This window comes from Tinamus guttatus, unplaced genomic scaffold (assembly GCF_059628265.1).
Source record: "Tinamus guttatus ecotype Peru unplaced genomic scaffold, ASM5962826v1 Tinamus_guttatus_pri_ptg000032l, whole genome shotgun sequence".
NCBI lineage: Eukaryota > Metazoa > Chordata > Aves > Tinamiformes > Tinamidae > Tinamus > Tinamus guttatus.
Window position 1 is genome coordinate 1,576,306 of NW_028288566.1, and position 65,426 is coordinate 1,641,731.

The window sequence follows — 65,426 nt, forward strand, 5'->3', positions numbered from 1 at the left end:
GAGCTCCTATCATAGTCTCATGATTTTAACAAGTCCAGCCTCACTTAATAACAAGACTTCTGGGTGATCCACAACTCTCACAATTTGGGACCTGCTGTTTTTACGTTCACTTTGTAGTAGTCTTTATACTGCCTATGGAAATTCTACAGGTATTTCCAGCTCTTAATTATCTAAGGAAAGAAATTTTGGTGTTCTCTTTGCTTGACCTTCTGCAGGCTCAGTGGGGATTTCTATTATCGTATTAAGAAAGGGCAGATATGCTGATTGTGCTTGTTTTGTTGTTACGAAAAGCATAACACTGAAAGGGTGTGGTTTCTGGTTTTCTGGTATTAAGTGGCCTTGAACAATGTGTGCCAGATGATTGGTTTCACATGCACTTCTGAAGTGTAATCTTCATTACCTTGCAGGATTCTGGATGGAAGGATCTTTATAATGCTGACCCCCTGCTGAACTTTGTCAGGTTGGAGGGTTGTTTGGGGGGAATGATTAACATATTTCCCTTGTTCGTCGTTGCAGTTGATCTAATGCAGGTGGATAAGCATCACCTGAAATGTTTCCTCTTTTATGCATACCTTTTGCAATTGCTTTGCAGTGTTGGCAAGCCACCAAAGAAATAACATGAACTAATAGGAACATCCTAACAGCTTTTCATTAAACTGCTTTTCTTCTTTTGTGGGTAATTACAGCCTATTGTGTTGAGAGATTTCCACTAACTTAAAAAAAAAAAAAAAGGCTGCAAAACATATAGGTCTTCCTCATCAATCCACAAGATATATGTTTTAAAAAGAGATATTTTCTAGTTTGTGTGCTCACGTGCAAACTCACACAACATTTTTCTGCACTTTAAGAAGTTTGTTGTTATTAATAACAGAAACAAACAAAAAGATTAGCCATTTTTAAAGTTTTTTGCTCCTGGGCTAAGAAACCTGGGCCAAGCCCCTTAACTGTCCTGCCTCACCCACTGAGACCTTCTCCTGGCAGAGGCATTTCCATGTGATGTGATCAATCCTGCAAAAGTTACATCTTCCTGGAAAAATCCTGTAATCTCTCCAAATGTTTCTCACACTCCCTGATCACCAGACTGAGTAGGTCCTGCTGAAAAGTCTCAAAATGTGCTCAGTGCTTTGGTTCACAAGGTATTTTGTTGTCTGGCTCCAGGGCAGAGTTTAAGGATTGCAATCTGTGAGCATGCATTTAGGGAAATGCATGCACTGCTTTTGATTCAGAGCCTATTTGACTTGATAATTTTGAACTCTCCTTTTCTCTTGACCTTAAGCAATTCTTTAAATGTCTGCAGGAATCCCTTAAATTGCCAGAGCAGGTATACTTACAGACAGAAGCTCTAACTTATTTCAAAAGTAGATTTGGAGGTGAGCTGATAAGACTTTTGTTGCATGCCTATGAATAGCTTAAACCTGACAACATATCTGTGAGATGGGTAAACATTATTGTTATTTGAGTTAAGACATAAGGAAGCTGAGATGCAGAGGGGTTAGTTACCCCTCTTATGTACTCAGGGAATAAATTAGTAGCAACACCAGAAACAGAAGCCAGACTTGTATTCCATATGGTTTAACTGTTAGCTAATGTTCCTTCTATATCAGTGCTCTTCTGCTACTTTTGTGCAACCCTAGGAGGACATGCATGAATTGCTAAAAGCAATGTGGGCGAGCACAGGCCTTGGAGACAGGTACTTAGAGGTTTATTCTTAACCTTATCACTGATTTACTAGCTGACCTTGGATAATAATCCTCATTTCCCTCGTGTTTGATACTGGCAGGGCCTGTTGTAAGGTCAATCATAATAATTATTTAAGTTATCCATTAAAAAGGGTTAAAAAGGAGATTTGTTTAAGGAGTTCATAGCTTTCTCCTGGTAACTTTTAAATAATGTGCTTAATGAAAGTCACTTAAGGAAGCCAGCAGCATGGATTGGTTAGTCTAATCTGCTGGTGTGAAGAGTGCCAGAGATTAAATTAGCATTAATTTCACCTGTGATGCATAATCTCCCCTATCTACCTCTCACGGAAACCAGGATTCTGTAGCAGTGAAGCTTCCTCATGCCAAGAAAAAAAGAAATTTAAAAGCCACCTTTGTTTTCCTCTATCTCTTCCTGTGATAGCAATCAGCTCTAAAAGTTAAAGGGAAGTCTGGAGAAATAAAGAAAGATAAATAGAAAGATAAATAGATAGATAGATAGATAGATAGATAAATAAATAAATAACACAAAGCCTGAATCTTCCCTTTTCTTATGAATAATCCACCAATACTCCAACCCTGCAGCTCTCTTGGAGCCATTTCCACTCAGGCGTTGCTCATTAGCTCATTAGTCACAGCAGCCTTATTCCTACTAATTGCCCTTACAATTCCCTACAATGTATGGCCGAGATCCAATGTGTCTAAGGCTGGCTCTAAAACAATTACACTGGCAAAGCTTATAAGGTGCTTCACCCTGCCTCATGCTGATTAAGCACATAGAGGACGAGTGATTCCTGGAACTGCGTTAGTGGCACATGACCGCAGGGGAATGTGTCCCCTCAACCTGATGTGTCACAAGCCCAGACCATCATGCTGATCAGGTAGCTGTGGCTTTCACACCCAGTGGTTGGTGAGTCTACTATAGCCGGGAGATGCAGATGGGAAAATAAAGCTCAGTAGAACTCTCCACACTGGTTCCCACCTTGACACTGGTCAGGGCACAGGGGAGGCTGGTAGTATGATGGGGCCCATGGTGGACTTGCCCAAGCAGCACCCCTCATCCCACTCATTTCCATTCATCCCATTTGTAAACTACAGGGAAATACCATGGATCTTAAGTTATAGCTCATACTCTTCACCCCAGGCTTGCGTCTTGCACTGTACCTGTGCATGAGTGATGCTTTGGATCCTCACCAGGATATGAAAATAGGGGAACCAACTGATTTATATTTACAAGAAGTCCTATTTCTTATATGTAATGATTCACCTTTTTGTTTTCTGCAACTTGCTTTTTCTTGCTTTGAACTTCATGCAAGTACCTCTTACTGCTAGATTATTATTCAGACTAATAACTATTTAGCATTTAACTTCTTCTGGGTGGAGATCTTCATATCTATCATTTGTCTGGCCAGTCTCCAATACATGGAGATGGTATTGCTACAAGGATTTTTGAGGAGCTAAGAAGGTACATTCTCCCTCTCTGTTTATAATGTGCATGGGAAGCCTCTCATATATTTATGGCTGGTGGGAATTTGTTTTCCTTCTCTATTATTTTTTTTGTAATTTCCCTTTTTTTTTCTTTTTGTTTTTAAGCTAATAACTTATCCCTTCCCATCAGCCCAGACTGACTCAGGAAGGAATCACTCATTTCAAGACCATTTACTACAACCAGCTTTCCAAGGCATTGTTAATGATGCAGGAACATAAATCACTTGCCCAGCTTTGCTGTCATCTGGTTTAATTATTCACTATGTTCACTCAAGTCTTAATCCAACCAACAAGAGATACTTTCCTATCTGAGTCACTTCTCACTGACCCAGAAGAGAAGAACAACACTTGTAAGCTAGTAAATGCTCTGACTGGAAGTAAGCAATTTTGCCTCCAGGTCCCTTTCATCTCCATAAAGCTGCAAACATCTGCATGCCTCTGGCAGGAGTGTGCCTCAAGACTATGTCTGCTGGATCAATAGCAAGAGTGAGTTATACCTCCATGGCCCAGTTGAGAGGTTAAGCCCATCTCCCACCAGCTGAAAAAAAATGTCCCAGGTTTGGCCCTGGAGCCTCCTGAAGATTTTCATGACCTAAACGCTTGTGGCTCCTGGAGCTTTCCTCCCTAGTTATGTTGAGGAATGAAGTCAATTGCTGGGGCAGGTAGATGTTTCCCAGACAAATGAGCAGCCTGTCTGATGACCAGGGCCAGCAAGTGAAAAAAAAACATCCATGTGGGAGGACGTGTATGCTCCAGATGTGAGCAAACCCTAGCTGAGTGGAGAGGAGGGATCATCTCCCATGACCTGCTGGCAACACTTCCCAGTCCAGTCCAGGATACTGTTGGCCATGTTTGTCATGAATGCTCACTACTGGATCATGTTCAGCCTCTTGCCCACCAGGATCCATTCAGTCCTTCTCTGCAGACCTGTTTTCCAGCTAGTTGGTCCCCAGTCCATCCTGATGCCTTGGTTTATTGCTCCGCCTGCACAATACTTTGCACTTCCCTTGTTTGCAGAAGCCTTCATCTATTTCTTTCTAAACAGGTGGTCTGTAGCAGACACAAGCCACAGTGTTTCCCAGGTGGATCTGCCCTCTACTCCTGACCCCTAAGCTCTCAACTGGACCCTCACCTGTCTGCAGGTAGACCTCCATGCACTCCTAATGCTCTTCGACACGAAGGGCAACTCTTCTTTGCCTTGCCATCCTGTCATGTGAACCATCCCACTATGTCTCCATGATCCTAAGTTTACCAGTTTTTTGTTCAGGACCTGGACCACAGGACATAAAAGTAGATATAAGAGAGCTGGAGGGTTTTGTTTGTTTGTATGTTGTTTGTTTGTTTGTTTTAGCCTTGAGAAGAGAAGGGGATCTAATGACAAGGTAATCAAAGAGAAGGCTCAGCCAAGTTCTTGCTGATGCACAGGGAAAAGACAAGCAGCATTGAGCACAAGTTGCAAGGAGGGAAATTCCAATCCAACATAAGGAAAAATATTTCCCTGCATGGATGTTCAAAAATTAGAATGAGGCACAGGGAAACTAATATTCAAAACTCAACTGGACAAGGCTCTGAGGAGCTTGATCTAGCATCATAGACCTCTGAGCAGGGTTTTGATAAGAGACTCCAGAGTGCTCTAACTCTAACTCATGCTATTTGTTGGCTCCCATGAAACGACATGGAAGGAACTTAGTAAGGATCTGTCAGCTGGTCAAAACAGCTAGAGGTGGTTTCTATGGATCAAGTCAAGGTAGGTGAGTTGTAGCCTTCATGCGTAGTTTAGACTTGCACAGAACCGCAGCACTCGGAGCTTTGCAGTGAAGACTGCCCTGAGCTAATGCTGTTCTTCTGGCCTCCCCAGGCTCCAGATGAACTTCTTGCTGCATCATGACCCTTAGTAGAAGGGGCTTGTTGCCCTGACCCATCAAAACACCCATCCAGCGCATCCATCTCAGATGTGATTTTTGTGGCAGATCTGGGACATGATGCTGCCACCTTCTGTCAAGAGAAGAAAATGCAAATTCCTGGTCCCAACCCATCTGCCCAGGAGAGAAGGAAAGGAAAAAACAAGGGAGAAAAGAAGGTAGGGAGAGAGGGCAGGAGTGATGGATGGATTCCTAGGAAAAAAAAATCCAGCCTGTCTAGGCTACCGTGAAGAAAGCAGGACTTGAACTCCAAAAGACAACTGATAAGTTTTTTTTTGTTCGTGGGTTTTTTTTTTTTTTTTTGCCACTCTTTCTCTAATACTTTGGACCTGATCACAGCTGTGATTCTAAGTGGGTGACTGCTGAAATCAGCAGGTTTAGCTGCTCCAGGCTCAGGATAGGATCTCCTGTGAAGCTCAGACTCTCCTATGAACAGACGATTTCATCCCTGACATTTTTGCAAAAGGAAAAAAAAAATAGAAGCAGAGGCTCAGCTTTCAAGGACAACACAAGACCCCCTGCGAAATACAACCCACCCAGTGGTTGTTGGTGCTACTTGGCAAGGAGAAGGAAAGGATGGTACACTGCTCACATCTCTTTTCCCATGTGCTTTGTAATGAATTTTAGATGTGTTTAACTCTTGCTATAGCAAGGACTAGGTTTATTAACTTAGCTGGAGTTGTAAATTAAAAGCAGAGGTCTCAGTCACAAACACTAAGAGCAGGACAGGAGCCTTGGCAGCAGAGTGTCCCAGTGTCACTTTGAGAGGCCAGGCTGCCAAGCCTAGGGAGACCAGAGCAGGCTCTGCATGCCTTTTAATCTTCTTTTTTTTCTCCAAATAAAGCAGAAGGACTGGAGCAAGTTTCCCACAGCCTTGCAAAGTGCTTCCCCTCTTCCCAGCTTCTTCCCACCATTAGCACTGTCAGGAATCATAGAATCACAGAATGGTTAAGGCCGGAAGGCACCTCTAGAGATCATCTAGTCCAAATGAGGATCTTGATCGAGTAAGATCTTGACTCAGAGCTTGCAAAGAAATATGTTTTCTGTAGACTTCCAACAGCCAAAGAGGTACTTTTTCTTCCCCAAAAGTGGATTTTCCATGAATTGAATGGAGGCTGGAGGTGCTCAAAAAAGGGCAGGGATGGAGAGGCAGAAATTTTCCAGCTTTGGACCAGTTCTCAAGTACACGGTGTCTAGTTTCCTAAGATGATAAACACGTTCTTGGGATACCAGTGAGAAACACCTGCAAGAGCCAACTGAAACCAAAACACTGGGAGCAAGCGGTGTGGTTTTGTTTCAATAATTACTTTCAGATGTTGGTATCACTGAACCAGGTTCACCTGAAAATATAGACCGCAGTGAAGGAAACAGATACATCTGAGATAAAACATTAATCATTAGGTCGAGGCTGGAAGGGGTGCTCCCTCTTGGACTGGAGAATCAGCAGCCTCTACCTGAAATGCTTGAACCTCTGAAAAGTGGGAGAAGCCATGTAGCTTATTCAACAGCAGGTTTCTCCTTTCCCATAGTGGTGTCCAGCTAATACAATGCCTTCCCATCCTGAAAACACTCCATGTCACTGCAGGCTACTCCAGTTCTGCCCAAAAGCCAGAGGAAGACATAGGCAAAGCTGCAAAATACTGAGTGCAAGGAGGGAGTGTAAAGAGGGAGGAGCGCTTTTTTCACAAAAGAGATAGTTCAGGCCGAAGCTGTCATGTAACTTTTTTTAAAAAAAAAAAAAAAAAAAAAGGATACTTTTATTTGTTTCAAACCACCTGTGGTCATTCATGAGAAACTTTCCAAAGCCCATGGCTACTATTCTTCTTTTGCCTTATATTCCCCTGAGATCATAGTCCCCCATGGATTTGAGCCTATTGGGCCCATGAAAACAGTAAAGATTTCAGCAAAAATAGATAAATATATAACTGCATATCTCTGCAAATCAGCAGTAACCCTCCCACATTCTGGAGAGCCAGGCGTCTACTTGATCACTTGGGGCGGGCAGGAGGCTGAGCAGTGCAAAAGAGCAGCAGCTGCCCACAAAGAGCCACACAGGGGCCATTATGTGCCCAAAATAGTTGTTTCCTCCAACAAGAGCCACTGCAGACACACACACACACACACACACACAGATAAGTCTATCCATTCCCAGCGAGGTCATGGGCAAGTGAAAGATGTTTATGAGTATGGGTGTTGAAAGGAAAGACAATCCCTGTTCTTCATCCATCAATGGGAGGAGACTCCATTGGCCTTGAGAGTACAAGAGTGGGTACAGCCCTCTTTCTTTGTCTCCACATTCAGTTGTGCATCCGTCCCCTTCTGTCCTCACCCTGGGGGTGGGACTCCTCAGATCTCAGGTCTTTCTTTTGCATGAATTGAGAGGCAATATTGGTAAAACAGAAGCACTCCCCCCAAAATTCTTCCAAATGCATCTTTTTTATTAATTCCATATATTTTTATTAAAGTAAAATATCAAACAGCAAGTATTATATGCTGTACTTTTATACTACACATATTGACATATTTCAAGAATTCAGTGTTTCTTTATTCTGCTTATTCTGCTACTATAATGGTAATGCACAGTTACAGACCTCACATATATCTAATAGTAATATGAATATTTCAGTGTTACAGCCTAAATGAAATGAGATCATTCAACAATGCTGAAAAAAAAATGGCTCAATCTTTTTTTCTCTCTTTCTTTTTCTGAAACATTTTATTGTGCTTATTATATTTTCATGAAATGTTCTGGGTTTTGATTGAAACCATGGCATATTGGCTGGGGAAAAAAAAAAAAAAAAGTTTTCCCAGAGAATAGGTTGGAGCTGGGCAGCTTTTAATGCCTTTGATTTCTCTATTTCTCTAATGGCACAGAGTTGGACAAATTAATACATTCAATTTGTCACTAATGCCTTTGATTGTATGCTTTGCATGCAATTCTCTGGTTAAAGGCCTGCCCTCTGTATCCCACCTTTGGCTCCATGCTTGCAGTTACATCTGCCTTAAGTATTTTGCCTTGACCGGTGAGGTCTAGTCTCTAAAAATCTCACTTCCATGTCTGTCAAAAGCCAGTAGATGGCAGGACCTACCTTTTCACCACCAAGGCTCTTGGCACCCTGCAAGACTGGCTGCTGCTATCCCCCTTCCCTGGAGCATCCAACGGCAGCTTCCCAGGAATAACTCCAGGAGCAAAGGGGGATGCAGGGCACCCCAGTATCTCCTTCAAAACAAGATGAAACCTCAACGCTGAGGATAATGGTAAAATATAAACCAGGTGAAGAAGAGGTAGTGAAGCAGCATAGCAGAAGCACTTGAGGGTATGAAGCATTGGGAATACCTGAGACTGGCATGGGAGAGGTGTGGAGAGGACTACATGCCTTGCTCCATCACAAAGACATATCTACCCACATGGAGCTACCAGGCTTCCTATGGGGGCTTCTCCATTGCAAAATGGGGCTCGGGGAGCGAACCATTCCTGACAACTCTAGTTACTACAACTCTAGTACTCCAGCAAGGGCATTTTTGAAGGAACAGTGCCGAGTCCCACTTAAGTAAACAGTTTTACCCATTCTGACAGTATGTGTAGAGAAGCCACATAACAGCCGTGTTTTTATAAAAGAGAAATACTGCCTTTTTGCGAAAAGAAAAGAAAAGAAAAGAAAAGAAAAGAAAAGAAAAGAAAAGAAAAGAAAAGAAAAGAAAAGAAAAGAAAAGAAAAGAAAAGAAAAGAAAAGGAAAAAAAAAAGTATCTCAAAGGCCATTGGGCAGACTTCGCTATACATCCTAAAGTGTTTTTTTTTTTGTTTTGTTTTGTTTTTTTTTGACCTAAACTGTTGGTTTCCTAGTGAAAACCATACCAGAATATTTTATGCTTGTACAGAGCAAAGCTGCTTCCCCTCTTAACCTCTTGTCAGGGAACTCAAATATAGAAGATTTCTGCTGAGATTCAGCTCTTTAATTTCACAGTCTAAGTAAACATAGGCAAAGCATGTAAGGATTGTCCCACACTGCAGCTCTCCAGTTCAAACGCTCTGGTTTAACAGGCCACCAGTTTTAATGCTCTGCAAATGCCATTTATTTTCTACTGTTTTTTTTTTCTTTTAATTACTATAGTTGCACATTTTCTGGTCTTTCTCTCTTGCTCTTTATGACAGCTGAAATTCTGCCATAATTTCAGGTATTGGGGATTTGCAGGGAGATCATATACAGCAGGACTAGAAATGGTGAGAGGTGACAGGATGGACCACATGATACCCAGGATTAAACAGTTGAATTTCACCTCTGGCATTTGACAGGCTGTCATATCCTGACTGCTTCTCAAATACACACATATCTAACAAGAAGGTCTTTGCCAGACATGGAAGAAGGAAAATTGCAAATATCTCTCATGCAGACAGTGTGCAAGAAAAAGTACATGACGGGGGAAAGACAAAAAGATAGTGGAGAATGCAAGATTTCCATATGCAATCTCTTCATCCTGCCTATAAAGTCCAGGATGTGTCTGAACTGACCTTCAGATTTTGTCCCTTGGCAGTGCCTTTAATATCACTTGCTATCTGTACAGGGTAAATAGCCTGTTGAACACTCATCCTGCCAGCCTTTGCTCCCATGCACAATCAAGTCCCTGGCACGAGTAAGCTCCAAAATTCAGGACCAAACTCCAGACATAGAAAGGAAAGGGCTATTGCAGCCAGGTTTTATGCACTTCTGTCTTCAGCTCAGGGGGTTCTGCAGTGCGGCATTCCCAGGGCCATCTTGCAAAGGCTTGGACAGGCTTTAGGATGCAACTATGCTGCTGGCTCCTAAATCCAGGGTGCATTGTGAGGGTAAATGAGTGCAGGACCAAGAGACATTACTTCCATGGGGACTTAAGAGCAATCTGATCCGCAGCAAACCCGTAATGATTAGTGCATCCATCCACAGTCACTGGTCGGCAGCGGATTCCCCCTGGGAAGGAGGTTGCTAACCATCAAAAACTCAGGCAGAACCTCTCAAAAGCAAAGTTAGGGAAGACAAACTTATCTGCATCCAATAACTTTTCCCTGCAGTTGCCCAGATGCCAGGTCAAGGCGTTCCCAGAGGAACGAAGCCCAGCCCAGGGAGATACTGAAGTGCCGCAAGTTCCTACCAAGCCCATCATCTAATTGCAGGCCATGTCACGATGACCCGTGACTCCTGACATAACAGCCATCATTAACATCTGCGTAATTCTAATTAGAAGTTAGAGAGGAGGAAGAGGGGAAAAGGATATATAAAAAACATGTAGAAGTTTTTTTTTTTTTTTTGCAAATACTCCTCATTTCTCTACAGCTGCACAGATCTTTCACAGTGAAGGAGTTCCTTATCATTCATTTAAGAGGGGATAAAAGTGTAATTAAATGGTTGGGGGAGCTGGCTGGAGGTGACAGCCCAGGGCGGGAGGTAATTTCATCCCTGAACGTGCTGCACAAGACCTGGGAAATTGCGGGATCTGGGGGGACAGTAGGAGCAGCAGGTTCAGGGATGAAGTCACCTCCTACAGCCTGGGCGCATCCTCAGCCCATCCGCTGGTTGCAGCTCCATTCACCTGCAACTTCACTATATTTAGCATATGGACCTGTTGCCCTGCATCGTATAGCTATTGGAGCTGTTGTCCATTGTTACTCCAGTTGAGGCACCAAGTTATTACAACATGCAGGCTAGTGTTCACAGGTCCTGCTCCCTGGGTTCTTGCTCACTAGGAATTGAGCTGATTTTTGCCCAACAGAGCAGAACTGGACTCAAACCCTTACGATTTTTCACTGAAATGCATCTGGAAAAGGCTTTCTGGAGAGAAATGAAGCAAGCTGGCAAAGGGATGCTTATCTGGTCCCATGGAGAGGTTAACCTAGGAAAGGAACGGGGAGGAGTTGGAATTATTGCCATGAAAGGACTGCCAAGGAAGAACACTCAAAAGCATCTTGAGAACCTAAAAGGTCCTTGTGATGGGTCTGCAATTCAGGTTTTCCATACCAGCATTCCTAATCTCCCCAGCTTCAGCAAGGAAACATACAGCACAACACACATCCCAGCTCAGGTAACAATAGGAGTATGTTTATTCAGGTCTGGCACTTACAGAGCTCAGAGGGACAAGGTACATACACTTCATTTGTTTGTTTGTTTTTTTCAGAAAAGTCAGGACAGCATTGGAAGAAATGCCATTATTTAAAAAAAGAGACTCCAGCTGCAGAAGCCAGGAATGCGTCCCCGCCTTGGGTCATGCATTCCCAGTGGCCGGGCCACCCTCGTGCTGGAACACGCCAGCACCAGCAACCTCTGCAGAGGCAAGAGGCAGGAACATCTAAATACTGGATTTAGTGATGCTTGTGGATAACTCTTTCTTGTTGAGTCCCAATCTTGTTTTAATCAAACTTAAAAATCAGGGGTAACAGGTATAAAAGCAGAAACCCTTCCAAAACAATCCACCTTTTGCCAGGAGGTGTAAGAGTGCAGTGGGGTATGTCCACAGGAGGAAGAGAACTGTCCAGTTCAAACCTCCCAGGTCTCTGATGCTGAAAGAGCATAAAGTCTGGGAAACGATCATCTTTGAGGCCTGCTGAGAAGTGCAGGGTCTCCTTGTGGACAGCGACAGAGAAGATATTGGCTAATGAGATCTGAGATGGGCACTGGAAGACAGGGCACCACCGGCCACCGAAGCGCCGCTCCGTGGAGGATGAGCCCAAGGTGACAGGTCTTCCTTGCCCAGCCCCATCACTCTCGAGCCCTGAGGACGTAGGCGAAGCTGACCAGGATGCCCAAGGCCAGGATCGTGTAGCTGGCTTTCACACTGCTGGAACCACTGATGTTGCACAGGGACGAGTCACAGCAGTAGACGGAGGCTGCCGCTATGCCGAGGTTAATCCCGGCACTGGGACAAATTGGAGAGCATCCTTTGGAGATGGACTGACCAGATTTGCTGCCTGAACAGGAGGCAAAGAGAGGAGAGAGAAAAAGCAGAGAGTATCGTTTTAAAGCATTTCTTGGCATTCTGATCAGCTGCTCTGCAAAGATAATAACAGGGCTGAGATAATCAAGCCACCATGACCTGCAGAGGGGAGCACCAAGAGGGTAGAATGGTTCTCTGCATTAGACTCCAACACAAACCTCGGCCAGCCCACACATCTCAAAGAATGAGAAGCAATTTTCACGCAGCTTCTGGAGGCTGCGTAGCATCCTGGAAACATCCCTTCCAGGCAACTGGCCCAAATTTGACAGCTATGGTCCAAGAAGAGAACCTGCAACACCGCATCTAAGTTTGATTTTGGAGCTTTTCAAGCAAGACGAGGGAGCATGGGAGCAGCGGCAAGAGGCTCATGAGTGTATTAGCCTCAACTGTGTGGCTTGGCACATATTTAGCAGCAAGCACATGAAATAGGAAACCATTAGCTCTGTGCTAAGACGACAAAGCTTATATAACCTGCCGGTCTCCATTTGTGCATGCACCAGCCCGCCCACGTTGCAGAGTGTGCAATTCGGGAATGAAACAGGGAGGGTTTCTCCAGCACCAGGGCTGGGGGAAGAGTAACGCAGGCCAGGCTGGGTCTTTGCATCAAGGGGAACTGGTGGAGGGTACACTTCCCTGGGAAGCACTGCAGATGAGCAAAGTCCCTCCCCCAGATCTTTCTGGGAGCTTCTCCCCTCTTTCAGAGAAAAAAAGGCACTTACAGAGGGAATACAGAAATCTCCCTTCTTGGCATCCCCATTGTATGGTAGGGGGAAGCAGCAAAGGCAGGAGTCAGGGACAAAAGACCCAAACATCAGCCAACACGGAGGAAAAGCAGGAAGGCTCACCCTGAAGCTTTCCTATCAAGGAAGCCTGCAGCAACTGTCACCTTTTCACTGATTCATCAACAACTTGCCCTCCACCCTGAATTTCCCCTCGGACTCCTGGCTCTGGTGCAGGCACATGAGCTTTAACGTGACTCTATTTGGCAGCACTTGTAAAATGTGCTAGGATGGTCTGACACTCAGCTGCTGAGCTGAAATTTCTCCTTCCAGCCATGGGAAGGAAAACCTTGCACCTCTTCTGGTCACTGGGGAAAGCAGCTAGGATGGGCAAAAGAAGGTCCTGTCAACACTCACCGATTCCCACTCCGACATACGTTGTCACGCAGTGGTTTTCATTCTCCCCGCACTTGACAGGCTTCAGACAGGCCCAGTTGGATGATGCATCCGAGCACGAAAAGCAGATCAGCGCGTGGGCTGCAAGGGAAAGGCATAGCTCCGTTAGAGACTGGCAAGCAGAGGTCCCCGCTCAGCAGTCCCACTTCCGACATGTTGCATGTACCGCACCATGGTGCTTGATATTTAGGCTCTGTCAATCTGCAATAAGACTTTTGCCCCCAGGCTTGGCCAAGTAGAGGGTTCAAATCTATGGATTACATTCTGAACATCTTCCACAGAGCTCTGGGTAGGCCCAAGTGCTGACAAAAGCCTCCACGCCATCACAGCTCAGCCTGAGGTTTGTCACCACTACCCTTTTCGCACCAAGGGCAGAGTCAAGCAACAACTGCTGACCTGAAAGTGTCATAGATACTGATGAGAAACATTGCAGGAAAGAATACAGGTTTGAACATTCTGTGACCTGCCTTTGATGGCAAGGCACAAAGCTCTGACTATGCTTGAACTAACAGACACGGTGGAAAAGACAATTTCTCAGCTAGAGTAAGGCCAGCCTTATAGCAAGACCTGCAAGGAGAGGACAAGGCCAATGGAGAGAGGGAGGTGCAGACAGAAGTCCAGATGAGCTACTATGAGCAACCCCATGGGCTATTTACAGGTGGTTTGCTCTCGTTTTCCAAGCAGCCTTGGTAGTAATTTTTTGAGTCAATGGCAAAGGAAAGAAAAGAGATGCGGTGACAGAGGACTCATTTCTCAGCAATGGATCTGGCAACCTGCAGCCTCACATGCTACTACACACACTAACAGCCCTTTCCTGCCTCACAGTCTTCAGTGGCATTTGAACTCAGGTCCTTCAGCAACACAACAAAGACTTCTCCCTGTCCAGCTACAGGAGCACATCTGTCTTATAGCCCCTGCCATCACAGGGGATGAGCCCCCTGTAGTGCTACAGAGGATTGCAGGAGTTCCTGGACTCAGGTCTCATTTATAACCACTTTTTTTTTTTTTCTTTTTTTTTTTAAGTCAAAATTGTTATCCTGAATTGCAGGGGATGTCAGCAAACTGCCTTCGTCTTTCTCCCAATTCACCTCTGCCACAAGACATGCTCATAGGAAGCAATATTACACACAAGTCCTGCAACACATACCTCCAATCTTTCTTATCTGGAGCAGGAGGGAGCTGGCACTAACGAAAAAGCATGCTTTCCTTCTCAGTGGGTCTCTTAAAATGGCCTACACTGCACCAACATAATGGATTGCACAATCTGGCTTGCATTGCACTTCTTCTAGCTCTGGCCAAGGAGAGGTAAAGCCTGGGAAACTGTATTCACCCCGGGGAAATGGTCACAGAAACAGCCTGTACCAGTGACTCAGCAAGGACGCGTGCACTTAACAGTAGATGGATGGTGTTTTCTGTATTTTACATGCAAGTACACCATACCCACGCTGCAACTGTTGACCTACATACTCAGGCAGCTCAGGTCTGTTCCTGCTGCTTCACAGACTCATATTTTGAGCATTCAAACTGCAAGTCCTTCCACCAGGCAGGATATCTACATGATGCAAAACAGAGAGGGATCCAAGTCACCATGGAAGATGCTAGGGACTCAGCAGTATTAGTACTGCTCCTGCCCCCTTGACTCCATCACAGTTTTCCAAAACTCTTGAGGGTCTTCTCCATTTTGTCTCACTTAGAGAAAGCATGTTACAGGACATCTGGGGAAAAAAAATGCAATTGCGCTCTAAGGAATGACTTCCATGTTGTTACAGACAAGGCAGAGAATGAAAACAAAAGCACGGCTGCATTTTTTAAGAAAAGGGAATAAAGCAGGTTAGTGGGAGGCCCAGAACGTCACACCAGGACACCCAGACGACTCTGGTTTAGAAACAATGACAATACCACAACAAGAATTGTGGTAGCAATTCTAACTAGCAAGAATTTCCTGGACTGGGCTCATACCACTTCAAAGTATCATCAATTTCCCAACAACGTTTGCAACAGAAGAGCTGCACGACTAAGCTAACACAGCAGCTACTACCTACACACAGCACCCAGGACTACAGGGCCACCAGCTGAGTCAAAGGCTTCAGGAAATATCAGCAGACATGGCCTCTGGATCTAGCAGAGGAAGAGGAGAACTGAGCTACAATTGAGTCAAAGACTGCTAATGCGCTTCGCTGAACTCATAGTCTCCATATGGCATTTTCAACCTTGCTGGTAATGCTGCAAACTCAATACTTAGACCCCAGAGTAAAGCCTGGCTCTCTCCTCGTCCCCATGTGTTTCTTCCCTCAAGTCCCGATGACCTGTTCCGCGCACCTCTCCTCACAACCACCCTGAGGGCAAACTGTAGCCAAGCACAGAAGAAGCACAGAAGAAGTGATTCATTCACCCCATCTCACTCAAACTGTCTACAACCGGGAATGGATTACAGGCTTCTTGGGGGCATTATGGTAGCATGTATGATCCTACATGTATTAGGTCTCTAAGCCGAACATACAAGCTGAGTGGCGCAGTGCTATTCATTGAACCCTGGAAATTACTGATATAAAGACACCAGAAATATTTGTATGTGCACATAAAAATGTTGTTAGTCATTAAATTCTCTGTGACATGTTCCTACCACAATGTCTCCAAACTGCCCCCATCTTTTTCTTTGTCACACCTATAACCTGTAGCACCTGTAGTAGTTACTAGAATCTGAATCTCTGAAGGAAAGGTCTTTTAAAATAGTTTAAGAGAGGAATTATTCAATTCCCATTTCAGCAAACTAGATAATGGAATGATCCAATCCACACATCACTCTAGAGTAAAGAAAGCAAACAGGCTGAATTAGATGCAAGACAGAAAAGGGGGGCAGAATTATTTTCTGCAGTTGGAGACAAAGCAAAGAGTTGGAGTTCAGAGCTACAAAAGAAAAGAAGGAAAAAAAAAAAAGAACCAAGAGTCAACAATATAAAAGGGAAGCCTCCTTTTCACCAACTAGAAAATCCAACTAGAAAAATACAGCATTCTTCTGCAGGAAGTATTTATGTGTTTGTTTGTTTGCTGCTCAGCTCCTTGAAGGAACAAAGAGCTCATGAAAGGGAGCAGATCCTTTAGGGGAATTGCTTACAAAACACTTGTTGGGTCCCTTCTTGCAAGGAGCAAGCACAAAGAAAAAAAAAGCCTTTAAATGCCTGCTCTGAAGTACTGATGAAAAATGCTGTTGCTTCAGCGGCTCTTCCGTTCAGTCCCTCTGCCAGACACTCTTTTCCTTGCCATTGCTCTCAGACAAGAGCCTTATACTCTCTGTGCAAGATCTTTGAACAGCAGGTAAAGCTTTTCCTAGGAAAGAGTCTGGGAACATGATGGGAGTGTTTAGAGACAAAGGTTAGGTTTAAAAAAAAAAAAAAACTGCAACAAACCTTTTTTTACAGCTAAGGAGAACTTGTTCTAATGTTGAAAGGCTTTTTGGCAGGGGGAAGGTTAAACCTCCTCCTGCCTGGGCCTGGACAGCCCATCTTCCAGGCTGGAATTCAGCACTTGCCAGTTGGGCTCTAACCCAATACTTTAGTCGCCAATTGCTTCCTTGAACCCCACAGAGAGAAAGAGCATGGAAAGGGCCGTAAAAAAAAGTTTCTTTTCTCTGATGTTCTCAGGAGACACTGAGGGTCTGTGTTTTCTGAGCAGATGGCCAGGAACTCTCCAGTTTGCTCTTTCTTTGGCTTTTCTTAGTATTAACATATGGAAACAATATGGGGTTTTGTACGGTCCCATGGAGTTTTGATAAGTAGAAATGGAGTCACCAGTAAGGCAAGACAAAAGACCTGTGACTTGGTCAACTTGCAGTTTAACATACAGGGAACGTGTTCTCAGGTTTAGTGGCAAGACCAGGACATGCTTCACAGGGCCCTGTTTCTTTGAAGGGGATCACCTCCCCATGTGTTGGCAACCCCCAGCCTGCCTTTAAATGTTGCTGAGGGATGGCAGGAGTCAGGACCACTGCCCAGAACTGGCTCTATCAGCCATGGCCAGGACTGGGCTCCATTCTCCTTTCCCTCTGCTGCATCTCAGCCCATTTCAGCGCCGTTATCCCGTCTAGCTGTGCTGGAAGGGAGGAGGGGAACCAGCCCTTCTCTTTGTTCGAGCTGCAACTGGGAACAGCTCCAAAATCCGTACATCTGGAGATATGCACCTCAACACACTGGCCCAGCAGCCCCGAAGTTCCTGCTGTAAGAGGGGACCCTGTGGAGGGGCAGCTCTTGGGAAGAACCCCCAGTAGCCCCCGAACAGGGCTCAACCCAGTCTCCCTTTTGCAACACCACCCCCCCCACCCCGCCCCTGCAACTTCCAGCGCTCACGCTGCAAAGACGCATCTCCCTCCCCCCACACACCCTCAATCTGCTTCCAAACGGGGGACCGTGAAGGGACCTCGGAGTGATGGCGGTGGCCTTGGCGAAAGTGTCGTGTGTGTGTGCCCCATCTCTTACCTCTCTCCACGCACAGCACCGCAGCCAGCGCGACGAGCAGCAGAGCCTTCATGGTGCGGCTGTGGGGGCCGGCGAGCTGCGCAGCGGAGGCTGGCGGCGCGCAGGGCTGGCGGCAGGGCCGGGCGCCAGGGGCGGGGAAAGGGCGGCGGCGCCGCCCCGCGGGCCGGGCTGCGCCGCGTGCCGCCTCCCGCGGTCCCTTGCCCCGCTGCGCGGGGTTTCGTTTCTTCGCTCCAGGGAAGTGGCGCGACCCCCGGAGGGCTGCGCCGCGCCCGCTGTAGGGCTGGGCGGTCCCCTTGGAGCAGGCCCAGCTCTCCCTTGGTCTTGCACGTCCCTGCCAGCCCAGCGGCTCTTCCCCCCCCTCCCCCCGCCAGGGCCCCACATTGGGGCTTTTCCATCTCCCTGTCGGAAGAGCTAGGAGCAAGAGGATCCATGGAATGCAGGACCCTTCTGAAGCATGATCCCCCTGCCTGTGTGATTCCTTCCATGTGCAAACCTCAGCCCCGCTGCATGCGTGGTCCCCTTCATGCCCTGATCCCCTGCAAGTGCAACCCAGCTAAACAAGCAACACCTCCCCCTCACTGCATACACACACTGCATGCACAGTTCTGCATCTGCAACCCCCTGCATGCATGGCTCTCCCACTTCCCCTAACACACACAGATCCTCTTCATGGACATACACCTCTGCATTCACAATCCCCCTTTTACATGCATCCCCCCTGTGTGTGCAACACTCCAGCATGTATACCCCCCCTGTGTGTACAAACCTCCTGGAATGCATAACACTCCCATACCCAAACCAACCTTAAACAACCCCATTGTATGCACAGACCCCTGCATGCCAGTCCCAGGGAGGTAGCTTTCAGCCCCCTGAGCCATTGCAAAGAGTATCAATGGAGTTAGACAGGAAAAAACCTTGAAGGCACAAGGGCTCAGCATCCGCTGAGACATGTGTCAGCCTCACCTGCTTGGCAGGATGGGGCTTCATTGCATGGAGCAGACTACTAGCAAGGTTTGCAGGAGCAACACAGGTTCAGTAAGTCCTAGAGTAATAGCAAAGGCCTCCCACAAATTAGCTGCACTGAGGGCACTGGTGGGGGAAGGGGAGTGGGGGAGTTTGAGAAGCTGTGTGTTGAGGATGTCTGGGAATGGAGGAGATGGCTGGTGAGCCAGCAAGAAACAGTCAGGTTTGACAAACTCTTTATGCCACAGATGGGCATAATTTTGCTGAATCAGCATTTTCTGGCAAATAGGTCTGTCAAGAAATGCTGGCTCTTGTCTTGCTGGAGTGCATTCAGAGTCCTCTAGTCAGAAAACAATTCTATGCTTTCAACCCCTCCACCTCCCTGGTCTCTCCTGCGGCTCATTTTATTTGTCATTGCCAGTTATTCTAGTAGGAACTGGCTGTGTTTCTGTGGTCTAACGTCTCCATGAATGTGCTGCTGGGGCTGTTTGTTTTTTTCTGGTCTGTAAATCAGATACTCAAAATTTGGGAAGTTTCAGCTCTGCAGCAGCCTGAGTAACCGTAACTCAGACTCTCAGTGCACCGTCATCCTGATGCACTCACAAGACCCCTGCGTCATCCAGAGTCCAAAGACCAAATTCAGGTTGTGGCTGTAACAGTCAGTATAGCATTTTCTAAACGATAAGTGACCAGCCTTGCAGCATATCTTTTAGTTTTGCTGTTAAAGTTTGTTTTAGTTTTGTTTTTGTTAAATCTGAGATGTAATTTCCAGGAATTGGCACATTCTATCAGCTCTTCTGTTATGTCAGGGCCTTGTACCCTTTCCCTGTCCCCAAGAAAAGTGTAGATAGGCTTTCTGATTTTCTCTCTCACAAACTTAGCAATAGCGGTTGCTAAATCATGTCCAAGATGTTCCTGACTGTGTCCAGGAAAGAAGAAAATGTACCTAAGAGTGACAAGACACAACCCACCAGTTCATCTGGAGAACTGCTGGCTCAGCAGGGGCAGCTTAACTATGGGGTGATACAAACAGAGTAAGTGGACAGATAAGCCAGGGACCACTTCTCTACAGGGGAATATGTGCTGGATTAGGAAGCCCTTCAGAAATGTTCACCAGGCAAGACTCACATCTCTTGCCTCCTTACCCAGGCTACGCTGTTGTAGAGCAGATTGCAAAATTCGGCGCAGTAACATACAGCAAAATGCTGTACTGCATGATTCAGCCTTTGCTTGCAGGTCTGAGCACCTGCACCTGTTGGAGTGGGCTTCCTTGCTGTCTACAGTGCCAAACAACTCACTGTCCTCCATCTCCTCGATGGGCTGATCTCTGCTGCAACCCAAGAGGACACACCTGAGCTACTTCACAATTAGCTACTTAGGTTCCTGAAAATGTGGGTGCATAATAGGCATATCCTTGGGCTGCAGTATCTCCTGAAAAAGGATCTTCATTTGCTTATGTAAAGCACAGCCTGCAGTCACAGTCAAATTTATGAACTTTTTTTTTTCTGGTTAGTGTCAATTTTGCACGTTTATTTTTATTTTTCCCATAGCCATTAATGTGAAGGTCGTTTGCTGGCCAGTGCATGCTCAGTCTGCACTGGTTAAGCCAATACTTTCACACCTCCTCTCTTCCAAAGTCTGCATGACTCATCTTCTATCTATCTTGTTTATTCTAGTCTTTTGACAGAATTGTGAAACTTAAAAGTTAAACTCTGATTAACCTGATCTCTCCAGGTTGCTCTAGGATGATGTCTTATGGCATTGTAAACTCCCCTATAAGGGCTCATGGTGTCAGTTCTGAGTGCACCCATAGGCCTTAATTGCCTTGACCAGCCTCACTTGAAGTGATCCACCTCCAGACCCTCTGCACACTAACTCTGGAGTCTTAAGCCTCTCATTTACCTTTAAAAAGCCTTTAGTCCTTTCCTGGGCTATGCTACTATGCTCTAGGTGTGACTACCTCCAACAGACCCCTGGATGGACCTTGAACCCACATTGTAGTTAGTTTCTTTACATTTCTGTTTCTGATCTTTCTGTTTCTGCTCCCGAATGGTCGCTGGACTCATGTAGTGGTCCTGTCTACTGGATGGCCCTTGGACATATGCTGTGGGTGTGCCTATCTCCTGAGTGAACTTTAGACCTACATTGTAGCCTTTTTTCCAGTCTTACGTCTGACCTTTTCTTTAGCGGGTATGTTCTGAATCTTTCTGGGAAGGATCTTGTGCCAGGGTTGTCTCTTCTCACCTGCAACAGGGACCTCATCACCAGGTTGTTTGAAGTGGGGAAGAGGGATCCAGTCTCTTCCCACTCCTTCCACCAAAAATAGTTTCTTACAAACAAGAAATTCAGCAGACCCCAGAAAAAGAAGCATGCTGAAGCTGTTAGACAAGGTGCTGGGCTTGTGGATGTTCATAATGGAAACACTGCGTGGTATGATTGAAATGAGAATGGAGATGTGCGTGTGTGTGAAAGCACCTGGAAGGAATAGCAGCAGAAGAGTTAAAAGGAAAGGCAAGTGTTAATTGCTCTAGAACACCTATTTGTAATTGCATTCAAGTCAAAAGGAAGAACAAACTGACCTAAGATAAGGATTCAAGAAGATAAGAACAGGTAAGGAAAAAAAAAAGGAACTATAAAATGCAGGGAATTTGTTTAAGAGGGGCAAAATAAGGGGGGGAAGAGCATAACAGCATTCCTCTCTGTAAAAGGCCAGACTGAAATCAGTTTGTTATTCTTTATTGTGAATAACTCCAGATGGATGATGAGGACTGCATAGCAGGAGTCCCTTGTCCATGTCTCATACACAAGTGACACTGGCCAGATCACCTGGGCACACACATCTTGGTGCATGTGAGACACTGATTAACTCTGCAAGAACAGGTATGAGAGGACAAAATCAGCTAGCCAGGAGATTCGGAATAATAAAATCATTTTTGTCCTCCAGAAGATCTTGCATTAGGTTTTACTCATTTAGGTTGCACTCATTTTTTCCAGACTAGAGAAGCAATTTTCTTGTTCTCAGGGGTAGCGTACGCATGTATCTAATTGCAGATTAACATCTAACGCTCCAGCAGGCCTTGGAGCCAGGGGCTGGTCCCAGATGAGCTATTGTGAGCACTGGCCACAAAGTCAGCATCTGCTTCCTGGACCAGGTAAATAAAATTGAAAACTTTTTCACCTCCCTGTGTGACAGGGGACATTGCTTGATGGTAAGAGATTTTCCTAGCTGAAAAGTCAGCTGAAGAGGGTAATAAGATATGACATAGGTATCATGCAGAGCTGACTCACCTGCTCAGCCTATCTATTGCTTATGCTTGTTGCCTGAGATCCTGGGAACCCAAGATTCATTTTAGGGGATGAATATCCTTTGGAGTGAGACCCCTACAAAATTCCAATGGAGGACCATCTTTAGTTCATGTCTGATGATAAGCATCTTTGCATAAAGATTTGCTTTACACAGCTCAGCTGCAGCACAGCTCGGCACAGTTACGTTGTAATGAATGGAATCAGCAGCCACAACAGGTACATGGGAATGATAGAAGGGAGAACTAGAGGGGACCAAGGGCAGCAGCGGAGTTCATTCTACATCGCTCAAGAAGAAGCCAGTCAGATGTTGAGGAATATCTTTTTCTGTCATACTTTAATGAATCTTGATGTTGATCTTGAACCTTGAGGTTGAAGTATATATGCTGCTGCTGGATGCAGCTTGTTAACTCCAGCTCTTCACCATCCTTTAGATGTTAGGAAACCTTTCTGACCCTACCTAAAAGCCTCCTTACTGCTATGTGAACTGAACAACAAAAAGGAAGGAGAATGCATCAGCCCAGACTTCCCCACTGGAGAAGAGACTGGAAGGATCACATCTCATCACATGCCAGTTTGCACTTCCTGGTGTGATGTATGCAATTTTTCAATGGACTGAAAAGTTCAAATAAAGCTTTTATTTCCTCCCACCCAAGTTTGACATATCTTATGATGTGGTGTGACACCCTCTGCAATTTCTTTTTCAGCCAAATTGCTGCAGATAGGGATTCTTTAGCCTATACTTGTGCTGCTGATTGGCCCACATTGACTATAGAGCCTTGTGTTTATCCTCACCAAAGTGCATCCTCACCTTAGGAACTTAGTTTTATTCATCACTCAGAATCCTCATCTTGTTCTCCCATCCAGTTGGAGATTCTCCCTGCTTGTTGCCTGAAAGCTCAGTGAGCTTGTTCACTAATCCATTGTTCAAACCATTAATTAAATAATCACATCATACTAGGATCATGGCAAGCCACAAAGGACCCCATTTAATAGATTCTTCTAGCTTGACAGCAAACCATTGTCAGTTATTTGTTAGAAAACACAATCCAGCCAGTTTATGTCTGCTTTATGGTGTTTTTTTTCCAGACTGTTTTCTTAGTTTGCATGTGATATGGTGCCAACAGCTTTATTAGCACTGAGAAATGTGACAGGTACTGCTTATACCCTTACTACAGATTTTGCCACCTTGTCACAGGTGGGATTGACACATGCAGCACAAAGCTCTTACTGTTCATTCTCCTCTTGTTTAATGATTTATTCTGGATTTTTTTTCCAACCTGAGTCTTGCACTGACTGCTCTGTATTTCACCCTTCTTTTTATAAGTGTGGGTTCTGTGTCTGGTGGTGTGCAGTCTTCTGAAACCCTCAATGTTTCCCATTGTGAAGAAACCAGGAGCAGGTACGACAGGCTGTGTTTAGTAGTATGATGCCAACTATTTCTTTTCCCAGTGCCCCTGTGCCTGGACACTACTTAGTTTTTCTTCTATCCCTTCCTTATGTGCATATTTATGTGGAAGACATCACCTTGTCTTTGCTTAGGCCTGTGCCCTGCTTTACTTTAATGCTCTTGCTTTTGATGTTTTAGTTGGCTAATACAGGTTAATCTTATTAACATCTGCAGCAGTCAAATGGCTCTGTTATTCACGTGTTAGATGTGGTTAGTGCCTCCAAACCTGTATTTCTTTTTATTCTGCACGTACCTGTGAACTGGAAGGAAAACGCGTCTCCTGTGCCTGGATGTGCGACTCAACATTGTTGTGATATTGTGCAATCAAGTCAACAGTGAAGTGGCACCTGCAGGCATCACCTGCTCTCAAGCAAGCCCAGCTCAGCCTGGACAGCACCGTCAACTGCACCTTGCATTGCAAATTCGTTTGGAAAGGCAAATGTGACCAGTTCTTCTCTTTGAAGAGGAGGCAACTCTGTGTTCAAACTCCTGGGCCACAGGAACCTTGATCTTCTACCAGCACCTTCCTGCAGTCCAGGAAAGGCAAAATGTGGAGAAGGACCTGTGTCCTTTTCAGCAACTTGGCCAGCACATGCCCTGTTGCTTGCCCCCATCCGAAATGGAAAGTATTTCAGTTTTCCTGTTCCTTCTTTATTTCTTATGAAAGAGATTCACTGACTTCCCTCTCAGAGCATCATCTCTGACCAATTCATAATCCCTATGCGTACACTATTCAGAGACCTCATTTCATGGCTGTGGGGTTGCACTCCTGGAGCCAGGCAGTGTTAGTATGACAAGCAATGAAACCAATAAATTCTTTTTAAATACAGTGAAAACCATAAGGTGCTTCCTCTCCAGAACAAGCAGTCAGGGTAACCTGGTACAGTCTGGCAGGTGCTTTGGTGTTCAGAAATGTCAGGGGAGAAAAGGAGGAGCGAGGAGGGAAACTCTTCCCATGAGCAGAACAAGCCTGCTTCCTTCAAGAGCATCTAGTTCCTGTTGTTCTTCCTCTTCCCAGGCATCCTGGTGCAGAAGTAGGAGGCAGTGAACAATGGTCCCCAGCCACAGCTGCCAGGCTCTGAGCTGAGCAGCTCTCCCTCTGGACCATGCATCAAGGCCCACTTTGTTTTAGCAAACATCTATCTGCAGTTTCCTCTCCTTCCTTTGCTCTGGAGAGTCTGGTCTCCTGCATGCCATCAACCTTGGTGGACGTGTCTCCATCCTCAACACCTTCCCTCCCGCTAGCTAGCCTCACCCACAGGCTCCCTACCCTCTTACTCAATATTTCACAGTAACTGAAATATTGAGATATAAATCGCAGCTTCTGCTTCCCTTTTCCTGTGCCAGCTTGCCTGGTGGTAAAAACAGTAACGACTTTGGCCTGTAGCCCATCTTCCCTGGAGGTTTTTTTGAAAGTATCCGCTATATTGCAAGGCCTGCTAGAAGAAGCAGTTTCCCCTTGTGTCAGGTATGTATAAAATATTTATTGGTGACACGGGATGCGGCATGACCACCACAACACACATCAATGCTGCCAACCCCTTCCACCAGGCATCTTCTCCTTCCTTTCTGCTTAAACAGTCTTTCCCTCCCTCTTCTCCAGCACAGCCTCCCTTCCTTTTTTGTGGGAAAGTGTAAAAAATTAACTGTAAATTCTGCTGGCAGAAAGCAAATTGACTTCTGGCTCTCTTGACATGTATCTTTCATCCTCAGGCTGAGCTCACCAGAATATCAATGGGTGTCAGTGACTTCTTGTCCCTGCCCATCACCTTGGTGTCACCCAGTTCATTTGCTTTGTTCCTCTCCTGCTCTTTAAACAAAATGGCTGAAGCTTGGGCCAAGCATCATATGCCATGGATCACAGTACAAAAGGCTGGGTTGATGGGGCAGCTTTGCTCATCATCCTGTTGGGAAACCAGGAGCTTTTTAATCCAGGCAGTGTGATGCATCTCAAATGTGCATCCTTCCATGAATGCAATCAAAAAAAGGCAGATTTCCAAAGCAAATTTCCAAAGATGCTTTGAATTATTATAGAAAAGGTTTTGAATTATTTGGACAAGTTCTGGTTTCCTCCCAGAACACAACTGGGCCAATGCTACCAACCCTTCTTCTGAACAGTTCTGGCAGAGAGAGGAGGGAGCAGAGAGCCTGAAGCTCGTAACAAAGCAGAGTCCAGCAGACTGGATCATTGTTGCACCAGCATCACAACCCATGAACACCTGAAGGTGTCAAGAGCTGTCACATGAGTTTGGCCCTGCAGCAAAACGAGGGGATAGATATGGGAATGTTGACTTTTCCAGCCTGAAAGAGGCATGTGAGGCAGCATGGATCCAATTTCCAGCAGAGTATCCAGCACGCTGCCTCCTCTCTCTTTCTGTCTCTCCTCTGGTACCTGTGGTTGCTTTTCCTCTCTCAGATGCATTTGGTTCTCTGGCATGTTGGAGTCGGGCAATGAAGGATGCTCGTTTCACAATGCAGTGGCCAAGAGAACCAGAAATTGAGGCTGGAGAAGTGTCCAAAATACTGCTGGGAGTGAGCCTTGCTCTGCATGTTGGCTTATGGATTGCTTCACTGATGTGTGATAATGGATCTGTAAAAATGGAGGAGGATACCAAACTCTGTGCTGGAATAGCTATTGAGCTATTAACTGCCTTTCTGTGAAGGTGGATTGTGCTTCCTTGCAGTGTTCTGAAACTCAGGGAGCCAAAAACATGTTCACTAGGATTTCTTGAGAGCCATGGTAATTTGAAGCCTCAACATGCCAAAAGAGCTGTCTTTTATGTATTTTCTGAGGTGACTTGGATGCCTGAGGATAATTAGGATTCAAGTAGGCTTAGGAAATCAATGGGAGTTCAGCACCTAAGTTATTTAAACTCTCTTGAAAACCCCAGTGGGAGCTCTTCTGCAAGGCATGGCTCTTTAAGGGTAGGAATTATTCCAGAGCAATTCACTTTTATTCCAACAAAGCCATCACACAGAGCTTTTCCTAAACCATCACAGTCCAGATGTAAAGATATAAGCGACACTAGTTAGGATGCCCAGGCACATCACTGCATAGCTGTTCTGCTTGCTGCTGGCTCCATTCACATTGCATAATGGCTTCTCACAGCAAGAAACCTTCTGATAGGTTTGGTTTTGTTGCTGACTTGTTGCTGGACATGTTGGAGAACACATCTTGGAGTAGACATACTTAGGCTCATTGGGCTCTAGTGTAGAAGAAATAGAAAAAGAGAGCAAAAAGGAAGAATCGTTGTTAAAATATTCCCCTTACTAAATCTGCATTGCTGAATGAAAGGACAGGGACCAGTCCCCAGGGAAAGGAGGGAGCTCTGGAGCTGCCCCATATAAAGCAGTCTGGTCATGTCCACACTGCTAGAACATGATGCTGGGCTCTGTTATGTCTATACCTAAAGCAGAATTAGCATCTGGCTGTGGGTTTTGGTTCAAACCCTCTGAGGCAATACTCAGTCTAGGTTGCTGCCCACCAGAAGGGTTTTCCTGCAGCATAAAACCAGAGGGAAGTATTGCACAACCCAGGACTCAGTGTCAGCACATATGGAGGTGCTGGAGGGTGCAGAGCCCCAGTGCACAGAGCTGAAGGACTATGGGGGGGTAAAGGGCATCAGCTGTGGTGCAGTTTTGTCCATATTTCTTCAAAAACAACCCAGGAGAGAGCTGCTGAACTCTGCTCAAGTACACTCATGGAGAGAGTTAGCTGGAGTGGCCAGGGCAAAGCTGGGAGGAAGCCAACCATGAAGCAGCACATACAGGCCCAGGCTTCAGGTCACTCTCTGATGCTGCTGCACATTGTACAGGCATTGCCCCAGGCTCTCCAGGCCCGTTACTGGGACTTCTGTCCTACAAAAAAAAGTGTTCTCTGCAACGTACTTGTTCCAATGTCATTCCGGACGGTCACACAATATTTGTCTTCCTTTGAGCACATGGAAATGGTCAAACAGTTCTTGTTGGACTCCTGCTCCTGGCACACGTAGCACATAAATGCATAGGCTAGGGGGAAGGGAACAAAAGGAACACATTTCACAGATTAGAAACTGTGGTGCTTACGTTCCTCATAGCTACATTTTCCTAGCTATAGCCTGGTGAATGCCCATGTGAATGACCAGTGACTTTCTTCACCCCTTGACCCACAGTAGCAATGTTAAATTCCCTCCCTGTCTCCTGCGCTTCAGACTATGAAGTGCTATCAATTTGTCTGCAATCTCTGACAGCAGAAGATATGAGCAGAATTCAAGGATTTGGGGTCTTTTAAGAGGGAGATTATTGCTTCGCAGTAGCCCCTCTAGCATCGAGAGCTGTGTCACGTGAATTACCAGTTACTTGTCTTACGCAAGCAGTAATCAGGGAGGACTTGAAGGTTCCTGGAGCATTTCAAGGAAGTTGGTAATTCCCAGGTCCTACCTGTCTTTCATCTGTCCCGGAGAGTGCCGTCACATGTATTTTCTTGTGGTTGAACACCACTAACTGAACTGGCCCAACCTCAGTGCTAGGAAGTCTGAGGAGACTAGTCAGATGCTCTGTTGAAATTCATGTTACCGTGTATGACGGAGAATAAACTGGAAGTCTTAACCAAAATTATGGTTTAGCTGGTAAACACAGATTGGATGGGATAATTCATATGTCTGCAGTACAATGAAAAAGCGGACAGGCAGCAAAGATGGTGAGAAATGAGTTGTCTTGTCTATCAAAGATGCACATGCTTGCCCTGAAATCCAGAAGATGGTAGGATGGACCTCTGGAAAGTAATGATGAAAAGGCACAAGAGCAAGAACACAGCCTTGATGAAAAACAAACAAATTAAAAATAAACACCAAAGTGTGTGCAGATTAAATAAATTACGATTTTGGAGATGGTGATTGGGTTCCAACCTAGCAAAATCGTCCTGAGCGAAAGATGCATGTCTGTATAAGAAGAAGATGAGTTACTTTAAAAACAGAAGTATCTCTACAAAGGGAATCTGGCACAACACAGAAGGCATGCTATGCTCCTAGTGAGTCTGGGGACAATCTGTAAGCATAGAAAGTGCAGAAAGCAACTGGCAGGCTTGTTCTGGTGAGTTCAGTTCTGCCCGATAAGAGGCTGGAAACAAGAAAGTGGAAGGGCAGCGCTGGTCGGGGAGATCATGAAATGAGAAGTTCTTGGTGCTGGGGAAGAGGAAGGGAAAAGTGAAGGGAAGAGGAGGAGGAAGGAAAGGGGAAGGGGAAGGAGAGGAAACGGAAGAGAAGGGAAACTACTGACTGTTGACACTGAGGACGCTACAATGTGACTTTTTTTTGCCTTGTTCATATAAACCTAAATGCATGGGATGGAACACCCTAGAATAGCATGTGTTTTGGATAGAGGAGATGTAATAAGGCTTTACCAAAGTGTTTGGTAGTATTTCATGGAATCCTTACGAGCAAGCTCAGGAAACGGCGTCATGTGAAAATGAAACAGAATAGGGTCAACACAAGACATGGGAACACAGTAACAGGATAGTTATTGGTCAAACTGGAACATTGCACCTCATAAGGTTCTCCAGAGTTCTGCTGTGGGTTCTGTACTGTTCATTATTTTTGCTAGTGACACTGGGGATAGATTAGAGGACTCCCGTCACATTTTCAGATGATGTCAAGGGGAAAGGAGCTGGAAATTTTGTAAGTAGAGTTCTAAGTGATTTTGACAGAAGTAATAGGAGAATGAGGGAAAAAATGAATAGATACTGTTCAATAAACTGTAGTGTGTTACGCTAAGATAAATATAAGTTACATAAATACAGGATGAGAAGCAACTGGTTAGGTTACTATTAAGGACTGGGGTTTATGTTGGAGTGTAAACAGCAGGAACGACTGTGTCACACTACAGCAATGAAAACAAGCATTACCCTAGGGAATGCAAGCAGCAATGTCATGTGCAAGATACGCAAAATGTCCTTTACACATTGGCAAAGCCTCAGCTGGAACACCAATATCCAAATCTGTATGCGACACTTCAAAAAATATGCGAAGCATTTGGAGAGAGCCTAGAGGAGAAGTTGTTGGAGATCTTGAAAATACAACAACCTCTTAGAAAAGGCTGGAAGCATTCAATTTGTTTAGTCAAAAATGCAAAAGGACTGAGGAAAGACCCAGTAGTCTTCTTCAAGCAAGCAGCAAGTAGCAGCAAATAAGAAAGTAATAAACTTTGTCATGTTCTAGGGTGATAACACACTCCCACACAGGTTTACAGAAAAAGATAAGAGTTAGACGTTAAGACTAGGTCCTCCCTCCTTTTTCTCCCCCCTTTTTTTTTTTCCTTCCCTGAAGGGAAAAGCAATTACAGGCTATGGAATCTCCTTCACTGGAACCTTTCAGGAATACCTTAGACAAACATCTGGCTGATTTGTTACAGCACTGGAGCAAGGATTAGGACCATGACCTTTTAAGATTTATTATGGCCATAATATTTCTGTAATAGAGAGTTCATGGGAAGGAAGTGACAACAAACCCTCCAAAGCGAGCTGTATAATCAGCAGTTTTGATCAAAAGGTTGCGTATTGGAGTTTTGGATGGAATCCCAGATACATGAGAAGAATCAAATAGCAGTTGATTTCAAGATTACTTTTTTTCATGTGTTAGGCCAGAAGGCCACACTCTTTTACATTTAAATGTGGAAGTCTTCTTATCACAATTTCTAACTTTATCTGATCTATACAAGACTTCGGAAAGATGCTATATAAAAGATTGTCCTTATGTTCATTGGAAAGCTGAAGCTAATATAAAAAGAAGTCATCAGTCTACTAGAGGGATAAAATATCCCACCATAAATGTCTACTACATAGTCTTGGATCTCCATTAGCCGTTCCTTTCACTCTTGGGAACACTGAGGATTTTGCCTTTTATAATTACTCTCCAATGGCCATGCGGTATTGCTACATTCAAGAATTACAGGCACCAAGTCCCTTTTCTTTAGTAAAGTCGTATATCCCTTTCCTGCACCTCAAAAAGTCACTGAGCTCTTGATCTTCCAGGCAGGCTGCAAAACCATATGCACAAAAAATGTAGGAGGGTGGGTTTGATACATCAGAGAGCACAAATTAATTACTTGTCTCTTTCTCAATCTCTACTAGATATGTATCATGGTTTCTGGGAAACTATCAGACATATGGGAAAGACTGGTAACCTGGTCCTTATCCCTACATGCAGGTAGCGATATAGCAATGCCAATGTGTCAGTCCCAGAAGGAAAACACTCATTCAAAGTACCTCAGACTTCCCTTTGGGAGGAAGGATGACTTTAACACATGCTTGCAAAAACCCTTTCACCTCTATCTCCAATTTCACCTATAAAACTTCTCACTAGTTGCAATTCCTAAGGAGTAAGACAAGTGGTAAACCACATGGCTCACTCCAGTGCAGGAAGCAGCAGTACAGAAAAATCTGTAAAGTAACCTAAAATAGAATGGATGAAATATATATATTTATATAATTTATTTATATATATATATATGTATAACATAATTTATTTTCTGGTCCCTCTTCCTTGCATAATTTGGAAAGGCATCATAGATCAATGTATATAGCCCATCACCCAGCGAAGTACAATTAGAGTTAAATCACTTGACCCTGCCTGCTAGAAAGACCACCTACTTTATCACGCATGCTCTGCAATCTGATCTGATTTCTACAACAAACAGGAAACTCAAGATCAAGTAAGATATGAGAAACTAATAGCAGCCTGACTGCAGCATTATAATACTGGTGATAACCCTTTAAATTCTTGCAGCACAAAGCTTTCTCCATCTTCTCTATAAAGCTCATTCTAACTAATAGCAATAGAGGCTTACCTTGCTCCACACATAGGACAACAGTCAGCAAGGTGGCAAGAGTAGTCCTCATCTCCACCAGATCCTCTCAGCTGGACCGGGAAGGTGTTTGGAGGCAGGTTATATACCTTTTGAACTGCAGCAGTTATACAGGTTCCAGGTGGCTCACAGGCGGACATGAAATCAACCCAAGGGTGTGTAAGGTACATGTGGGAGTTTTGCATGTTGGAGCCCATTGAAATTGCAGTCACCTCTGTGAAAAGTCCTTGTAACACATCCTTGATCCCCTGGTCTCATGAATAATGAGGAATGAGAGTCTGCTCTTCTCTGAGATTTTTCCTCTACATCCTTCCGTCTTCCTGGCAGCAGCAGTTGCATGATGAAATAGCAGAGCCTGGAGGCATGGAGAGTTAGTCCTAGCAATGCATTTTTCTAGCCCTTTTAGGTAATGATAGAGGTACCAGGGCTCATGATGTACCGTTCTTTTGGTTTAATTATTCTGCAGAATCAGAAGGCCAGGTTTTCAGCAGACCTAAATTGGTTTACCTCTAAAGAAGTCAGTGCATTTTATAGTGTATGAAATTAGCTGATAGCTGGTTAAACAGTTCCCTCCAATTTTCATGACAGTCTTCATTTCTTTTTCACTTTTCTATGACCTATATATAATCTCTGTGCTCCCTTCTCTCTTGATTGTACTTTTACAAATGTTTTTCAAATACTAAACACATTTTCTTTAATGAAGTTTTGCTCCTATTCCAGGGAACCATGAGAGGGTCTGCTTTTCTCCAAGTCCAGCAGCTTCTGGAAATCAGACTCCCCTCCCTTTAAGATATCGTAAGCTGGCATCCTGGAATTACTAGTCTACTTTGAAAAAGCCATCTCTCAAAATATCTCTCCTCTTAATCCCCTTCCCCGCTTCCCCTGGGTTGCACTCCTCTAAAACCCGAACTTGAGAGCATGACTGTAGTTCTGATGTTCTGGGGAATAGACCAAATATGAGATACAACTTGTAAGAATTTGCATTGCCATGTCAGAATGACAGTTTCTTCAAACTGAGATAAATCCTGGACATCAGGTAGCAGAACATACAAAAGAGAAAGCTGCCAAAAATCCCTTTTGCTGGCAACTATGGAATACCATAACAGGTGGATTCCCCAGTAGTTGCCACAAGTAGTTTGTTTGTTCATTCCTTGTAGCACAAGGGGTTGTTTTCCTGTTTGTGTCTAATATTAATCATCACAGCACTGGATGATTTCATTATCCATGTGAGTTGCTAATATTTTTCAGGTCCTCCTAAAACTCTTCCTGGAATAGTATCATTTGGTGGTGAATTCCCTAGTTATGCAAGCCTGATATGTAAAAGGATGTCCTTGCTCCTGTGTCTGGAGATGTGTGAGGTCAGCAGGGGACATAGCAATCATTAGATCTGTCCTTCTGCTTTCAGAGACCATCGGGTGTACAACCCAAATAAGTTACAAACAGGTTACCTTTCATAATTAGTAGGTGTCTCCTCTTGTTGGCGTTTTGCAATTAAAGGAAGCATCATTTTTTTCTCCTTTTTGTTCCATTTTGTTATTCCAATAACTTCTGCTATGAAACAGGCCTCAAATTTCCTAACTCCCATCACGTTTGGTGACCTTTCCAGCATCCACTGTTTCTTCATGGGCTTTGGTGCAATGGTGCATTGGTTTGGTCTTTTCATCAGGTCTCCAACTTACAAGTCTGCTCTGAGACACCAGTGAGGCTGAAATAGCCCCAGCACTGCCAACAAATATGTACTGAGTGTAAGGAGAGAAATTTGGGTAGGAGATCAACTTCGCCATGTCAAAGAGTTATCTAGGAGTTGTCTCCAGGACATGAAAGTATTTGAGAGTACCTAGACATAGTGTATTGCTGGAGCATGCCCTGTTCCCAGCATCTAAAGAGCACTAATTCTGCAGCACAGTGGCAAGGTCACAGTGATTCATTCTTTCTCAATAGGATGGATTACAAAAGACAGAAGCAAGAATTAAGCAGCCAGAGTCAAGAGGACGTATTCTGCTCATTTGCATCCTGGATGTAGGCTTGGAGGAGGGCCTGGTGCAAGAGGCAAGGCAGAGACACCATGGAGGAAGGAAGACTGGGAGCTGAGGCACTTTTGTAGAGTGATCCCATCACCACCAATCTGAGGAAATAAAAATGTTCTAACCATTCAGGAAAACTAAAATGGGCCTCAGAATGGAGCTATGAGTTAGTGATGATAGAGTAGCATTTATTTCTGAAAAAAAAAAAAAGTTACTTTTGCCATTTTTATGGCTTCCAGAAGCTTTTTGCACTGGGCAAATTCTTTTGATCTTAGGCATCCATATTATCTCTTGCTGTCACTGATTCACTGGGTGCTGATCACAGGGAAGAAATTTAAGATTGGTGGGAAACACTTCCAAACTATTGAAGGAGAGCAGAAGGTAGTGCACGTCCTTCTATATCACTGGTAGAAAAATCCTGAGTGAGGGAAAACAAGGGTCAAATTAAAACCACCTAACTGAGGCAGATCGAGGCTTCCTTGGCTGATTCAAGTCCTGACATGGTGACTCAGAGCACCTGAGCACTTCTACAGTCCTTGCAGAGATGCGTCCCAGCAGCAATCTCAGGTATCTGACACCCACCTCCTTCCCAAGGTGCCTCCATGGCATCCCAGATGTTTTTCCTTCTCAGATTGCCACTCTCATGCAGCCACAAGAGCCAACAAATAAGAAACCTTGGGAAGAGGGATGTGATGCCTAATTCTGCATGGCACATGTCCCATCAGGATGTTTTAGGAAGGTTGGCAGAGAGAAGTTTCTTACACAACAGCCCACGGGCAAGGGTGGGCCCTCTACAGAAGAAAGAGGCGTGGTTTGAGGACCTGGCATGCCTCAGGGCAATTGCTGCTCCCTCTCTCCTGTTAAGGAGAGATAAGGAAGTTATATAATTTGAGACATAGATCAGTCTTTGGCCCACATGCTTCATCTGGGTTGCTGGTCAAAAGTGATTGCAAAACATGTGGAGCCAGGGAGAAAACAGGCAAAAAACAAAAAGGCAAACTGGGGCCATGGGGGGCTGCTCCTTTAGGGACAGAAGGACTCTTGAGTTGCTCATAGTTGCACCCAGTGGCAGGTCATGAAACCCTGCAATGCAGAAACAGGCTCTTCCACCTGCCTTTGCCCTCTCTGCTCACACATTTTTCTGCCTTCCTCATGTTCCTGCTTCCTTCTCAATCCTAAATGTAGGAGTCTGCCAAGTTCATGTCCTTTAGAAAGGACATGGACTCATTTTGAACTTGGGTGCCATGAGCAGTCTGTGTTCGCAAAGTCAATAGGATAAGATTTGCCTCTCAGTTGCTTGGTTCTGGCTTGTGCCAACGAACATTGTCCCTCACATCTTCCAAGCCTATGAAGAGGAAAGGCTGGAGCCATATTTCAAATAGTTGTGGTGCTACCACCTTACAGTGTGCAGGACAGACTTTAGCCATCTAAGTCCAAGGAACAGTTCTTGGTTTGTTTATTTCCTTGTAGAGATGTACCCTTTCATGTCAATGCTATCCCTACTACATGGGGTGATAGGTGGCTAGTGTGGGTCTTTTGGCAGCCCGTTGTCACTCAGATTTCTTCTATGGTCAGCAGAGGCAAGGAGCTTGCCTGTCCCCCTCAACTTCTACAGCTAAAATGAGGTGAGATGAATCCAGCCCATCAGGACTCCTACCACCTGAAGGTTTTGGATCCCAGAGAATACAGTGTACACACCTGTTTCCAAACAGGCTATATTCCGGCCACAGAAATTTCTACTTTCTCAGCAGTCCAAAGGGCAGCAGCAGGCGAATGTATGCACCATGCTAATATCTCTAAAATCTGGCAGCAGAAGTAAGGTGGAGGTGATAGATGGGACAAAGAGGCTGGGAACAAGACCAGAGCCAGGAAAAACAGCCAGGGAGTGCAAGGCTGGGGGTTGGTGGTAGAGGAAGGGTGGACAAGAAGAGATGGGAGCAAGTTAGACTAAATTGGAGCCACGAGACCACATTTTCCTTTCAAACCTGTTACAGGGATCCAGAGATTTCTGAGCATCAGCACGGAGCTGCTCTTGGCAAATGCCCAGCAGAGTGAGCAATGTGTGTAGCTGCCATCCCTATGTGCTTCGTCTATTCAGGGAAAACCAGCTTGGTGAGCTGCACCCAACTAATTGTCCCAGGAGATTTTTTCTAGGATGGTTTTGCATGAAGAACTTCCCTAGGTCAGGAGAAAACCTGTCAGCTTTGTGTGACTCACATTGGAAGGAGTTTAGAGGACAAATCTCTCCTAACTAAGGTTGTCCACAAGGAACGTCAGAGCAGGAGAAGGTATTTCTACATTTGCAACCCAGGTAGAAAGAAAACTGTACTAGCAAGCATAAAGATTTGTCTTCAAGGTCACTGGAAGTAGAATTATTTATTTTTTTTACAGATGGAGCTGAGATTTCCTGACTCCAGCATACACAGTGTAGAAAGCGCCTGTCTTGACTGATGATTTTCCCTTTAAGCACCGTGCAAGATGCTTTTCTTCCCTTTCAAAGTAATCCTTAATGCTTATAAAGCATCTTCCAGTGGAAGATATTAAATCACTTTAAAGAAAACTTAATACTCAAGATCCCTTCATGGTAGTCTCATCTTGTTCCCTCTGTTTGCCTGCTGGAGAGCTCAACAGCTATTTTCCTCCAAGCAGCTGACCCAGAAGCAAAATTGAAAACAAGTTAAATAGAATACTATTTATTCTGAAACTTAGTCACAAATTGACACTTCTGCCTATGCAGAAAAAAATAAAAATAATAATAAAAAAAAATCTGGGAACAAGCTTCCTGAAGTGAATGCAAAGTAATTTTGATATATTTCGGTATCATTTCAATGCAACTTGCAGACTAATGCCTTCCTTCTTGTTGCTGCTACCCTGGATATTCCAACCTGCTATGCCTGAAGTGTCATACCACACACTCACACAGTAGACTAAAATAACACTTTATTATGCCCAGGTTCTATTTAACAGCTACAATATCAAAGGCTTCCTCAGAGCAAAATCATCCAGGGCAGAAAATGATATAAAGGTAAAAATGACACAGAAGAAAGATAGGGCCAAAATGAAGGGGAATAAATGTGTAGATTTATATAGGTCGTAAGTAAAGAGAGAGATAGTTCCTGTACAGCACCTGTATGCAAGGACAGGACTCCACATCATGACTTTTTCTTCCCACCACCATGTTGAGGTAGGGCCATGCTCTTACATGTGGTCATCAGGGTGGGGTAAGAGCAAAAAACTTTTGCTGATGGGGTGTGAAGTGCCAGTTAGGAGAAACAGGGAACCTCTCCAGAGGAAGGTACTGCAGAGATGATTCTTTGCCATAAAAGGCCAAGCAGCTTCCTCCCTGACTCCAATCCCTTTACATTCCCAGCCGAAGGACACAAACAAGACTGACCAAGGCGCCCACAGCTATCACAGCATAGCTGGTCTTCACACTGCTGGCCCCACTGACATTGCACAGGGAGGTCTCGCAGCAGCTGGTGGCAACACCTGCTACACCAATATTCAGATTTATGGTTGGGCACATTACGGCACACTTCTTGGTAATACGCTGGCTACGGTCATTACCTGAATAGGGGAGAGAGAGAGGGGAAATCAATTTATTATTTTTTCTTACGTATTTCTTAAAAAGAGCAGTGATAGACCGGCTATGCAATATCACAGTGAGGAATACATTGTTCTCTACTTAGTGACTGTTGGTTTTCCCTTAGACTTTGGTACATTACAGCTTTGCCTGTGTATATGTAACCTATAGAGAGCCTTGCATGTCCATCTAGCCCAACAGACTTCCTAACAACACTAGTATCCCTCTGGCACCTCGTGCCTGATAACTAGAAATAGATCCCAAGTTCAACCCCAGACCTTAGGAGTTTTCTGTTTTCAGGGCCAGCTAAGGGCAACTCAGGGAAGCAATTTGGAGAACCAAAGCATTTGCACACTGCAAGGTTGCAGGACTTCATTGCTACCATGCCTTGGGGCTACCCCCACCAAGATACCTGGTCCTTTCAAATACCATAACTTCATGAGTGTGCTCGTGAACTTGGAGATGAGACAAGGGGTTTATGCAGAAAAATCCTCTCTCTTTTGATGGCTTACACTCCTAACTGCAGCTTAATGATCAATGCAGTATTGTTACGATGTATTGCAAGAGAGGGGTTATGTCAAGTTCCCACTTGGCTGCAATATTTGCTTTCTGAGCACTGCTATCCTTATTAATTCTTCCTCCACGTCTCATAGTGGGAGCAGGTTCTGCATTCAGCATAACCAGAAACACTTCTCATCAGAGCCTTAGAAAAGGTTCGCACTTACCAAACCCAGAAGAAGTGTAGGTTGTGAGACAGTACTTATCATAATCAGAACATGTGGTTGGGGTGAGGCATTGCAGGTTGGAAGTTGCGTCTTTGCATGTGAAACATGTCAGGGAGAGAGCTGCAAAAGAAGGATCAGTCAGACGACACCCATCAGTCACTTCTTGAGATGCTGCTAGCAACACAAAATTGACAGTGCTGGTCCAGACCGAAGTCCTGTACAGCCCAATGACCACCAAGAGGTACCCAAAGAAGTACAAGACAGGGCAGGAGTCTATGAAATTCAGCCCCAAGATCTCCTGTGGTCCCAAATTACTTTAAGCTCAAATTCCTGACCTGATGTGGTGTACTAATTTACTAACTACATGGGATCTTTCTCCTGAATACTTACTGAATCTCCCTTGAGTCCTTTTAAAGTTATGATGTCATCCCCAATGTGCTTTTGGAAGGATTTTCCCCAGCCTACTGCCACTTGCAGCATGCAGCTCCTTTACAACCTGACTCCTTCTAGATCTTGTATTGAAAGAGACCAGCTGGTTCCTCTTCATGCTCTATCACAGCCTCTTCACATCATTTGTTTTCCAAAACAAAGAAAGACCACTATCCTCCACATCCTTTCTCAGAGTGCAAGGCTCAGCAGTGAATTATTAAAAAAAATAATTAAAAAATCAAATGAAAAGAGAAAGATATGAGAGTACAACATTAGCTGTACTGGACATGACTTTTTTTTTGTTGAATGCCCCTACACAAAGCTCACGTGCGGGACAAGTGATGTAGGTCTGCATCCCTGGCTTGCCAGGGAAGACTGGATCTGGGAAGACACTGGCAGTTTCATTTTCAGAGCTCTTGTGCTGGAAGTTTATTCTGAGCATGTAGAAGGTAGGACATTGCAGCTGCAACGTGCTATTTTTTATGGCCATCTATGGGAGAAGACTGTCTGACACTCCTAAATGTATACATCTGTAACACCATGCATCTGCAAAGCACTGGGTTTTTACGAATGAATGAAAACAACTTGCACTCAAGTGAGCTAAAGCAGTCATTCATCACACAGAGATCCTTGGGGAGCTTTTTTTCTTTTTCTTTTTCTTTTTCTTTTTCTTTTTCTTTTTCTTTTTCTTTTTCTTTTTCTTTTTCTTTTTCTTTGGCATGATAAAGGGAGTTTCCTACTAATCTCTTTAGCTGGGCAAACACTCCTGCAGTAGTGTCATCCACTGGAAATTAGGCCTCTTCTTCTCATTTCCAAGCTGTGTCCAGTTAATACCCACCTTGTTCCTCTGCCAGCACTGTTCTCTGGCTGCTTTTCCCTTGCTCATGAGCCTTTGCCCTCATTGGTGTCTTTATCAGCAATGTCCCTACTTCCTTTCAGAATGTTTGACATTAGACAAGCTCATCTAGTCCAAACGTGCTCTTGCTCCTCAATGTCCTACCAGCCCAGACATGATTCAAGTGAACCAAGTATACTGAATTCAGAGAAAGCCACAATAATTCCTTTTAGGATGATATTCATCTTTTTCTGTCTCCTGTCCCCACAGCAGCTGGAAAGTCCATCCATCCTCTCCATGGACATGCAATACTGTCTTTCACTTTCCTCTTGTGGTTTCTTGTCCTCGTAGATTCAGCTCTTCCTCTATTATCTCCTGACAAAGAGTGACTAGCAGTGGTCACAGATCCCTGGTGACTGGGTGACTCAGATACTATCATCTCCTTCTTTTCCCATTTTCAAAACCCTTAATATTTCAACAGCCTTTGACCTGACACCCAGCTGTCTCTCACTTGATGTTGTAAGTGTTGTGACTTGCTTCATGGTCTTGGTCGTGGTCATTTCCAGACTCTCTTGGCTATCCTCCCTGGCTCCATATTATCCTGACACTGCAGGAAATGTATGTTTCTAATCTGGGACCCTCCTTAGGATTCTCTCCCTCTTTAGGCAATTCTTAAAGAAAGTGGCATGACTTTGTTCTCTGCTCTAGCGCAAACTCTGCAGAGCAGCATCTGCTCAACCCTACTGGATACAACCTCCTGTCCCAGAATAACCCTTTTGCTGGAGCATAGTCCCCAGACAGGGTTTTCCAGATGTGCAACTCACTTTATTTCTAAAGTTTATTTATTTCAACTTCTTTAGTAAAGCCCATTTTTGGGAAAACTTCGGGAATTTATGCAGGAAAGAGTGGGACTTGCTGGATGCCCTACTCCTGTTTTATCCCAGCCTCCCAAGGTTGGTTACTTAGGAATCTTGGGACACTTCTAGGCAGGGGAGCAGACAGACACCCACAGAACTGGTTCTGCCAATCTCCTTTTGTGCTCAGGAGGCTTCTCTCTTTTTCACCAGTCACTCTAAAGGACTTTGGAGGCATGCAGGCTCAGTTAAGAGTTGAGCAGGACAATTTTCATCCTCATCATTGTCAAATAGATAAGGTAAGTGTTTTCAGAGTGAAAATTGGGAGAAATAGTTTTCTGTCTCCTGCTAAGTGCTATCAAACTGCTTGTGCTACTGAAAATAATTTCTGTTGTTGCTACTGAAGCATTTATTGCAATGAGGGTTGAGTGGTGAAGGGTACTACTACTTTTGTAGTGTGCCCTGCTCAAGATGCAAAACCTGCGGTTACAACAGGCTGTCTCTGAAGGTGTCCTGTCTGCATCCAGAAAGACCTTTACTCTGTTGGAAAGAAAAAGGGGAAATGGCAAAGAAGACACACAAGGAGCATTTCCTTTAATTACAGCCACTCAGATAAATAACTTAAGTGTGTATAGCATTAGCAAGTGCAAGCACCAGTAGATGCAGGATTAAAATCAGACAAGTTCAGGATTAATTGGAGCAGCCATCAGCCTTCTGGCTAGACTGCACAGCAAAGTGTTGCTATGTATGTGTTAATTTTCACTGTCTCCTTTGGTAAGTTTGCTGTCTCGTTACGTGATCTTTTTTCTAAATGTGATTACAGCTGATAAGATGCTGGAAAGGATCATTTTATTGCCCTCCGCTTTTTCACCCCCATTAAGCACAACGATTTAGCACGTGCTGAGGTCTATCAAATCACATTGACTTCAGTAAGAGCATTCACAAACCCAAATTAAGTATGAGCTTAAGTGCTCTGCCAAACCAGGATCAGGATAGACAGTAGTTTGCAGGTAAAATCCTGCAGTGGAACTGAGAAAGATTCAGTATGTAAAAAGTTAAAAGCTCCAGAGCAGAAGGAATGAAATGTTCCTATGGAATAGTAAGAGTGGTATTGGGCTCTGTGCTCACTATTCAAACAGGGCACCTTCCTTAGACACAGGTCCATGGCAAATCTAAACACAGCTGCTTTCCAGCACATCTTTCCCAAAAAAAGACACATCAAATTGCCAGAATGAGGATGGGACTCTGCATCTCCACCTCAAGGATCAAAATCAACCTCCTTGCACCTCAAAGCAACAAAGCGCAAGAAAGAAGTGACAGCCAGGATCACATGTCCTAGTGCACATGGCCATCTTCACGAAAATACTTAATGAGGGCTTGCAAATACAGCCAGTAAGAAAACAACGAAAAAAAAAAAAAAAGACAAACAAAAACTATTAAAATAATTGCCTGTAGCTGTAGATCAAAATTACTGCAGATATTTCCCCTTCCCTCTCCATCTTAGGGTAACCCCTAACTAACTTCACCCCTCATGTAGGTGCACCAGGTCTTGGGACTCTCTTAGTTCCATCCCGGTCCAGAGGGTTCTTGCTGCAATGCCCTCTCATCACCCAGCAATAGCAAACAGCCCTCTTCCCTCTACTTAGGCTAGTGTTTGCAGGAAGGGATCCTCGGGGACTCACCATGCTCTGTGCACAGGGCTGCAACCAGTGCTGCAAGAAGAAGAACCCTCATCCTTCATAAGTCTTTGCAGCTGCAAATCAGACAGGACTCACCCTTGGCTGTTTTTATACTTCTGCAATGTTTGCTTTGATGATACGATAATAACCAGTGTTACTGTGTCAGATGCTGGATGATTAAGTCGAGCATGTTGCCACCTATATGGGGAAGTATGCCTGGGCTGTAAATCCGAACAGGCGTATATTTTTCACAAATTCTTTTTTTTTTTTTTCTTGATGTTTCACAACACAGCTTGTTCATGTGGTATGTGCATGCAACAGCTCCTAATTCTGGAAAAGTGGAAGAGATACAAAATGCTGCATCCACATGAGAAGAGTCTTCCCTTCCCAGACCAGCTTAAGTTTCAGGTCAGGCTGTGTCTTGAGAATTTTGTCCTTGCACAATGTTTTGATGCATATGGAAATAGCTCGAATTTAAATTTGAAACTGTGATTGAAACTTACTCCAAAACATCTCCCAGGGTTGTGAATGCAGCTAGATCAGGACAGCAATCTCTCCTTCCACTGCATTTCATCGAGGAGCAGCTATAATTTTTTTTTAGGTCTTTTCTGAAACTACAGCTCAAAATCCTAAATCATTCTCTTCAAAAAATGATATTTTATAGGAGGGAAAATGTTATCTTATTGGAAAATAAATTCCACTGGGCAATGAAAATGACCACTTAAACTAAAAAAGAAAGAGAAAACTCATTCCCAGCACATTGAACAAGGTATGATTACTTTTTTTTCCTTTTTTTTTTTCAAAAATAGAAGGTCTTTAAAAAATAAATGTCAGGGAGGAAAAAAAAAGGCAGTTAAAGCATAGAGAATGAGGGAGTGCTCAACCAAGGCAGTCAACTTACCAGCTTTTCAGAAAAAAAGAAAATATATGTGTGTATATATATATACATGTATATGTACAGGAAGCAAAAATTATATGAAATACCAGAAAGGAGTAGTCAGCTGGATTTCCTTACAGTGCTCTTTTGTTCTTTTTTCTTTTAATATCACATTTCTTCCTCTCTCCTGTATACAATCAGAACTGTTCTCATCTTCTTTTACTCATTCTTGCTTGTTCCTCCCTCTTTCTGCCATCGCATCGCAGGAAGAGAGGTGCAGTTCCAGGAATGACCCCACAGGATCTCTTTCCCATGGCACTCCAGACTGTCAGAGCAACCTGCATGCCCCAGGTCTTTGCCAGCAGCTCTGCCCCATGTTGCTCTCCATCTGGCTTATTTCTCCCTCTCAATCCCGTGCTCTAATTAAATATTTGGGATTCTAGCCATTATCCACCTATGGTCATTATCTAATTTAGAAGTCATGCCTAGGACTTTGGGTGGTGTAACTCTTTCCATCACCCTTAAATTGGACATATAAATATTGCCAATATAGAGACTTGTGTGACTAAGGTACGCAAATCTCTGCTTTCTCAACATGGGAGCATGAAATTCAGATGGAGCAGAGATAGCAATTAAGCAAGGAAGCTCAAAGGAGGGACAGTTTAGCCATTATGCCTCTGTATGATGAAAGCAGAACCTGTCACCCTCCGTGCCAAAAAAAATGCAAACCTCTCTTCCTCATCAAATATTTCATTTCCTCCAGTGTAGATTTTGTGGGTCCTTGTTATAAATCAACTTTTTATTGCTGACTACTCGAGGTAATAGCAGAAAAGGGGGATCCAGTCACAAGGCAGTACCATTCTGCAGCCCGTACATTGCTCTGCAGAGGCAGCCCACATTCAGATTTATTTCAGCCAACGGCATCCATTATCAGGTACAGAAATAGCAACTCAGTCAGGCACTTTTTTTTTCTTTTACTTACCTTTTTTGCGGCCTCATCCAAGTGAAAACTAAAATATCTTTTGTCTCTCACAAACTGCTGAGATTTTGAGATTGCAGTGCTGTAGTTCTAAAGGAGTTATTGGAGGTTTTCAAACCATTGGGATTTTCTATTAGATGGTCCTTCACCATCCCAACTTGTCCCATGTGCCTCCCTAATGTTAATGTGATCTTTGCTTCTCATCCCTGCCAGGTGAGATGAATTGAAAAGAGTACAGGGTGGGCAGAAAGGACTAGAGGGACCGAGGCCAAGGAAAATATAATATCGCAGTTTACAAGTACTGGGCAGTTATGAACTTCAAGGAGAAGATTAAGGAAGGAGGAACAAGATGTTTAACTTTGCAGGAGAGGGGGAAATGGAAAGACTTATTTCCCTGGATGCATTTGCTTAGTGGAGAAGGACAAAGAGTGTTTTCCTCCTGTTTTTCTAAACCTGGTAGAAAATGCCACATGGAAAAGCTGAACAGTTTTTTTTATTATTTTGATGAGAACATGTATTTTTTCATGAAATAAAAGCTTAAAAAATATCTGTGTTGCTTAATTCAAGTATTGCTTTTACTAGGACAGATTTATCAGCTGGCCAAAAGCTCTGAAAAGCACTTCAGAAATGACAGTGATCAATATGTAGGAAAAGTGGTGGGAAAACTGGATAACATGAAGTACAAAAGGCCAAGTTTCTTTTGGACTCATCATAGCAGAAATGGCATCACATTCTTCAGCCAGCTTATGTATGTTTTCAGTAAATGCCAGGCTACCTTCCTTGCCTGGGAATTAGATCTTTGCAGGTTATTTAAACATAATCCTATCTACACAGCCTTCATCCAGGGCTGTGGTTTTACTCCCAGCAAACTTCTTCCACTGCTGCAAGTATCAAATTGTACTGGGAACAGCACAAACCTCTTGACCTTTCCAGATTGACACCTTCTTTCATTAGCCCCAAGTGATCAGGCTTAACATCTGGCTTTAAAAAGTATCTGTCTTGAGCTGCTGGATGCAACTGGGTCAATGGAAAAATGCAGCTAGGGGAAGACTCTGAGATGCTAATAAGAAGAGAATTTTAATTATGAAGTAGGGACTCAAGCTGCAGCCCTTTCAGGCAGGGCTGTTCTTCCCAGCGTAAGCTTAGTGGGATGGAACAAACACACACTAGAATAACATAAATCTTTATTTTATCTGACTGTTGTCACGCACATGCTATCAAAAGAGCTTTCCCCAGGAAAAATTAATACAAAACAACGAATGCTACAGGGGAAGAAAAATAGAAGCCGTGCTGCTGTGCTGTTCTGTGGATGGGATCTGAAACAATTGCTTGGAAAAAAAATAGGGTAGCACTAACCCAAATGGAAATATTTGACACAGAAGAGGTTGGTTTCTCAACTGGGGAAGACCACTGAGGTTCTCAGGATATCAAGTCCTCTCCCCCCACCCTACCCTGATCACAAGCCTGCCCTGATGGCACAGATGAAACTGGCCACTGTTGCCAAGAGCATCACGACGTAGCTGATCTTCACACTGTTGGCTCCACTGAAGTTGCACAGAGAGGTTCCACAGCACTTGGTGGAGATGGCCGCCACTCCGAAGTTCAGGTTTGTCTCAGGGCATTCTGCTGAGCATTTCTTGGTGATGCGATATCCTGCATCCTTACCTGCATGGAGAAAGGGTGAGAAAGGAGAGCTACAATTTAAGATTCCCCTGCAAGTCAGGACCACAGGGCAACAGGCATATGTATATTTGACAACACTTAATTTGCAATCAGTGAAGCATTGACAGGGATCAACAGATCTGACGAGATCCAGGTAAATGTACACATGATGTGGATCAAATGTGGGCCGCCAGAAAGTGCTAGCTGAAGGAATTGCAAGTAACCTGCACTTTGCACTAAGTAGGACAGCAAGATTTCACTGTTGATGCATCCTTGGTTTCCAGAATCGCACTCATATGGCCTTGAAGATCCTTTCTTTCCTGTGTCACAGATTGTGCCCTCTGAGACTAAGCAACAGTATCTCGCTCGTGGAAATCCGTCTACTGCAGCAAGTCATGTGACGAGGTGGTAAGAAAGGTTCCCTCACATGGCAGACCACCACGGAGGTACAAGCAGCTCCATGTGTGGCAATCCTTAGCCCTGAGAGACCATTAATCCTCTCCAAAGACACCAGTTAGTACTCCTAAAAAAACTATGGTCTATGAAATTGAAAAAGAAAGATGTAACATTGCTACTCACCTAATCCAGCAGAGCTGTATGTTGTTATACAGAATTTATCCTGCTCATCACACTTGTATGTTTTAAGACAATTCCAGTTGGAATGCTCATTTTCACATATATAGCAAAAAAGTGAAGAACCTGGAAAGAACGCATATGACACATGTTAATCGCTTCCAGTAATGCTTTCCCACGAAGAAAGTGTCAAATACTATGTCCCGTTTTGGATAATACAAGGTGAAAAATATTTTAAAATACATTTTCATAAAAAGTCAAATAAAAGACTGTTTCTTGAATATGAGGCTGAGAAGGCAAACAAAAAAGCAAACAGAACAAAACAGATAATTTTTTCTCTACCTGAGATTTTGGGTGATTAAATACCAAAACACATTTTTTCAGCCTGGGTAGCCCTCTCAGGCAACCTTTCCTATATACCGAGCTCCATCTCTGTCTGGACCACACTGGCGCTGCTGACACTGATTCTGCAAAAGCAGAACCTGCTACCTGCCTGGCCAGGTTTAGTATTGCTTTGGAAAGGAGAAGATTAACTCTCCTCTTGTGAGAGCTTAGATTTTTAGTATTTTCATGTCAGAGTGGATCTGCAAAGACTGCACAGACATGAATTAATTAAATCCTATTTACCCCACTGAGGTAAATTACTGAGTATAGAGTCACATAAAGGGGAGTTCCTTGGGAAAAGTTGCTCTGGACAATAGGAAGATTATTTCTACCAGTGCCTGGAAAAAAAAAAAAAAAACACAATTCCAGAACCAGTTTTAAAAGAAAATTAAAAAGTTATCTTAGACTACCCTGAAAGATAACCTGGTAGCAGAGGAGGCTGCTTCTCTTCTCTGTGTGGTGCTTAGGTGACCAGAGCATGGGTCTGGAGCCTGCTCTGTATGCCAGCACCTTGCTGTGCAAGAGACCGTCTTGCTCTGGAGCCTGCTCATATGCTTTTTTGCTCATATCAGGCATTATAAGTGCAGATGTTTTTCATAATAGCAGATAGTCATTCTTGATGTTTCCTATTTTAACTTCCCTTTAATTACTATTAGCCCTTACTGCTCCTCCAGCAACTATGTGATCTATGCCTTTCACCTCTCTCTGGAGGTCTCCGAGCTGTGGGCAGCTGCCCTTTGACACAATATGCCAGAGCAATCCCAGTGCACTGCTTCACTGCCTGTTACAGCCCCAGTAGCCCTCATGGATCTGTTTTTACACCAAATCTGACAAAACTTCCTGCTACAGCTAGGGCCAAGACCCCCAGCACATGCACAAAAGCAACTGAAATTCTCTGAAGTGTTCTCTGCTGATGATTGATGCAAAGAAAAATCCTCCTAATCAGGAAGCAATACAGCTCAAACCATTACTGCTGTTGCAAAGCCCTTGCCTGCATCTGGCCCCCACCCTACATGAGCTCTAATTTTGCAATTGCAGCCAGAAATAGCCCTACTGGCACAAACAGTCTTGCAACACTCTTTAGGATTGCAAACATTCACGCAAAACTATTGATGGATTCTAGGTGGAGCAGAAACTCAGCCTGCTGTAGTAAAGTCATGCCTAGATTACCAGCTTCAGGATTTAAAGATAACACGCTTAGTGGCTATCCCCTTGGGGTGCTCACCACTTGGAAAGCGACTTGTGCTGCTTCTTTGCCAGACTTTCTGGAAAAATTTCTATAGCATTAAGTTTTTCATTTAGGTTTTTGGCTTTGAGAAAAATTGAATTTCTTTTTTAGATTTACATTTTTAATTTCTCAGTATAGACTCACTCTTCAGATGGATTGTGCATGCACACCGATTTTCTTTCAGTCTTTTTTAAAAATCTCCACATATTTGAAAGTTTTGTTATTATCATTATTTTCAAGAAAAAAAAAAAGAGTTGCTCTGAGAAGCACTGCCTGCCCTTGAGCAGAGCTTTCAGGACTGCAGAAGGAATAAGAGAACCCTTTGAGAAATATCTAAATGGACTCCTCAACACCAGCCATGTCCTATAAGGCATCCCTCCCTCCCATCTCTTTCCCTTTCTCCCTGCCCGGTTCCATGATACCTGTCATGGTTGGCTGGAGGAGAACGTGGCTTTATTCATCAGATTTTTGGTGACTATCCAAAATTCATCAGTCAGAAGATATCACTGTGACCAACCCAGTCACTTCCACCACAAAACGGTGCATGGTAATGACTGTCCAGCTCAGTCTTTTGAAAGCTCCTGGATCCCAGATTGCTGCAGATCCACTTGCTGCAATGACTAGCTACCTGGGCTTGTGACTAAAGTGAACTTCTCCAGTTCAGCTCAGGGCTTCTTCTCTGTCTCATGGCTTCCGTGAGGAAGATACCCTTAGTTTCTCCTTCTCGACAGGGTATTTTCATAAAATCATAGAATCATTATGGTGGGAAGAGATCTTTAAGATCACCAAGTCCAACCATAAATGCATCACCACCATGCCTGCTAAACCATGTCCCCTGAAGGGCCTCATCTACATGTTTCTTCAACATTGCCAGGGATGGTGACTCCACCACTTCCCTGGGCAGTGCACTCTTGAGCACTCTTTTCATGTAGATATTTTTCCTAAAATCTAATCTGAACCTCCCCTGGCACAACGTGAGGACATTTCCACTTGTCTTATCAGCAGTTTATCTAGTTGTATCTGCTCCTCCTTTTGGGAAAGTCTGAGCGGGATGCACTGCTCGGGCATGCTTGCATGCCTGCCTCCTGCTCTCCAGCACTTCTGACCCCACGCATGGCTGGTTTCAAAAGTGAGCAATATGTAATAGCAAGGATCAAGTCATCATCAGGCACATAAATCATACAACATGTCTCATAGTGCTCTGCAGTAAAACAGCTAGGGAAAAATCTATGTCCTTCCCTACTACAGAGCTGCATTGCCTGCCCTCATCTCCAGACTCCCTTAGTATTTTCCAGTAGTTTGTGTTGATTGGTTCTGTATTAAAAATACTTTTTTTTTTTCCTGTCCTAGCACAGCTGCTGGTCTACCAATGTTAGGATGCCATGCAGATTATTCTGCACTTTCTTCCAACTTCTTTATGATAGTTCTCAAGGGATTGTGGCCAGGCACAACACATTACGAACACACTCATTCCAAAACATTTAAAAAAACTCTTCAGAACTATGAGCAAAGGTCTTTTAGTCTGTCAAATATCTGCCAGCAAGTTAATTTCCTAATTGTAATGCTGTTGTGGGATATGGAGCGAAACACTTAGAGAAGATGAGGTCTCAACACTAGTCCTATTATTTTTATCCACTGTAACAGCAGTTTCATTCAGGAAAAGAAGGAAAATGAAAGACAAAAAAATGTCTGACTCTTAGCATTTCTCAGTTCAAATGTGAGTGTTTAAAGCTCGGTATTCCAGAGTGCCAAAGAAAGCAGAACAGTGAGCTCATCTTCTCCGGGCTATGAGCTCCTCTTATACTTATCTAGAAGCTAAGGTTCAGCAACATTTAAAAATGTTTGAAGCAAGTGATGCCAAAGGAAAATTGCATAGGAGGACCGCAGCAAAAGCTGTCAAATGACATTGTGTTCTGGCTAACTCTTCTCCTGGTTTTCATCCCCTTGGTCTAGGCTCCCTCAGCCTGCTGGGCTCCTTACCTTGCTCAACACACAGGACCGCGGTCAGCAGCGCAATCAGAAAAGCCCTCATGGTTGTTGTGCCCTCAGAGCCTGCACAGTGTGGGATGTTGCACCATGGTTAGGTTTTATACTGGGACTACATTCGCATTGGCTTCTTTTGATTATGACAAATTAAGGTTTGGGGAGTGACGGGATATAACACAGGATTGGTTGCTGGGTGTTGCTGCATAGGAACTAACCTATTAAGAGGCTTCAGGTAGCAATTTTTTTCTGCTTCCCATTTAGAGCCATTTGTTTTTCCAAGACCTACTCCCACTGTCTGCCTCTTCATTGCTAATGTGGGCAAGAATCTGTGTGACTCAGACAAGGGAGTCCCCTCAAAATCCATAGGGCTGGACTGTGAAACTTGGAGCAAAGCAAAGGAAGGTGTGCCAAAACAGGGTGGCTCCAAGACTGTAAGATACTAGGAATCACCAAGCATTCCCTCCCCTTTCTCTCTGTCATAATATAATAGCTTTATAGCTGTGAAAGATGAAGTGCGAATGGCAAAGAAGACAAAAGATAAGATTTTTGATGGTTTGTCCAAAATCATCCTGATTTTCCTTGCTTGTACCAAGAAAAACACTTTAGACAGGAAAGCAGCTTGGACTACTCCTGCAAAGAGCTTTTTTTGTACCTGGGCTCTCAGAGGCTCTCATGGGCTAGATAAGGATGGGGTCCAATGCTTTTGTTTACTTCTCTGTCATCCAGAAGCACCTGGAGTTTTCAAGCAACATTTATTGCTATCTGTGGCCTGGCTTTAAACTCTGACAGGTTTTTCTGGTCTCTGATGATCTTTCCAGCCCTTCTGGGCTCCCTCCTTCTGCTCCCAGAACTACTTCTTCCCCTCCTGACAAATCACCCAGGATGCAGCAGAGATAGAAAATGCATGAAAAATAAATAAATAAATAAAAGGCTACAGGAGTTAAACAGGGAACAAACAAAAAGTTTGTGTCCATTCACAGAGCACCTAAAGGGGATGAGCATCCGGAGTTCAAAGTCTTCCTCTCTGCTCTCTAAATCTGTCCTGACCTTAAGCATGAATCTTCAGTCACCTTATCTACTACCAAGGATATAGGAGATCCACCTGGCAGCTAATGCAGCAGTTACACTTAGGAAATAATCTGCAAAAAAGCCATATCCAAACAAAGCATTATTTAAATATATGAATGGACAATATCAGGAAGAAAATAGGATTGCCAGAGCACGGAGGGAAAGAGTTGTGCAAGCCCACATGTTTATTTTACATATAATGTCCAGCCTCCAGTCAGCTATGTGAGGTGAGGGAGAGGGGTCAGGAAAACAAAACTTATTTCCCAGCCGTCCACACCAAGAATGCAGAAACGAAACTGAATTATTGCTGGATTCAGCTTATCTGGGAAGCAATAGAGCTGAAAAATGTAGCTCTTCGATAGGGAGAAAAGAAAAATGCTCAAACACAGCCCAAAACAAGAAAAAATAAAGGATTTGAAACTAAAACAAAGAAATGAACAGTAAATAAATGACACTGCTAAAGCGAAGCACTGCCGAATAGAAAATGTGCAAGTGAGAAATGGGCAGTAGGAAGTAGAAATGTGAGAAAGCATTTAAATAAATTAGAGTGAGGGAAGGTTAATAATAATAAACAATATTAATATTTCACCCAGAAGTGGAAAGGGAGGACATAGTTGAGAAATAATGGGACAAAACAAAGTAAATCAAAACAAACAGCCAAAGCCTGAGGCGGGGGAAATATATGAAGAATTAAGAAGGGAGGGGAGAAAAGGATGGGTGCTTCACCATTTCCACTATGATGGCATCACTTATTACTGTGCAAATTGCAGTATGTTGCGAGGTGTGGACAATTGTTCAGAATCTTGCCACAGACCATCGAGGTTTGGGAAGCGTTTGCTGAACAACAATTCTGCAAATCCCAGTTTAACCAGCCACTTCAGTCAGATTCCAGGGTCTTTGGTGGGACCCGAACAAGGAAAGCAGCAGGGCATCACCTGGCACCTAACCCTATACTGGTGAAGGATAAGTTTGCAGAGGCTTTGGGACACAAGCCAGGGTCTGGCCAGGACCCCAAAAGATGCTGTTCTTGTGCCCTGTTGCTATTGTAGTCATGTCTGAGGTCACCAACAGAGCTCAAGGCTCCAACCAGGACCGTCGTGGTAGGCAGAGGGATGGGCATCTCTTGAAGCAAGGAGTGGTTTTTCAGGCAAGAGAAGGGGTCTGTAAGAAAAGGGACGGTGAAGGCAACTGTCAGAGACGGGGAAGGAGGTGGTGTCAGGAGACTTAGAGCACAGAGGTGTCAGAACTCCTTTTTCAGGGACAGGAAAAGAGAAAGGGGACCTCAGAAGGGCTAAGTTGCTGCAGAAGTGGGGCTGGGTGGGTGTCCAGCAGACCTTGATGCAGAGCAAGTTAAGTAGTTGACAGCGGTATGGAGCTTTAAGGAAGAAACCTTAACCCACTTTGAGCTTGGCAGCCATCAGCATGTGTTTGTGCCAGACCTTGGGAGCACATTGTGCAAGGCCTGTCCCTTTTGTGTAATGAGCCAGACACAGTGTGTTTTCAAGCTGAGAAGGGGCGTTTACATGAAACAGACTGCTGGGCCAAGATACTTTTTAGTATTAACCCCCCAAATCCCTTTTCCTCTTTTTTTTTTTTTTTTTTTTAATCTCCTTGGAGTGCAGTTCCAATCATGCTCTCAAGCAACTTTTCTTCACTGTTCTGGAAGAAAGCTCTCTGTTTTAGTGAAGGATTGCAAAGGGCAGCCAGGGAAAGGGAAGGGCATAGGAGAAGGTGGGAAGCAATCAACATGGGACATGCTTTTGGTACTCCTGAGTCAGGAGGGCAGGCAGTCCATCCCAGCCCCGGGGTTGCACTGGTCTGGTCTGCTCCTGTACTCTCCTCCCTCCTTGACAGGCCAGGTAGGGCCAAGTTGCTTCATCTGGCCATGCAAAGGTGGGGTTAGGTGAACGATGGGAGGGGGGAAGATTGCAGGAGGCAATACCTCCTTCTACCCAAGGGAAAAAGAATGACCTGCCTGTGCTGTTTTGGCTTTGGCTCAGGACAAGCTCCAAGCTGTGGAATAGAGCTCATTGCCTTGACTTGCTGACAGAGAACAACAGGTCCCAAACCTCTGGCTAGGTAGGACAAGCGTAGCCCAGGTGCATTTGACATGATAGACACCAGGAGCCTTGCCACCAGGATTCTCAATGTGTGAAGATACTGGCTGGTTTTGGGGGGTACAAAACCATTTTATCACATTTTCTTATCCTCCTATGTCCTAAGAGATAGTTCGGTCCCATCATCTTGTAGGCTCCTGGGGAGACATCAAACAGTACCATCATGCATGGGATCAAGCATCTTGATTCATATGCTCACTGATGTCCTAGCTGTCCATACTAGCTCACCAAACAGGGCACAAGGCAGTCCCAACACCATCCTTGCTGTTGGACCTCCAGCACAGCTTTGGAGAACCTCACCTAGCATTGTCCCAGACAAGGGACTACTCCTTGCAAGCAGTTTGGATGTGACCACCATGTTTGTAGAGAAGAGATTAGAGTTGTGGGTGTGAATCACTGTTCATGGCTCCAGGGTCAAGATTTATTAATCTAGCGGTGGTATTCCTGCATCTGGAAGAGACGTCTTACAGGTCTGTGGGTCTGAAATGAGAGGACAGTGAAAAAGGAGATTGAGAGGAAGAAGAAAAGGCAGTCAAGAAAATCCATGTGCCCTTTTGGGATCTTTTAGAAGAGATAGTTCTCCCCATGGAGGATTCCACTGCTACAACTGCACGTGGGGAAAAATGACCCTCACTTGTTTATTTAAGGTGCATTTCTGAATCAACTCAGCCTGTAACATCAAACTCTGCCCTTCTCACTGAAACTTGGAATTTCCACTCACTCCAGGCTCAGGCCTGCTGATTCTCTTTCATGTGAGCAGTAAAGTACATGCACTGAAACGGGGCCACCTCCTTTACTGCATGTTCATGCTGGTCCTAACAAGCGGGGCTCTGGAAATGTTAGATTGCAGTAGATTTCTGAACCATGCCAACAGGAATGCTTATGAAAAGCAGTTCTAAAGCTTTGCCAGAGAGGACTTTGGCCAGCATCTCCAGGAAGAAAACTAGGCAATATCTATTATTTTCACAAATGTCTTTCTGATCTCTGTAGGTTTTCTTTTTCTTTTTTTAATTAAAGTTCAAGATCCTGGAGTTGTGTAGTGAAATGAGGAGTAGTAAGACAAACTCCTGTACCACACCAGCTGTGGTACAGGCTGGCAGTGAGAAAGCCTCTGCAGACATCTACGTGGACACCGAGAAAACCTTAGTGAACATTTTCATTTTGATTTTTTTAAGAAATAAAATGCCCTATACCTCCTTATTACAAAAGCTACCCACATGACCTGCCTCTCCACCCCCAACCTCCCCTCAGATATCAAGGAAACATTAATGTTTCCCAGAATCTCTCAGTTAAAAAAAAGCAAACAAACAAACACAGAAAAAAAAATTGCTTTGGAGACTTGACTAATCTAATGCTTTCAATGCTAGCTATTGCAACCTTGGGAATGATCTGCTGAAACTTGATAGTGAAATTTCCAGGGTTAGATTCAGCAACAATTCAGCTGCAACAAAGAACATAGTTTCACTCTGAAAGCTGTGATGGGCTCCGCAGCCAACCTCTTGTCTATGCATTCTGGGGGAGGACCAGGTCTGATTTATTACAGGGAGGCTTAAACCAAGTAGAAAACTTGACACCAGCGTGGGAAGACAAGGGTGCACTGTTTTCTTTCCAGGGTCGCTCCTGCTGACCCAACTAGGCAAAGTGTCAAGCCAGCTAGCAGCATGGCTAGAACAAGTGGTTGGGCCAGCCTTCGTTGTTACGTCTAGAAACTTGTCACACCTTAGGTAATAGCAGAGCTGAAACCTCCATGATGGCACCTGACAAGGAGGGCAAGGATCTCTGTCCTTCAAGAGGACTCAGCAGTGAGTCTGTGGCAGCTGGAGAAACTGAGTGTGAAAGAGATGGGTGCTGGAAGCATCCCAGCCCAAAGGGTGTGTTCAGTGAGACAAAAACAAAAAGGAAGGTATAGGCAATGTGATTGCAGTCCTTACACAACCAGCAAAAGGGTATTTTCCCAGGAGAACTAGCAAAAAAAAAAAAAAAAAAAGTTTGTGGGATTTTTGTTTGTTTGCTTGTTTCTTTCAAAGCACTTTTTGGGGGGCAAAAGCCCAACGCTGAGAGGCTGAGAGGAGCGTGATCCACAAGTCGCCCACAGGGGATCCAGGGAGCAGTAAACACAGTGGTGAAACCACCGTCTGCTTGCAGAGGTGGGAACAATTCTCTCCAAGCTGACTGCACACATGGGACCTTGCGAAGGGCCAAGCACCGGGCTCTGACCCACACTCATCCTTCAAAAATGTCAGGGGGAAGAGGCAAATGTGTCCTGAGAGAGTTTTGACCCTTTCCTGTGTTATTTACTAGTCTGGATGGAGCTTCACGCAACTGTGAGTATGGACAAAGTAGACACAGGACAGCCTGGGGTGGTTTCACTGTTGTGGGTGGGGGATAAAATGCCAGTCTTCCTTCTTCCCACTGCTGGCATGCAGCTGAGTGGTGAGCAGAGAAGGTCCTCTCTCAGCTCTCAGGATGTGCTCTGTACTGGTGCTGGCAATTGCATCCACTCCTAGTTCTCTCTGCCTTTATGCCAGGGGTAAGTTGGTAGGTGAAGGGGACCCTGCTCCAAAGCAGAGAATATAGAGAGCAGTGACAACCCATATGACCAGTATAGAGGTCATGATACCATCATGCAATGGAGCCCAACTCCCCAGGAAGCCCAGCGCATGGGCAGCTTTGCATCCATGCCATGGCATGGCTTGGGTTCATACTGCCTTGACAGGGAAATATATCCTCTCTTTGTACTGCCAACAGCATTTGCATCCAACATGCAGCAAGCCCAAGGGTGCCTGGGCCTGTTCAGCACAGCTGCACAAGCCCCACTCATAGCTCTAATTGGAAGAAATGTTTCTCTGATGACAAAAAATCTGGCAATGGTGAAGAAAATCATGTCATGAGCAATACCCACACCCTTGCCCTCTCTTCTGTGTCTATATCATCCATTCTAAAAGCTGAGCTACAGTGGGGAAGGTGAGATAAGATGTCTTTTTTTGTGTGTGTGTGCTGTTTACACACAGAGCTTCTAACAGAGTTAATCACAGAAGCTCCTCAACACCACAGTGAGACAAAGAACAGCATTTCTGGGGGAGTGAATGACGTGGGGGCAGCTCTGGTTTTGGCATGACAGGTTTCCACATTGCATTGCAGAGAGGGTGAGTGTTCATCGCAGTCACAGTAGAATAGCACCACAGGGAATGGGAAGAGGCAAGCTCTGAATCCAGAGGTACCAACACGAGCTTTGCACGTGTCCTTGCTGCTCCTGGTACAAAAACATCCCTGGACAACCTGAGTGAAGCATCGCAGAGATAATGAGTGCTGTGATCCAAAGAGCTCCCAGTCCAACTGGGTAAGCAGGAGAAGCCACGCGTTGTTATCTCCATCTTAAGCACATGAATCACAGAGGCACTGATCAACTTTCCCAAGGTCAGACAGAGAGAACTGGTGGTAGAGCTGGATTTGAGGCCTTGCCTCAAAGGTCTCCAAAGATCTTCCTGGACACCTTTCTCTATCTGGTTTCATGCAGTTGTCGAAGACATCAGATGGTGGGCAAAGGAACAGTGTGGCTAGCTGCCCAGAAATGGGGAGAAAGAGGGAGAATTGCTACCATTTGCTTGTGCAAAAGTTGCAATGCCTGGCTTGTTGCCATGGTCAGGTATAAGAGGAAAATGGAGCAAGTTTAGTGCTAGAGGGGATGAAAGATGCTTAAGGAAGAACTGCATAAAAGGAATGAGTAGGATCAGAAAGGAGGACAGAGTCACCCATAACCACACAGGGAGTTGCAGCCCCATCCAGTTTTATAGTGTCCTTACTCTCCAGGTCAAGGTATCTCACAGGTGCCAGGAACATACAGGTACCCTACACACCGCCCAAGACCAGGTCAATGTCAACCCAGCAATTTGGATGGCTGCCAAGAGGAGGGCCTCATTATAAGGCACCCATGGGTGACACTCATGGAGGAGTTTGGGATGGAGAGCTGCATCCCTCTTCCAAGCATCTCATGGTCACAGACTCTGAATGGAAAATTTATCTGGCTTTAGGCTTTAGATGGAAATACCCCTCATCTGTAGCACGGAGGCACTGATGGTTGATGTTAGATCAACAAGAATTTGCCTGTGCAACCAAACTGAGGCATGTTCTTGGCTGCCAGAAGCGTGGGAGGGGAAGAGACATTGGATGTTACCCAGCGCCTGCAAAGCTCAGTGTGTTTAACATCATGATCACAGCTCTTGCCCATGTGCTACATCTGCTCCTTCCAGAGCTGCTCTAGTCAGAGCCACTGCCATGCCCTGCAAGGCTGTAGGCTATCTCTGGAAATTGCACCAGGAGCACCAGGGTTATGCAGACAAATGGTGTTTGCAGGAGAGTCCAGCGTTGCATAGAGGCGCCAGCTCCCTCTCGTGGGCTAAGTCCAGCTTCCTGCACTGGAAATGGTCCAGGACTTCCCAGGAGAGAGTGTGGGTGTTTTTTGTTGTTGTTTTGGCCTGGTTTGTTCCGCCCCCCCCCCCCCCCCCCCCCCCCCCCCCCCCCCCCCATTATTCAGAATATTTTTAAAAGTGCTGGGTATGGAAGTTTTGCAGGAAGGTATCAACTTCCATCATGTTTGTTTCTGGTAATCACAAGGATTAGGTTTCAGAAGTATCAGAATCTCCTTTTAGACAGTTTTGCCACCACCTTTTTTTTGTTGTTTTTTTTAATCACTGAGGCTGGAACTCAAAGCAACTCATTTAGGCATAGAAAAGCTAGCTCTGTCCTCTTTGGAAGAGAATAGGAAGAGCCCTATTTGGCTCAGCCTTTTGGAATGGTAGAAAACAGATCACGTCTCCTCTAATTTGTGCTTTACAGATTCAACGCCCTCACATTTTTCCAGACCTTGAGCCATAGCTCTGCTCTGCATCAATTGTCCCCCTGCATGGTCTGTCCCTGGTTCCCCCTGGATCTGTGTCTGGGATATGGTTGCTCACTCTTGGCAAGTGTTGACAGCTCTGGGCTGCTTCTAGCTGCCCTGCCAGGACTTTTCTAGCCTTACCCGCACACCCAACTTGATGCAGCACTAGATTTGTTGTGTGGGTTTGACTGTTCGAGGTTGTAAGCTGGTAGTTCTGATAATTGGGGATGGGGTTGGCAGCTGCATGCAGCCACTCTGACTGTCCTACAGCCGGGAGCAAGAGGAGCCACATCACAACACCCCCAAACCCCCAAACACCCCTTGAAATAGTCCCTTAGGTATCCAATCTGCTGCCACCCCCAGCATTTAAAAAAATCCCGTTATGTCAAGAGAAAATTTTTAATACCCAGGTGCCTTTGACCTGGAGGACAACATGGCTCCTGGGATGCCCCAAAGCAATCCCCAAAATGACAAGTCCTAGCTGTCCACTTCCCATCATGCCTCTGAATGAGGTCAGCAAAGCTCAGTGCAGGATCCTGCAAGGACACTAAAAGCTCGCTCTTTTCCATTGAGCACACAACTTCTTTCTGTCCAAGGTATCCCATTTCTCTGCAGCCCCAATCAGCTCAAATTCCTGGTCCAAATCAGGAGTTAGGTGTTACGTCCTCCTTTTCTTTCTCCTCGTGCATCTCAGACATGTTGGAGAGCAGCAATCCCTGCCAGAGCTTTCCTAGGAGATTTGCACCCCCAGGAGTCCTACAAAGGCCAAATGAACCACATTTTGTTGGCCTTGATCTGCAGGACCATTTGGAGAAGAGAAGCAATCCTTTCCTCTTTAACTATGCCCAGGATAATTTATTTCCCATTGTACTAGCTGTGGTATACAGAAAGCTTTTCTGCAGCAAGAAAAGCCCAAACCAAAACCAAGCAACCCATTTTATTTTAAAGAGAAGGAAAAAAAAAAAGCTCGAGAACGCTTTTCCTGCAAGCAGTGGGGGAGCTCTGTCTCTGCTACTGCAGGATGTGCAAATCTGATGCAATGAAATATTAATTATTAGAGTCTATCCAACTGGGATCTCACAAGGCTTTCAGAGAGCTGAATAATTCTGGTGCACAGGAAAAAAAAACACAACTCATTTTTAGGAAAAATATTGGAGGAGGAGTAAATTGGAGCTTTTGGGTATCAAGGGGGAATCTGATTGCTTCAGGGAGAAAATTTTATATTTCCAAACAGTGTCTGAAAGAGATTGCAGTTTAATGGAGAAGTAAAAGGAGGTGATTCTTCCCAGTGCAGCTTCTTCAGAATGAAGATGGGCCCTCTCAGCATCGCATAACCGAGGGAAGGAGGGGGCTAAGAGGCCACTGGAAAGAAAGCAGAAGTCCATTAATAAAAGAAAGCCCCCATCTCTGAAGTTTCCCATTATACAGTGCTCCAGAAAGGAGCATTCATCCACAACAACCCTGGGCACAAGCCCAAAGCAGAAGGGCCGCGCATGGCTCAAAGCCCCTTTTGTCCCCCTTGTTTTCCTGCTTCGAAGCACCGCGCGACACCAAGCGTCATGCCAAGAAACATTTTGCCCTTTCTTGCAAGTCTAGGGGCAGGAGGGTGGGGGATAGGGGTGCAATTTTAAAACATTTCCAAAAAACAATGCTCTCCTGCATTTAGCAATTGGCATTAAACAAAGTGCTGCGTAGCAGCACAACCCAGTTCTCCACTCGCCTGCACCACATCTGTCCTTGCAACAAGCGATGCAAACATTGCAGGTTGCAGATCCATCCCGCTGCATCAACACAGCAATGCTAGAGGGGTAGAGGGAATATAGGGACGGTAAAGTTGTGGGTGAAGGGGTGGCTGCTGCTGTGGTACCTCCTGGCCATACCAGTTGGGTAACTTGCAACCTGGCCAGGGCTCATTCCTGTGGGAAAGGGAGCAGGCACCATCAGCACGTCTGGTCCCACTGCCACCGGCAACATGCTGATGCATGGGTTTGGCAGCCTTTCTGGAATCCGTCAGGGATAAAAGCTCCTCCATCCTCTGCCCAGCTGAGACATTTCCATTCTCTTGCCAAAGCAAAACTCCTCTCAGAAGTGATGTTTGGGAGAGGGGAGAGGCATTCAGCACATCTGACTCTGAAAAATCTTGGGCTGGCTCTGCCTTCTTTCACTTTTTAGCTTCCTTTTACCCTAATTGATCTGCAACCTCTAGAAAAAAAACTATGTGAAATATTTGCCTTCATTAAATTTATACTCTTCTCCTAAATGCTTCACCGGCTGAACCCAAAAGATGCAAATGCTTTTTGTTACCCTAAGATTGCTTTTAGTGATAAATGAGTGATTCTTTGGAAGAAACATTGCCAGGATGTAGGTACAGGGCAGTGCAAAGCCAGAGTAGGATCACTTGGCTCAGAAAGCAAGGACAAATGATCAGGGAAAGAAAAAAAAAGGGGGAGGAGGTTGTGGGGAGGAGAGAAATAACAATGGATTTGGAGATAATGACTTCAGAGAGAAGTACGCAGATAGGCATCGTTTCCATAACATTTCACCACCACAGGTTGGGCCAGAAGGAGGAAGCATGTGGTTGACCTGTCTGACTACTAAAGGGGATCTAGCACAGAGGAATGTCATTTCCCCCAGCTGGTGGTCCCAGGAGGGAAATAAGGGAGGAGTGATGAGGATGATGCCCAGCAAGGTCAGTGTTTTGTACTCAGGATGGGCTTTTCGCTTCACCAGCAGCAACTCCATGAGTTTGCGTGATCTCCCTTCCAAGTTGCCGCAGAGGGACTGTTATCTCCATCCCTGGGGCCTGGAAATCTGCCCCAATATGGAGACTCATGGGCTTCGTGGCTCCTTCCGAGACTCATGGTGGTCTTTCAGCCAAACCCTCATACTGGGGATACTGATTTCCCCTATCTCCTGGGGAAAAAATGCATTCCTTCAGCAACAAAAAAGAGTCACTGGGAAAAGAATCTCAATTTCTGGGAATTTACCATTCTCCTAAGGAGAACCCAGTCTTACTGTAGAGCTAAGGGAGGAGGTAAGGATGTGGGAGAAACCTCTCTGGAGATATGTGTGGCATACAGAAGCAGTATTTGTGTCTCTGGGATCCAGGGCAGTTCCTACAAGCTGCAAAGCTCAAGCTGCAGAGTTCCAGCATGAAAAGCAAGTGAGAAACTGCTTCCTCGCAGCTTGGAAGGCAACACAAGGGCAGGAGGTTTTGATTGTGGTTCTTTATATACTCCATAGAGCATCCAGTGTACCCTCCTGCAGGAATCTGGCAGTGCTCTTCAGACCTTCAGGAGTGTCTTTCTTCCATCTCTGAGCAGTCGAAGAAGACACTGGCACAGGATCTCCCAGCACCTTACTGCTGAGCCAGCTTGGGTCCTGGGCATGCACTCAGATTGCATAAGGAAGTCTGGCAGCAAGAAGAGGTGTAGGAGGCCAAGCCTACAAGGAAGTTGTGGTTGGGGCAGGTCATGGAGCACTTCTTGGTGATCCTCTTCCACAAAGTCAAAAAATCTTGCCCAAAGAGGAAGGAAGAGAGCAGGGTTAGTGCCAAGGGTTTGCCATGTTCTCCCAGATCTCATACAAGATGGGAATCATAGAATCATAGAATGCTTAAGGTTGGAAGGGACCTCTAAAGGTCATCTAGTCCAAGCGCCCTGCACACAGAGGGTCACCTAGATCATGTGGCACAGGACTGCATCCAAGCAGGTTTTGAAGATCTCCAGAGAAGGAGACTCCACAACCTCTCTGGGCAGCCTGTTCCAGTGCTCTGTCACCCTCAGACAATGGGTTGATGGGTCTCACTGTCCCCACTGTCCCCTCCTAGAGCCCTGAGGATCAGTATGGCCATTGAGACTCAGCCCAGTCCCATCATGTTTCAGTAATTACTCGTGACCTGCTTCACCATTCGGTATCTTTGCCAGGTACTTGGTACCTCCTGGGATGCCTCTTATACAGATGCTTTCTTAGGCATGCTGTGGCATCTTTGAAGCAACGTTCATATCTGCATAGAAAGCTCCAAGCTTCTTTCTGAGAAAGAAGTACTTTTATCCCTTTCTATTTTGGTCTAGATCATGTAATCTATCCCAGCTATCAGATTCTTTTCCTCTTTCTGTCTGACCAAGGTCTGGATTTCTTTATCTTTCTCTGATCACTCTGTGTTCCCGATCTTTTCCATGCAGGCATAAAGCAAAGGCTGAATCAGAAGCTTTTAATGTATGTTTGGGAAGTGGATTTCAAACCCTGCAAACTTCAGTGCTGACAATCCAGGCTAGCAAGTGTTTCACCTCCCAAATGCGTGCCTCCATCATGACTCTCTATCCCATTCACCCACAAAAAATCCACCATAAAAATCCATGCAAACCCCCACTTCCCATTCCTGAGCCCCTGTCAGATTGGTAGGACATACCAGTTCCTACAGAGGCAACATTTGTCACACAGTACTCATCCTTGTCTGAACACTTCACGGCCTTCAGACATTTCCGGTTGCTATGTTCCCACTTACAGGTGTAGCACCACAGGGTGTTTGCTGCAGGAGGAAACATGGGACATGGAAGATGGAGTCAAAATATTGCCATTCCAGGTGGCAAAATACTTTTTTCTCATTGCCTTTCGAATGTAGTAGGCATGGGTCGGCTGAACGTGATAAGATTGCAAGACCCAGTCTGCTTTCCACACACCTGGGCTCTTAGATCCAGCATGTGACAGGTATGAACATGTGTGCATACACATGCAGATGTTGCAGCTCTGCCCCTCCTGCACTCGAAATAAAGCATGATGGCCCAAGGGCACTGGGTTTGGTGTGATGTAGGCAGTAGGGAAGGGCATGGTCTGCTATAGAAGTCTGCAACGGTGTCCAGAGGTCTGAATTCACCCTTCTCTAGCTACAGGTGTTTTCTCACAGTGTGGTTGTCTGAGATTTTCTTTATAGTCAATAGGGACAGATGAAGAAAAGCATCTACTGGAGACACTATAAAATAGACTAGAGCCTCATTGATAGACAAATATGGTTAATCGGGACACAGAATCACAGAATGGTTGAGGTTGGAAGGGACCTCTAGAGATCATCTAGTCCATCCCTCGTGCTCAAGCAGGAACACCTAGAGCATGTGGCACAGAGTTGCATCCAGGCAGGTTGTGAAGATCTCCAGAGAAGGAGACTCTACAACCTCTCTGGGCAGCCTATTCCAGGGTTCTGTCACCCTCACAGGAAAGAAGTTCTTCCTCATATGCAGATTAAACTTCCTGTATTCTAAGGACATAGGATTAACCTTCCTTTGTTATGGGCCTCCATAGCTGACCCAAAACCTAGAGAAGTTAGTCTCCAAGACTGGTTTCTTTGGTTGGGAAGGCAGAACCTTCAAATATATGTCCATAGTCTGGCTAAAACACTGGTGAGAAGAAAGGTTTTAAACTCTTGTCTGTGTGAATTCACTCCTAAGCCTTGTGGGGTCTAAAGTTTTGGTTTTAGTGCTAACGGTTATTTAATCCAGGTTAACACGCTCTTGGTTTTGGCAGTGAAGACAGTCTTGCTGTCCCTCAGGCTTTGTTAACACTTGGAAATTTGTCAGGATTGCTATTCTGGAAAGTCAACAAAGCTAAATAGAAAGTTATTCTTAGGGTACAATGAGACATAAATAACTATTCCAGGCAATTATTCTCCTGCAAGAGCCAATATGGCAAATTTCCAAGTGGAGGCAAATCTTATTCTTTATAAAACAAGCATAGTGTTTACTCTTTCTAGCTCCTTATCTGTTTGTCTCTAGAGGCTATATAAGATCATATACTTTTGCAGGACTCTGATTTAATTTGCAGTCTCTCTGTGAAATATAATACATAGTCTGTAATACAAATAATACGCAAATATAAATCCCACTCTGTATCCCAGCAGAAGGCTGCTTAAATATATATCCTGCATGCAACCTCTCTCTCGTTCTCCAGCTTGGACTGAAATCCCCATGTGGGCATTTCCCAAATCCTCCCAAGTGGGTCAAAATCCAGGACACTTGCCAATGAGCAGTACATGGGTGTTCTCCAGGGCCAGACATTGTAGGTCTGGTCCTGCCCAGCTGATGCTAGTGAAAAAGACGTCATAGACTTCAGCAGGAGCCAAGATCATAGGCTTGTTGACATACTGGGCTACTGTAGACTGAAGCAGTTATTTATAAGAGCTTTAGAAAGGACTGCATCCTTACCTCATCTGCATAGACAAACACACTAGAAAGTCTCTTAGCAAAGACAGAAAGGCAGCAAGAGACTTCCTCTTTTCTTTCTCACTTTTTTATAAACCCAGGTGCAAATAGAGAAATTTCCCTTAAAAAAATAGAAAAATAAAAATCGTTTCACCCATCCAGGCTGAGCCTACACTTGGGAAGCCCAAGGAGGAGTGCTGTTATCCTGCAGCAAGTGCTCCCGCTTGCCTTTCTCCCCATAGCTATGATACCTGCCCAATTCTCAAGCAGGCAACTATTCCCAGTCTAGCAGCAAACCCATGACGCCTCACCTTGCTCCGCACATAGGACCAAAGTCAGCAGAAAAATGAGGAACGCCTTCATCTTTTCTCAACTGTCTCAGCAGCCCATGGAAAGCACCTTCATCTGGGCACAGAATATATGTTGTCTCTGCATTTGGACCAAGTGATTATGAAGGCAACAATTTTGAAAGAGTGGGCTGTCCATGAGCTGTGATCATGTGTTGTTTGACAGGAAAGGAATGCATGTGGGTTGTTTTGTCACCTCAGTGCTACCTTCACGCTGGGCTGATGGATCAAGAGAAGAGTGAAAGCACTAAGGCAATTCTTTCCATTTATTGATTTTAATACGTTAATGGTCATACTAGCAGTATTACTGTTATCTGAGTGGGGTTTTTTTGCTCTTTAGTTTCAACCTGATCATCAAGTGTCTTGACAGATATTTCAGTGAACATATCTACTCAAAGTAAAATGATCGAAAATTTAATGGCTCCTTCAGCATGGATATTATAAAGTGCCTTTCCAGGGTTAGACCCTGATAATTCCAGGATCTACATTCAAGACAGATCCATCTGTATATCTGTGGATGGCAATATAACAATATAAACAGGAAATATCTTACAATTTCCTGTTTGACTGTAGAAGCTCCTGCTAACTTACAAAATCCTAAATGCTTTGCATCCTTTTCTGTGAGGGGAGCAGCTGCAATAAGAGAACAATGACTTTGGGAACCCATCCAGGGTCCTGGACACCATGCTCTAGGTGACTCTACTTTAGCAGGGAGTTTGGACTCAATGATCTCCAGGGGTCTCTTCCAACCTCAACCCTTCTGTGATTCTGTGAGATTCAAATGTGGAACCCTAGACACTGGAGTTTTGTTTCCAGTTTTGCAATAGGTTTCTTTTGCTGCATCTGAGCAAATGGTAAAAATCAATTTGCCTGTGTTCTACAGGAAGCATCAGATTCAAAATTCTGCTAGATAGGAACTAGATAAAATGTTCCGAGTATCTATGATTTCCCTGCATGTTGTCGATTTGGGTAGAGCTGGAGATCATATCTTCTGGAGCCTCTCTTTGACTGCTCGTCTCACTTCTGCTTCCTAGGAAAGACCTGCCAGGAAGTTTGAAATCAGCAGATGTATCAATGAGTCACCACCTGCTCAGTCACCAGAGAGCAGAGGGGAGGAAGCAGGAGTAGTCCCCTTATGTAAAGTCTCCTGGTCAGTCTGAGTCTCTTCATCCCTTACCTACCCACCCTCCAAGATTTGGACTGGAGGAGAGAGAACAGGGAGTCAGCTATATTTGCCCTTCCCTCAGCTTGGGAGATGGCCTTATAGAAGGAGAAGATAGAGAAGCTTGGAGAGCGTGTGAGAAAGATATCTTGGACAGGTGAGGGGAGGGCAGAAATGACTAAGAACCGATATTAGTTTCTGGGCAGAAGATCTTTTGGACAAGTGAAGTCCCTGAAGCAGAGATCACACTCATCAAGGACATTTAGGGAAATTGATGTGATTGATCAGTGAAGATATGCACAGTGAAGGTATAGGCAGAGGAAGTCCAAAGGGATAACAAAACATATGTTATTTTTCTTCTAAGGAAAAATTAAAAAATGAGGAGTTGTTGAGTATGTGTAGGTTAATTTCCAGATATTTTTGAGGTTCCTGGAACTGGCTTTAAACCACTGGGACTGGAAATGCCACGGACAGGATTAACAGGAAGGTGAAGTCAGCCCTGATAAACCCATGAGCACTCACCCTTCTTCTCCAGTGTACATATGTCTTCTGGTTGTGGAGATTATAA

The 65,426-nt window shown here is 44.6% G+C and overlaps 5 protein-coding genes across 5 annotated transcripts; all 5 read right to left on the reverse strand.

Moving 5' to 3' along the window:
- Nucleotides 1-11,158: 11,158 nt before the first annotated feature.
- LOC104580378 (lymphocyte antigen 6E) lies at nucleotides 11,159-17,824 on the reverse strand. Its single transcript, XM_010227874.2, has 3 exons — nucleotides 17,719-17,824; nucleotides 13,208-13,327; nucleotides 11,159-12,045 (listed from the first exon to the last, which is right to left on the reverse strand). The coding sequence occupies exons 1-3, from the start codon at nucleotides 17,768-17,770 to the stop codon at nucleotides 11,837-11,839; spliced, it is 381 nt and encodes a 126-aa protein (XP_010226176.1). The 5' UTR covers nucleotides 17,771-17,824; the 3' UTR covers nucleotides 11,159-11,836.
- An 8,567-nt stretch (nucleotides 17,825-26,391) lies between these two features.
- On the reverse strand, nucleotides 26,392-31,567 carry LOC104580390 (lymphocyte antigen 6E-like). The gene is made up of 3 exons (XM_010227886.2): nucleotides 31,256-31,567; nucleotides 27,323-27,442; nucleotides 26,392-26,640 (listed from the first exon to the last, which is right to left on the reverse strand). The coding sequence occupies exons 1-3, from the start codon at nucleotides 31,305-31,307 to the stop codon at nucleotides 26,429-26,431; spliced, it is 384 nt and encodes a 127-aa protein (XP_010226188.1). The 5' UTR covers nucleotides 31,308-31,567; the 3' UTR covers nucleotides 26,392-26,428.
- A 5,059-nt stretch (nucleotides 31,568-36,626) lies between these two features.
- Nucleotides 36,627-38,476, reverse strand: LOC104580389 (lymphocyte antigen 6E). The gene is made up of 3 exons (XM_088531338.1): nucleotides 38,362-38,476; nucleotides 37,606-37,725; nucleotides 36,627-36,864 (listed from the first exon to the last, which is right to left on the reverse strand). Exons 1-3 carry the CDS (start codon nucleotides 38,474-38,476, stop codon nucleotides 36,656-36,658), a joined length of 444 nt encoding a protein of 147 aa, XP_088387464.1. The 3' UTR covers nucleotides 36,627-36,655.
- Nucleotides 38,477-44,597: 6,121 nt separating this feature from the next.
- LOC104580377 (lymphocyte antigen 6E) lies at nucleotides 44,598-49,244 on the reverse strand. The gene is made up of 3 exons (XM_010227873.2): nucleotides 49,086-49,244; nucleotides 45,500-45,619; nucleotides 44,598-44,923 (listed from the first exon to the last, which is right to left on the reverse strand). The coding sequence occupies exons 1-3, from the start codon at nucleotides 49,135-49,137 to the stop codon at nucleotides 44,715-44,717; spliced, it is 381 nt and encodes a 126-aa protein (XP_010226175.1). The 5' UTR covers nucleotides 49,138-49,244; the 3' UTR covers nucleotides 44,598-44,714.
- Nucleotides 49,245-60,513: 11,269 nt separating this feature from the next.
- Nucleotides 60,514-63,727, reverse strand: LOC148596058 (lymphocyte antigen 6E-like). The gene is made up of 3 exons (XM_088531078.1): nucleotides 63,661-63,727; nucleotides 61,567-61,686; nucleotides 60,514-60,671 (listed from the first exon to the last, which is right to left on the reverse strand). The coding sequence occupies exons 1-3, from the start codon at nucleotides 63,710-63,712 to the stop codon at nucleotides 60,514-60,516; spliced, it is 330 nt and encodes a 109-aa protein (XP_088387204.1). The 5' UTR covers nucleotides 63,713-63,727.
- Nucleotides 63,728-65,426: the final 1,699 nt, after the last annotated feature.

What these genes read in the sequence shown, in the direction of transcription:
- LOC104580378 (XM_010227874.2), bottom strand. Translation starts at nt 17,770, where the DNA reads ATGAAGGCTCTGCTGCTCGTCGCGCTGGCTGCGGTGCTGTGCGTGGAG. An exon ending in GGTGCTGTGCGTGGAGAGAG is followed by an intron (nt 13,328 to 17,718) that starts GTAAGAGATGGG and finishes TTTCCCTTGCAG; the next exon opens with CCCACGCGCTGATCTGCTTT. An exon ending in GTATGTCGGAGTGGGAATCG is followed by an intron (nt 12,046 to 13,207) that starts GTGAGTGTTGAC and finishes CCTCCTGTTCAG; the next exon opens with GCAGCAAATCTGGTCAGTCC.
- LOC104580390 (XM_010227886.2), bottom strand. Translation starts at nt 31,307, where the DNA reads ATGAGGACTACTCTTGCCACCTTGCTGACTGTTGTCCTATGTGTGGAG. An exon ending in TGTCCTATGTGTGGAGCAAG is followed by an intron (nt 27,443 to 31,255) that starts GTAAGCCTCTAT and finishes CCTTCCCCCTAG; the next exon opens with CCTATGCATTTATGTGCTAC. An exon ending in CCGGAATGACATTGGAACAA is followed by an intron (nt 26,641 to 27,322) that starts GTACGTTGCAGA and finishes CTTCTACACTAG; the next exon opens with AGCCCAATGAGCCTAAGTAT.
- LOC104580389 (XM_088531338.1), bottom strand. Translation starts at nt 38,476, where the DNA reads ATGCTCAGAATAAACTTCCAGCACAAGAGCTCTGAAAATGAAACTGCC. An exon ending in CTACATCACTTGTCCCGCAC is followed by an intron (nt 37,726 to 38,361) that starts GTGAGCTTTGTG and finishes CTTCTTTTGCAG; the next exon opens with CTCTCTCCCTGACATGTTTC. An exon ending in CTACACTTCTTCTGGGTTTG is followed by an intron (nt 36,865 to 37,605) that starts GTAAGTGCGAAC and finishes TCCCCTATTCAG; the next exon opens with GTAATGACCGTAGCCAGCGT.
- LOC104580377 (XM_010227873.2), bottom strand. Translation starts at nt 49,137, where the DNA reads ATGAGGGCTTTTCTGATTGCGCTGCTGACCGCGGTCCTGTGTGTTGAG. An exon ending in GGTCCTGTGTGTTGAGCAAG is followed by an intron (nt 45,620 to 49,085) that starts GTAAGGAGCCCA and finishes CGTTCTTTCCAG; the next exon opens with GTTCTTCACTTTTTTGCTAT. An exon ending in ATACAGCTCTGCTGGATTAG is followed by an intron (nt 44,924 to 45,499) that starts GTGAGTAGCAAT and finishes TTCTCCATGCAG; the next exon opens with GTAAGGATGCAGGATATCGC.
- LOC148596058 (XM_088531078.1), bottom strand. Translation starts at nt 63,712, where the DNA reads ATGAAGGCGTTCCTCATTTTTCTGCTGACTTTGGTCCTATGTGCGGAG. An exon ending in GGTCCTATGTGCGGAGCAAG is followed by an intron (nt 61,687 to 63,660) that starts GTGAGGCGTCAT and finishes TTCCTCCTGCAG; the next exon opens with CAAACACCCTGTGGTGCTAC. An exon ending in TGTTGCCTCTGTAGGAACTG is followed by an intron (nt 60,672 to 61,566) that starts GTATGTCCTACC and finishes TCTTTGGGCAAG; the next exon opens with ATTTTTTGACTTTGTGGAAG.